Here is a 61024-nt window from a genome sequence, read left to right as displayed (position 1 = left end):
GGGGAGGCCTCTGGGCTGCATGTGCTGCTTCCTGTGCAGGGCAAGGTGGGCAGAGCGCAAGAAGGCGTGGTGGCACCAATGGCCCTGAAATGGCCAGTGGCCCCTGTGCTTGTGGTGGTGGAGCGTTAGCTTGTCTGAGTGAGCACACTTCCAGCTGCTTCCATCCCAGTGGCAGTGGTCGGGCTTGTCACTTGTGTGCTGCGCAGATGTGCCTGCAGGGGAGAATTCTTGCTGGAGGTCTTGCCGTAGCCGCATAGGTATGCCCGGTGTTGCGGTTCCCAGGCCAGGAGCAGCTGCCACGCTTGGGCTTGGCCTCCAGCAGCTCCAGCGGGGACGCCGGTGCCACCACAAGGAGGCCGCGGGTGACTGGGGGTGCCAGGCCCAGGGCTGTGGCGGCGGCGGCCACCGCCTAAGAGACTAAAGACAGGGGCGTGGAGGGGCGGAGCTGGGCAGGGGGCGCCTCATGAAGGCCGGGCTGGGTGTCCCAAACCAGGGCCACGGAAGGGCTGCGGGAAGGAGGCGTGAGGGCCGTAGGGGCTGAGGGGCAGTTGTTGGGGGCGGAATGGGAGGGACCCGGGATCTCGCATGCATGAAGCCGCAGGCCCGGGGCGCCCTAGTGTTTGAGGACGCGCGATCCATACCTGAACCTGGGTACGCAGCCGCAGCCGCCGCCATCTGCTTCAGGGGGCTGGGCTTTGACCAGGCGGCTGGGCAGCGCCAGTTGAAAGCGGTTGAGCAGGCCGGGCGCAGTGGCTCACGCCTGTAATCCCAGCACTTTGGGAGACCAAGGCGGGCCGATCACGGGGTCAGGAGATGGGAGACCATCCTGGCTAACACGGTGAAACCCCGTCTCTACTAAACATACAAAAAAAAAAGTAGCCGGGTGAGGTGGCGGGCGCCTGTAGTCCCAGCTACTCCGGAGGCTGAGGCAGGAGAATGGCGTGAACCCAGGAGATGGAGCTTGCAGTGAGCCGAGATCGAGCCGAGATCGCGCCACTGCACTCCAGCCTGGGCAACACAAGGAGACTCCATCTCAAAACAACAACAACAACAACAACAACAACAACAAAAACCAGCTGAGCAGCGCGGGCCATCTGGCAGTGGGTCCAGCTCCAGAGCGCCGTAGGGCAGCGGCGTGCAGTGTTCGGGTAATAGGACGCAGACGGCGGGGTCGCCGGGGGCTTCGGGGTGGCCTCGGCCCCAGGCCATCCAGCCCTGTGGACCGAATGGAGTCCCGCACGCTGTTGAGGTAGTTGTGGGTTCCCCTGGCCTCGGGCTGGGCGCGGGGTCAGCGCGCCTGCAGGCGGCGCTTGCGGTACGGGCTGGTGAAAGTGGAGACGGACGGCAGGATGGATTCACTTGGCCACATGGCGCGAAGCTGGGAAGACGGACACCGGTGAGTGGCTGCCCGGGAGGGCTGGTCGGGGCGCGGACAGGCGGGCATGGTTCTGCCAAGGATTTTGCTTTATTTCTCGCAAGATGGGGGTATTTCCTCCTTTCTTCAGTTTATAATTGCATGAATTAGTGCAGTGAATTGAGGATGCAGTAAAAATATCTTCAAAGATTATTAAATTCGTTATTATAAAACACATAGAAGAGTTTATGTGTGTGTATGGAAAGCAGGTATACATCAATAACTCTTAATGAATACAAGAAAGAACTACCAATATTGGGGCAAATTTTTCAAATACAAACATCAGTGAATATAGGCAAGGCCTTTTCTTTTTTATTATTCTATTTTAAGTTCCAGGGTACATGTGCACAACGTGCAGGTTTGTTACATAGGTCGACATGTGCCAGCAACGCCTTTTCAATAATGTCTTACAAGGAGAAACGTGGCTCCTCTAGGTGAGCAGCCCTCAGTGCGCATCTCCCTGAAGTCCACATTGATCCGGCAGAGCTGTGGGGTTCACAGCTCACACTGAGGCATTCAGGGCCTAAACCCCACTTTACTCTTTTGTACAATGAATGGGAAATCAGTGATCTAAATGAGTTTAAATCTTATTAGGGATTCAGACTGCCCTTCAGACTCTGTCTCTATTCCTCCCAGAGCTGGGTTCAACATGAATTCAAATACAAATATGAGACAATGAATTATGGTAGTGACAAAGACCTTCCTTCGAATTTCGGATTTTCCTAGCAGCCCCTTTCTTTCTGCTTCCCACCTGCCTTCAACTCCTTCTCCTAAAAAAGTTCAGTTGGGGTGAACGTTTGGTGACTTAGAACATCATTATTTTAACGGGATCCCAAAGCGGTTTTCATTATATGCAAAGCTGTATATTTATTTACATTTTAAAAAATGTTCTAAATTGGTTTCTTATGTCCAAAAGAAGGGGAGCTAGTTATAAGAAAAGAGAATTGAGTAACATAAGAAAGTGCTAATCATTTCAAATTAAAGTGGGAAACATGCAAAGCAGAAAGAATCAATTTCATAAACTCAACAAATTATTAACATAAACAATTCCAACTCTTGTATCTATATAACATCAGTGATCTGTGAGGTGAAATGAGATTCTGAAGAAAAAGTAAATAATAAGGCCATTTTTCTAAGCCAAAAAAGTTTTTGTCATTAATTGTGGAATTTCACCAATTTTTTTCAAATAAAAGTTTCTTAAACTTTTAGTGCCTACTATTGCTTGTAGGTTAATAAACCCTAACAGAAAACAAAATCATTAATGAAATGGAAAACAAACATTAATGGAAAATTTGTGTAACCTTAATTCTTAACGTGTCTTATGAGTTAATTTTTAAAATGTGAAGGTTTATTCTTGGTGTTTGGTAGTTAACTAAGTTTATTAATCTCTCACAAATATGAGGAATTTTATTCCCTAAAGGAACGTGAGGAACACGAGTAGTTCAAGAAAATGCTGAAGATGCGCTTGGCTGGGAAGCTAGGATAGGCTGACGAAGTCAGACTTAGTGTGGGAACCTGGTAAGCAGTGGATCGATGTTAGCTGTTTTCACTTATTGCACTAGTATAATCAGTTTGATGATACATACTTCAGCCCCAGCTGTTACTTAAGACCTGGTTTCACATTTTATGTTCTTTTTCCTGTGCAGGCTGGGAAAGGGTTTCTTCTGGCCATAAAAGCTACTCCAATGGCTGTGGGAGACTTAATTCCAATTCCAGGTGATACAGCCGTCAATCTCCCACTAGCTGTAGGATGGTGTGCTGCAGTTCACAGGTGTGGATGCTCAAGTGGGCTTTCAAAGATGTCATGAGAGGGAGGGGTAATGTATTAGGCACATTTTCCAAATATAGGCATTTCATTGTACAAGACCCCAAATGTGAGAGGGTGTTTGTTTCAGTGTTTTATAGAGTTCCTAATATGCCATCATATATACATTCAGTTGTTTTCAAAATACAGTTTAGTACTTGGCTACTCACAAAGTAATAAAACATTTAAATCACTTAACCATACAATTCTTGATAACCAAAAGGCTTTTCTTTCTATTCAGTAGTTTAACATTCAGCTTTCTTTTTTAGGGCAAAGGAGATAGAAGTGGATGAAATGAGAGAGTATTTTTTTAATTGAACTCTGATTAATGCCAAAAGTGTTCAATCACTATGTGTGGGGAAGTTTCCTGGTACAAAGGAAAAAAAAAAAAAAAACAGATTGTTCATACACTTGGCTGTGTTAGTAAGTGGTAAACAGAATTAAACTTTTCTTATGTGAACTCACACATACGTGCTTCATAATATGTCACTCCTATTTAACATCTCTTTCACACAAATAGGCATCGCCTGCCACACACACCCTTTTGCTAGTCTTCTTCCATTTTGCTTATTAACTCAAAGAAAGAAAAAAGTACAGAAGCCTTCTTGCATAGGTTGCCTTAATCAGATGAATTATTGAAACCACTCTTTCTAAATATTATTTTCCCTTATTTTTCTTTCTTCAGTTTTCCATTCTGTTGTATTTATTTAATTTTTATTTCATTTTCCAGACCTAAGTCAATGTTAGTCTACTACTGTACATCTGGTAACCTCAATCCCTGCAACCGAGGCAAAATGGGTAAGTACTTTAGCCATGTAACTGCATAATTACTAGTGTCTGACACAGAGAAAAAATAGACAAAAAATGTGTCGTGGAGCTTAGAGCCTACATGGGGAGAAGGACAAAAAGTAAGCAAAGAGACAAAACAATGAGAAATTGTAAATGTGTGGTAGTTAACTAGAATGTACGGTGGTTACCAAGGAAAGGAGTCATTGGGAACACATACATGATTGTAAGCAGTAGGGGGTCCATTGGCTATAGAGATTTTAAAAAACAATGATGAAATAAAGCAAAAGTTGGCAGTTATAAAGAATCTCAGTGATAAAATACTGAAATACTCCTCCCTACTGGGGCAGCGGGTCCTATACACACCCCTTCCCTTCTTGATATGTCACTGAGAATGCGACGTGATCAATGACCAGTGAGATTTAGAAAAGTCGGGTGATGTTATTCCTTCCTTTTGAGTGTGTAATAGTGATCACTAATTTATGCAACTTGTTTCTCTTGGGTGTGCATTAACTACTGTACTAGTGATTTGTAAAAATGAATAGGAATCACTATGGGAGAATAAAAAAAACACCCAGATTCCTTGGACCCTGGGATCGAGGTCTTGGGTGATGCTGAGGAAACTATTTTTTTAATAAGCATCTAGATGATTCTTGATGCTTGCGGAAATGCTCTTTGAGAAACCCTGTACTATACAAATGATTAATTTGTCTGAATGTAAGGGATTTAATCTGGTCAATGTACAAAAACCATGGAAATCAATTTGAGTACAACTTAAACATCTAATGATGGTAGAAGATAAAAGTAGGGAGTTTTGCTATTCTGTAGGATTTCTTAGTACCTACTAACTAACGCACCCCTTCTATCCCTGTTACATAGGTACCACTAGCTCTTCATATTCCAATGGTAAGCCATGGTACCACACTGAAAGTTCTATTGCAGGGCAGCTAGACACTGTGGCTCATTTATATATTGTGGCTTTGAATTGGGAAATGTTTTTCCAGGAATGAGAAATACCTGGCCTGCATGTTTCCTCTACCTCTCTCACACCTATAGCAAATACTGTGGGCTGATATGACATTGGTTATCCCTGTGCCAAGGCTCTGTTCTAGATTCCCTTCTAACACAGCATTTCTGGAAGCTATTACCATTAATTTGATGTTGCATTCAAATTAAAGTCATTTGTGTTTCCTATCAGGGACTCTTAGGAGGGATAAGAATGCTGCCTACTGGGAGCAGTAGCCATGTTAACAGGAGGTTGAGCATATATAGTCTCAGGTGATATTACAAGGAGTGATAGACAGCTGGGTGGGTGAACATAGGCTGTCTCTCCATAGAATTGTCTCCTTTAGTGTCCCTTAAGAAGAGTTTTTAATATCCTGCATATAGGTCTTAAGCATCTTTTATCAGATTTATACCTAGTGCCCAGGTAATTGATGTTTCTTTTTTTTTTTTTTTTTTTTACTAATTTAAATGTCTTTTGTAAAAATATATTTTCTAATTGTGGATGATGTCAAATGCAATTGATTTTTGTATATTGACCTTATATTCAGCTATCTTGCTAAACTTATTATTGCTAGAAATTGTATAAAATTTCCTCATGATTTCCTATGTAGACAGTTAATCTGCAAAAATACCAGTATTAGCCCCATTTTTTCAAGCTTTAGGTCTTTATTTTTCTCGTTGATGGCACCATCTCAGCTTACTGCAAGCTCTGCCTCCTGGGTTCACACCATTCTCCTGCCTCAGCCTCCCGAGTAGCTGGGACTACAGGCACCTGCCACCACACCTGGCTAATTTTTGTATTTTTAGTAGAGACAGTGTTTCACCGTGATAACCAGGATGGTCTCGATCTCCTGATCTCATGATCCACTTGCCTTGGCCTCTCAAAGTCCTGGGATTACAGGTGTGAGCCACTGCGCCCAGCCTTCTTGTTGAACTTCTACTATAATGGTGAATAAAAATGGCAATAGTAGGTATTATTGTCTTGCTGCTCATTTTAAGCAGAAGACTTCAAATATTAAATTCACCTGCCATTTTTAGGATAAACCCAACTTGGTCATGCCATGTTATCTTTTTTTATATTTTGTTTAATTCAGTTTGCTAATCATATAGTTCCCTTGTTTTTCTATTCTCTGAAAGTGCTTTTGTAATAGTGGAGTAATCTATTCCTCGAAAACTTGGGAAAAGCACCTTTAAATTATCTGGATTTGTAATTTTTTGTGAGAATATTTTTTATTGCTTCAGTGTCTTTAATAGTTAAAGAATTTTGCAGCCTTCATTTTCTGCTGGAATCAGTTTTAGTAAATTATATTTGTCTCTTTTTCTAAGATTTTGTCTGTTTTAACATGTGTTTACATTCATTTTTTTATATTAATATTTTTGTCTTAAACTGTATCTGTAATTATGCTTCTTTTTTAATTCATAATATTTGTGTGTCTTCTCTTTTCTTCTCAGCTAGTCTCCAAAGGGTTTATTTTATTTCTTTTTTTCAAAGAACCAACTTCTTCGGGCTTTATTGACTTTTTTCTTTGTTCTTTTTTTTTTTTTTTGAGATGGAGTCTCGCTCTTGTTGCCTAGGCTGGAGTACAATGGCATTTTCTTGGCTCACCACAACCTCTGCCTCCCGGGTTGAAGCAGTTCTCCTGCCTCAGCCTCCTGAGTAGAGTAGCTGGGAATACAGACATGTGCCACCACACCTGGCTAATTTTGTGTTTTTAGTAGAGACGGGGTTTCTCCGTGTTGATCAGGCTGGTCTTGAACTCCCGATTACAGGCATGAGCCACCGCGCCCAGCCTATTGACTCTTTATTATGCTGCTTTGTTTTCTATTGCATAGATGTATTGCCTTATGTCTTTTTTCCCCTTCCTCCTGTTGTCTTTGATTATGTTTTTCTTCTCTTTAACTTAGAAATATAGCCCATGAATATTTGGCTTGTCTAATACATCATTTATGGCTTTATATTTCCCTCAATGCCACTTTGACTGTATCCCACACATTTTGTTGTATAATGTTTATGTTATCATTACTCTCTAATCCTTAAACATTTTTCATTTGAATTTCTTCTTTGACCTATGAGGATGTAGAGTCCAGTTTTCAACTGCCAAATTACATTTTCTACATGTGCATGAGTTTCTACTTGTCCCTCACATCAGACAGATAGTAGCTTAATGGTTAAAAGTCTTGAGCTTTGAGATGTAATAGACTTGGATTCAAATCATAGCTCATTCACTCACTCTTGTATTCATTAAATAGGCATTATTCTTGGTGCTGAGGATGTATCACTAAACAGAAATCCATGCTCACATAGATCTTATATTCTGGTATGCATCCCACCATTTAGTAGACTCCACTACTTATTAGTTGTATCAGTTGGAAAAAGTCTCTCAGTTTCTCCCTGTAGATCAATTTTTTTTATCTGTCAATGAGAATAATAATTATTCTATTCTAGGGAGCTCTTCGGAGAACGTAGTGAGATAAAGTGCTTAGTACAGTGGTTAGAACAGTGAACATTTTAATAAATGCTTGCTATTACCATATGGACAGCTTTCTCAGAAAGCCTTTCCTAACCCAGCCCCACCCCTCCCCTTCCTGGCACCCAGACAGAGCTAGATGCTTCTTTTGTGTTCCTCCAGAGCATATTGTACTGGCCTCTAGCAGAATACTCAGGCAAAAGATTGTAATCATGAATTGTCCACATCTCCCACCAGACTGCCAGTTCTTTAAAGACAAAGAATATATCGTATGTAATTTTTTTTACCTCAGCATCTACCACAGTGCCTGGCAAGTGTTAAATGGTAAATAAATATATTTGAAATGACTAAAGGAAGGATTGATACAGATTTAGGAAAAGGAAAGTAAGTGTATGTTGCTGAGATATTTATTGATTCATTCAGTCAAAAAATGTTCATTAGGCACTGATTACCAGTCAGCCACTTTTTAAGGTACTGTGTAGGTTCAAACAAAACAGACAAAATTTTGTTATGGTACTTAAATCTTAGAAAGGAGAAATATACATCAGATATGGTTGAGTGATTGCAGAAAAATAAAACAGATTAAAGAAGTAAACAGTATTGTGGGAAGGCTGCTATTTGATATGTGATGGCCAAAGAAAGTCTCTCTGATAAGGTGTCATCTTAGTAGAGACCTGCAAGAAGTGAGAGGACAAATCAGAGGGACACGTGGATGAAATATTCCAAGTTGAAGAAACAGTAAGTGCTGAAGTTCTTTAATCATATTCAAGGACAGCAAGGAGGCCAGTATGGCTGCAGCAGAAGCACTGAGAGGGAGAGCGGTAAGAGGTGAAGTCAGAGTGGTGGGCAGAGAGAGTGAGGATGCAGAGAGTGCAAGCCCTTGCAGACCATGGCTTTGCCTCTAAATGAGAAGAGATTCCATTGAAGGGCTGTGAATGGGGACATTCCTGTAATACACTCTGAGTTACATTTTACAAGAATCCCTCTGGCTGCTACATGGAGGTCCGACTAGGGTTACAGGGGTAGTGGCAGAGACCACTTAGGACAGTATTGCAACATTCCAGGCTACAGTAGTGGTTTGGATCAGAGAGCTAGCAGGTGGAAATTATGATTCTGGGTATTTTTCAAACAGAGAGCTGATAGATTTTGTTCAATTGTGTGTGGGTTGTTAAAGAAAGAGAAGAATCAAGGATAACCCCAAAGTTTTTGGCTGAACTACTAAACAAATTGAATTAGCATTTGGTTAGAGGTAGAAGACTGGTGAAATAGCAAGTTTGTGTATGTATTGGGAGGGGGGTGGTTAGCAGTGGGTGTATCAGGAGGCCCATTTTAGAGCTGTTAAATGTGAATGTCTCTTACACCTCCAGGTGGAAATGTTGAACAAGTATATGGATATATAGATCAGAACATCAGTGTTGAGATCAGAATCTCTTATGCTATCAACCTGTACATAACTTTCTTATTTACCACCATCTTTTTAAAGTATAAATCCCTATGGAACAGATGATTCTTGTGAATCTTCTCTGAAGAGGAGTTATGTTTTTCAGATAGATTTTTAGCTGGCATTTTTTTAAGTAGGGCAATAATCGTATTACTATAATAACTGACATCATAATTGAATAATGAGCTTAGGCATATGCTTTGCAAAAACCTACATACCTTAATTAAAATTGAATTCAAATGAGTACCTTTTCGAAAGAACTACTGAATTCACAAATGTACATAAAAAGTTCTTAATTAAGCTTAATCTAAGTATTAATATAAAAAGAAAAACACTATTATGAATAAAACCCTGGATACCAGAGTGGACAATTGAGTCTGACATATTCCTGGAGAAATATTTAAAGTAAGCTAAAACAAGAAAATCTTGCCTTTAGAATTTTTTAGTTAAACTTTTAAAAAAGATTCAAATAAAATGTTAAGAAACTTTCTAAATGGTTCTGAAAGTAATGGCCCAGCCAGGGAAATAAAGTTTCTAGCCTGTGTCTTGGGGCTTTCAGAATAGACTAGGTAACCTTAGAATTAAATGTGGATTTATGTTTTTCTGAAGAGTACCCCCTTTTGTTGACTACATGTGCTTCCCCAAGAATTTGTTTTAGAGTAGGTGTTTCAAATAAAGGGTCCAATTCTTAACCCATTCACATTGTTTCATTTTGCAGATAACCAGTTATCTAGCATAAAAATCTTTACGTTGTTCTCAGAAATTGATTCTTGACTCTACACAGCAAATCCTTCATCTTTATTGTTCTGACCCATTATAAATACCTTCCAGTGTGATGGGCTTATATTCTCCTATTCTCCTCTAGCACTTACTCTCTTTTTTTCCCCAGGATTCCAGGTCTTGGCAACCTGTGAAATTCCAATTCCATTTGCGAGAGCTTTGAGGAGGCCATATGCTGATTTCACCGCAAGCAACTTCACAACCCAGTACTGGAATGCCATCAGCCAGCAGGCCCCTGCCATCATCTGTGACTTCTATCTGTGGCTCACTGGAAGGAAACCCAGGTGAGAAGCTGAGTCAATGGCTTTGAGAATGTCACTGCATTTGGGAGATTGAGGCCCCAAAGTCTTTAGGGCTTCCTTCAGCCGAGGATTAAAGGAGACAACTGAATCTGACCCATATATACAGATTGAACACACCTACTCTGAAAATGCAAAATCTGAAATTCTCCAAAATCCAAAATGTTTTGAGTGCTGACATGATGCCACAAGTGGAAAATTCCACACATCTTACCTCATGCGATGGGTCACAGTCAAAACACATTCAAAACTTTGTTTCATGCATAAAATTATTTAAAATATTGTATAAGATTACCTTCAGGTTATGTGTATGTGGCTAAGTGTGTATGAAGCATAAGTGAATTTTGTGTTTAGACATGGCTCCCATTCCCAAGATACCTCATTACATAGAAGCAAATATTCCAAAATCTGAAAACAGTTGAAACCCAACACACTTCTGACCCAAGCATTTCAGATAAAGGATACTCAACCTGTATAAGTTTTGAACAAACAAAGCAGTCATAGTGAGAAGCCACAGAAGCCTCCTACATTAAAAATGCTCCAGCATAATAAAGGAAGGTAAATGTTAAAGCACCTGCTTGATGAATTCAGCAAGTGATCATTCACGCAAAAAGAAAAGCAACTGAGACTCTGTCGCTAGGGTTTTTCAAATAGGTAGAGAATCTTAAATATCCAGTAATGATGACAACCTCACTTACTGGGAGCTTACTCGTGGGGCTAAGGAGGATGCATGATGATCCCATTTTTATTGTCACAGCTACCAAAGGAAGATACCCTCATCAACCCAATTTTACAAATGGAGAAATAGAAGCTAAGGGAAGAATCTGAAGTAGTCTCAAAGGCAGTGACAGGAAGGATGTGGAGAAAGCTGAGTGTCAAAGTCAGTATTCATGACTAGATTTACTGCTACTTAGAGATGAATGAAGAAATCAGAGGGAACGCAGTGTGCTGATGCTAAAGCAGCTGTCACCACCCAGCTGTGTGACATAGGACATCTTCTTTCTCTGTCTCACTTGAATAATATGATGTGTCAGAGGAGACATGATTGTAATTGCCTAAAGCAATTCTTGTGATCAAGAATCAGAAGCATGAACAGTATTGCTCTCTGTGTTAGCCCCTTTATAAGGGAGGAAGTCATCTTCAGCATGTTGAATTGTCATCTTTCTTGGCAGTGCAAATGACTAAAACTTAGCCAATGTAGAGTTTGTCCAAATTTGGAGCAAAGTGAAAGGAAAACATTGTGATTATGGGGAAAATATTTGTATGGGACTATTAAATAAAGACACGAAAAGAAGAAAACCCAAATATTATAGGCAGAAATGCTAAACGTTATAAAATATATCAGGATTGGAAGAAGGCATGGATAAAGAACAAAGTTCAGTTAGGAAAGAGAAACACAGAAGGAAGAGACACAATAGAAGTCATTATGTATTCTGTGAGAAGTCAGACAGTAAGATTTGTGGGAAATGGGTTGGTTTGTTGTATGGTATGTATTTTAGCAACAATCTTTATGGCAGAGAAAGCTAAAATCCCTTAGCTTGCGTGAATGATCACTTGCTGAATTCCTCAAGGTAGGCATGATGAAGGAGGGTTTAGAGGAGACACAGACACAATGAACTGACCTAGATAGAAAGCCTTAGTATACTCAGCTAGGAATAGTGATTCTGAGGACACACTGTGACCTGACTGTGTCATTACATGTATGGTAGTGATGGGGATGATAGAAGGAAGAACTGATGGCATATTTTCACCCCCACAAAAATCAGTTAAATATTGGGACACTAACCTTCCAGGTCAAGAAAAGTCACATGCCATAGCCATGGTATTGCACATCATTCATCTTGCATTCTTTGAGAATAAGAAGATAAGTAAGTAGTTCAGAAGTGGGAAGCTTTGTCCAGGCCTGTGTGTGAACCCAATGTTTTGTTTAGAAATAGAACAAGTAAGTTCATTGCTATAGCATAACACAAAATTTGCTTAAGTGGTGGTCAGCAAATCCTTGAATGCTGCTTAATGTGACGAGGTTGGTAAAATCCTTTGTGCAACACTCTTACTCCCTGAATGTTTTGCTGTGCTGGGGCCTGTGCGTGCCAGGCAAGGCCAAGATGGCTCAAAGAGCAACCAGCCACCTCCTGCTGGCAGGATTTGTTTTTGCATCCTGTGAAGAGCCAAGGAAGCACCAGGGCATAAGTCTACTCACTTATATCTGTTTGTCTGGAACATAACCCATGTTTGTTTTTACAACAAATAAAATTGATGTTGAATAAAAACTGAGTGGTCATTGTCATTAATCTTTGAACCCAGATTAACCTTTTGGTCATACCTAGTCTAAGAGAAAAGAGATATTCTTAGCAATAAATACAGAGCCCAGCTATGTCAGTGAAGATCTCAAGTGCATAGACAGTAGTATAGGGAAGAGTCAGAGGCCAAAAAGACAGGATGGCAGACATTGAACAGAGGAGAGTGTGGTGTTTGCCTTTGCATCAACTGAGATTATGGAATAACACCTGAGGCTTGGGGAGAGCACCTACAAGATACCAATAAAGCATTCTAAGAACATCTATGAAGTGAGAAGATTTGAATTACTGTTGTTCTTGTGATTACGATTGTATTTATGGTTGTTACTTCATTTGTATTAATCACCTATGTGCCCAAGTGTAATCATGAAGTTAGATTTTTCCCAGATTTTTTTATTAGACTCAAGAATTCCCATAGACAAGGGCAATGTCACTATCCTATTTATACATTTCTTCTCTCAGTTCTGCAGAGCCAAAATATAGAGTCCAATCTTTTAGACAGGTTATGCAATAAAGGCTGACTTGGATTATCTAACTGGTACATGAGGCCCCGTGTGGTATTTTACTCCAGAGGAAATTGGCACCTGTATATAATTGTAGTTAAGTTGATCCCTTGATATCAGAAAAGTTTCTGCTGTGCAGTCCTTTTTGATGATTTAATAATATACATCCTCATTTTAGACAGTACCAGTGGCCATAGATGTACTTGGCAGCAGAATATTACAGATTGTAAACCTTGAATCTGCGTTTTAGTAGCAAGAGCATTTGGAGTCTTGTGCTTCCCTTGTAGACATCTTCTTAACATCTACATCCTATCTTTTGTCTACTGTTGTTACTGCTACTAGTTCCATAGACATTCTAATTTTCATTTGGGATATACATTTTTGTTATTTGTAAGCTCCCTCTTCTTTTTCATTTTTTCACCCCCTTTCAGACTGTTCTAAAATCAGAAAGGAAATTCTCCTCCATGAGCATGTATATGTTTTTGGCTCTTGGAACTTGAGATGGTGCAAGTAAGTACAAGCACATTTTCCAGATAAGTCATGTGAAGTGATTTACATTTCATAATATGATCATTTCTGATTGATCTTATCTATTAAGACCACCCATAGAGATGGCTGTAATGAATTAAGGACATCAAACAATGTCAAGTTGTTCATTGCATGTATTTCAGAACATTGCCGAGATAAAGCCAGGTGGAGTCATTAATTTCACCAGCTGGTTATTTCCTTGTTGCAGTGCCAAAGATTGTCATTTTTGAATTAAAGCCTCTCGTTTTTCTAACTCATCTTTCATTGTTGATCATGGCAAGTGAATAATTAATGAATGTATATGTTTAGGTTGTGAGAAATTTAAAACACACCCTAAGAGTTGTAATGTTGATTGCTTTTAAATGTTGTAATGGTTTTGAGAGTGTCTGCTAATGATTCCTTAATTACATACTTGCTTTTCTTAGAAAATCAACTCATTTCATTGGGATTAATTTTCTCTTAAACATTTAAATTCATATTTTAATAAATCACTATGCGTGGGATTCCATTATATATTTGAAAAGATCAAGTTTAATTTTTTTACCCAGGTAACATACACAATGGCTCAAGATTTGTGTTCTTTGATCTCACAATTTAAAAAAATATGCATTAAGCACCATGGAAATCCCAGCAACTTCAGCAAGAAAGAGTCTTTGTTCCATAGTTTCTTATGCTTGATAAATATGTGGACTAAAATAAATGGAATATCTTAATTCAGTTTTTGCTTCATGAGACTGGTTGAGTGAACATAGGCCTAGTGCTTTGACAATTGGCCTATTGTAGAAGATTGATATTCTAGTAGCCTAAATAGAATCCATTTCTTATAAGAACATATATATTTTGGAAAATGTGGTATTTCTCAGAAAACTGCTGAAATGAATTATGTATCTTTTCTATCTTTACTTCTATTATTTTCAAAGATCTAAAGCTTTCACTTGAAAATTAGTCTTTTGGAAAAAAAGACATTGAAACTAGTGTTAAATTATATTTCATTGAGGTAATGAATATGAAGATTCATTTGCTGTAATCTCCTTGTGATCTTCTAAAGTAGTTTCTTGTGCTTTTAAAAATAACACTATAATGGTCTATATGTGTATCAGTTTTTACAGTAATTTGTCTGAACTTTAGCTTATACCAGTGTGCATGAAGAACCAAGTGCAGTCTGAATTAGCACAATGCAAATAGAAAACCGACCTTTTATTTTCCTCACAAAATAATATCTAATATAAACCTTATGTAAAATAAAGAATTTTTAAGTGCTTGTAAATTAATAACAAAATCATACATAATGTCAGTGGAGGAGAAAAGTTAAGGATTTTATATCACATTAAAATGCATTTCTAAATTGACATAGTATTGTTATAAAACATATTCTTGAATATTGTATCAGAATTTATCACCACTATTGAAGTCAAAATAAAGATGGATCTCTAAAGTATACAATTTATTTGGGAATCACAGAATTGTAGTTCTGAACAAAACTGAAAACCACGGTGGTCTTCTATATGTGTGAAGGACAAAGAGAAGATTGGGGGTTTACTAGCAAGGGAAATGCTACATATTGTTTTGAAAGAAAGCTCACGGACACTAGAGAAGATTTTGGGAGCTGGTCAAACAAGCCTAATGGGAGACAAATCTTTTGAGACTTCCCAGGAGCCCAACTAGAAAATCCCTTAGTCAATTTTAGGTGAAAAAGGCTTAAATTTGAATTTGATTCTGGGGAAGTTTGTCATTTGTTTGGATTCAAAAAGCCTAAAAATATTTAATTAAAGTAGAATTACATATCCTTGAGAGATAATGGTCACTTATTTAATCAGAGTAATAATGGAAAGACTTCAAAAACAAATTCAAAAGTTACATAGTCAAGAGAAAAAAAATACTTAGACCTGTATTAGAGATGACTTAGTTTTTTCAGGTGGTCAAAACCCGAATGAAGACAGCCCAAACCACAAGAAGCTATCTTAAAACATACAATATCTGCTTGTTAGGTAGAATACTTAGAGAGAGAGAAAAAAACCTTTTGTAATATGACCATTTCTCTTGGTATATGCCCTTTTGCATAAACTGGAAATTAAACCCCATGAAAAACTACTTTAATTCAATTAGACTCTGGAAGAGTGTGTGTCTAAGGTTATAAGTAAACCATATTATAGAATAATAATACACACACACACACACACACACACACACACACAAGTAGTACCTCCACCCGGGGAAATGGATGGCTTTTAGAAAAAGTAAGAGCATGTGAAATTTCCTGGTTACATAGAACAATTGGGATACATCAGGAAAAGCCAAGAGTACAGAATTAATCTATACTGGAAAAACATTGTTTTTTCCAGTTTTTTTGAGACAAACATTCTCAGTGTCAGGTTATAATACCTGAGTGCAAAGTGGGGAAAAATGCAATAGAAACTGACAAAAAAAAAAAAAAATTGAGACAGTCACCACTTTAGTTAAGCAAAAAGATGTACTGTTTTAAGGAGAGACGTAAGAAGAGCAGAGGGCATTGATGTATTAACTGCAAATTACACGTAGTGAGATGCATAAAAAGCCAAACCTTTGAGATTAAATCTGAAAAACTTTAAGAGGAAAACTCTACCTCCTGAAATGAAGCGATCACTTATTTTTCTTTATTGCTGCTTCTAAAAAGAGGATACATGTACAGAATGTGCAGGTTTGTTGTATAGGTATACGTGTGCCATGGTGGTTTGCTGCACCTATTGACCCGTCCTCTAAGTTCCCTCCCCTCACCCCCATATCCCCCAACAGACCGTGGTGTATGTTGTTCGCCTCGCTGTGTCCATGTGTTCTCAACGTTCAACTCCCACTGAATGAGAACATGCAGTGTCTGGTTTTCTGTTCTTGTGTTACTTTGCCAAGGATGATGGCTTCCAGTTTCATCCATGTCCCTGCAAAGGACATGCTCTCATGTCCTGCGTAGTATTCCATAGTGTATATGTAACATATTTTCTTTATCCAGTCTATCACTGATGGGCATTTGGGTTGGTTCCAGTCTTTGCTATTGTACTGCAATAAGTAGAATGATTTATATTCCTTTGGGTATATACCCAGTAATGGGATTGCAGGGTCAAATTGTATTTCTGGTTTTAGATACTTGGGGAATCACCATGCTGTCTTCCACAATGATTAAACTAATGTATATCCTCACCAACAGTGTAAAAGCATTCCTATTTCTCTACAGCCTCACCAGCATCTATTGTATCCTGACTCTTTTAAATAATCACCATTCTGACTGGCATGAGATGGTCTCTCATTGTGGTTTTGATTTGCATTTCTCTGATGATCAGTGATGTTGAGCTTTCTTTCATATGTTTGTTGGCCAACTTCTTTTGAGAAGTGTCTGTTCATATCCTTTGCCCACTTTTTAATGATATTATTGCTCATATTAACTTTGAAATGACTGAAAATTCAAAATAAAGACAAGAAAGATAAAATTATATTTTTTAAGTTATAGGTATGAAGTATTTTTGAAAAGAAAGAAATCTCTAGATTATATATATACGTATGTGTATATATTTATATGTGTGTATATATAATATATATATTGCTTTCAAAAAAAAATTATTAGAGTCAAAATAGTACCATCTCCAGATGTTTTTATTTAGCTTGGTATCTAAAATCATTTAGGTGACCCATTCCCATATTTGGAGAATTTTTAAAATTTGTTGTCTACATCTGTGATATTCAGTATAGTAGCCACTAGCTACTTAACTTTTAATCAGTTATAATTAAATGAAATTTAAAATTCAGTTCTTCCAACATACTAGCTACATTTCAAGTGCTCAATAGACGCACTTGGCTAGTGGCTACTTTATTGGACGGGGCAGGTACAGAACATTTCCATTATCACAGAATATTTAACCAGACAGTATTGATCTAAATGGTTTTTTTTTCTTTTTTTAACTGGAGTGCAGTGGTGCAATCTCAGCTCACTGCAACCTCTGCCTCCCAGGTTCAAGCAATTTTCTACCTCAGCCTCCGAAGTAGCTGGGATTATAGGCGCCCACCACCACACCCAGCTAATTTTTAAATTTTTAATAGAGACAGGATTTCACCATCTTGGCCGGGCTGTTCTTGAACTCCTGACTTCATGATCCACCAGCCTTGGCCTCCCAAAGTGCTGGGATTACAGGCACGAGCCATTGCACCAGGCCAAGTATCTTGTAGAGAAAATTTATATTATGATTCAGATTTCCATGTTGCCCATCTTTTTTATTAATCTTATAGACACTTATTGGAGTGCTTATTATGTCTTAAGTGCATGAGAAGTGCAAAGAGTATAAAGACAAAAATGATGTAGCCAAATCAAGGGGTGGAGACAGACATTTAAAACATAATTGCAACCCAACATGAATTCTCCAGGGAGAGGAGAGCAAAGGACAATGAAGGCAGAAAGAATCACGCTTGCAAATCCATGAACGGTGTGGGTGTGTTTGGGAAACTCTGGGTAATTTATTTAGCCCTAGACAAGTAAAAATAAGGACTAGAAAGGTATGCTGAGGCCAGATCTTGAAAGATTTCAAATAACTGCAGTCAGGTTACACTCCATTGAATGAAAACCCAGTTGAAACTGGTTTAAAACACAAAGGTGGTGTATTGATGTACAATGGAAAAAATCCAGCACTAGAGTGGTGAGCAGCTGTGATTCAACTAGAACTCTGGCTGCCTTGGTTTTTGAATCTCTCAACTCTGCCACTTTGTTCTGGTTTTATCCCCATGATGAATAAGATATTTGCTGTAGCTTCAAGCTTTGCACACATAATATGGCAATCTTTGGATGAAGAGAGGCTGGCCCTCTCCAAGATTTTCTCCCAAGATTGATGAAACTTGTTTTCTAAAAACCCTCAGCAAATTTCCCTCCCATCGCATCAGCTTAGTTAAGGTTACCTGTCCACTTCTGGCCAGCCCCTGTGGCCTGAGATTATGCCATGTACTAATTTGTTGAGAAACCTCAGACATAAGCCAATCACTGTCTAGAATGTAAGAGTGCATGGAGATCAATCTGCTTTCCTCTGAAGCTGGGGTGAGATTATGTGTTTCTGAGGCAAGGTCGCTACTGGAGAAGGGTGAATACCTGCGTGATAATTCAGAACTCATCAAGAGATAGAAGACTGGGTGTTAGGGGGTTAGCATTCTGAGTGGAGCATGGTTTCTGGAGTCAGACCTGAGTTGGTGTCCTTTATCCACACTGCGTGGTGTAACTTTATGTAACTGAGCCTCAGTTTCCAAATGGAGATTATAATGGTCATTGTCTTTCGTACCGTTGTGAGATGTAAAGGGGTTAACACAGAAAAGGCACTTAGAATAGTGCCTGAACCACAGTAAGCACTCAGCAAATATTAGCTTTAAATTCATACTCAAATATGGGAGGGAGTTTGAGCTTTATCTTTTAGAGTCTGACACTCCCATTGAAGGTCTTTTGTATCTTGACAGCTAGAAGATTTCCTACTACTTAAATAATAATAAAACATTAGAACTCAAGTGATGCTGATGATGACAGGAAATGTGAATTAGTTGAGTAGTTGGGACGGAAATCACATGGCCCGCAAAGCTGAGAATATTATCTGGCCCTTTACAGAAGTTTGCCAACTACTGAAATAGAGGACCAGAAAAATGTCTTCTGATATAAAACACCTAAACATGTTAAGCCTGGTGCAGTGGCTCACCCCTGTAATCCCAGCACTTTGGGAGGCCAAAGTAGCTGAATCCTCCCACCTCAGCCTCCCAAGTAGTTCCATATCAGCCTGGACAACATGGTGAAACCCTGTCTATACTAAAAATACACAAATTAGCTGAGCATGGTGGCAGTTGCCTGTAATCCCAGCTACTTGGGAGGATGAGGCAGGAGAATGGTTTGAATCCAGGAGGCAGAGGCTGCAGTGAGCCGAGATCACACCACTGCACTCCAGACTGAGCAACAGAGTGAAACTCTGTCTGAAAAAAAAAAAAAGATAAAATATGTTTTTTATAAAATAGTTTTAATGCATAGCTGAACTTGAGGCAAAATAAGGAAATTCCTAAGTGTCCCGAAATGACAGGAAGGTACACACCTATACACAAACAGAGTGAGAGAAGTTGAACAAGCACACACAAATATGACAAATGTATATTGAGAGCCAAATATATGTCAGGTACATATTGCTCTGTGCCTGGGGAGCAGGGACAATAAGGTAGAAAACAAAACAGACATGGGATTAACCTCATAGATCTTAAAGTCCAGTGAGGTAGGCAACTTCTATAAGAAATAAATGTATATTAAATATTTTGAAAAGTACTGTGAAGAAAAAGAGCAAGACGCTTTGAAAGAGAGTAACAAGTGACACCTGCTTTAGGATTAGGTGCCTTGAAAAGGACTCCAGAAATAGTGCCACTGGAACTCAGGAGGAGTTAATGTGTTCACGGAAATGGGAGAGAGCATTTCTTTTAGGTAGATGCCTAGGCTCTGCCAACTTTGCTTGATTCTATCTGACTCTATTAGACAAGTTATAGAAGTATAATAATGCCTTTGCTACAAAACCAGAAATGGATAAATACTTAAGAAGAAATTTTCACATCTCGTCAAATGTGCGTTTTGATGCTATAGTAATTGTTCCAATTTAAAACATTGATTTTTACATATTTTCTTCTTTCCTTTTTTTTTTTTTTTGAGACCTGTTCTCACTCCGTTTCCCAGATTGGAGTGCAGTTCTCAATCAGCTCACTGTAACCTCAAATTCTTGGGTTCAAGGGATTCTCTTGTCTCAGCCTCCTGAGTTGCTGGGAATATAGGCACACACAGCTACAGCTGGCTAGTTTTCATATTTTTTGTAGAGATGGGGTCTCGCAAAGATGGGGTCTCACCAGCATCTTGCTGATGCCGGTCTTGAACTTGTGGTCTCAAGCAATCCTTCTGCCTCAGCCTCTTGAAAGTGCTAGGATTACAAGTGTGAGCCACCACACCTGGTTTATACATATTTCAATAGTTTTAATATAACAGCAAAGTCCATTTGAGGCAGAGGACAGACTTTTTAAAAAAAATTATAGTAACATCTGTCTTGCTCTTACCACCAAGGCTGGAGGGCAGTGCATGACCATGGTTCACTGCAGCCTCAACCTCCTGGGCTCATGTGATCCTCCTACTTCAGTCTCCCAAGTAGCTGGGACCACAGGTGTGTGACACCATGCCCGGCTAATTTTTTTTTTTTTTTTTTTTGTAGACATGGTGGTCTCACTGCGTTGTACAGGCTAGTCTTGAACTCCTGGTTTTAAGCAATTTTCTGGTCTCAGCCTCACAAAGTGCTGGGATTACAAGTATGAGCCACCACACCTGGCTAGAGAACAGACTTTTAATAACAAAAGAAAAGTCCTTTTTATTCTAAGGTTGACTTTAGGAGCCTGTTTAAAGGCGGGTAGATGAAACTGCTTACAGAAAGCTAGCTTTGTGTGCTGAACTTGATACTATTAGAGGTTTCTTGAAAGATCTGGGAAAAAAGGTTTAAAATTGCAACTGGAAGATGTTAGCTAGACTAGAAATGGAGAGTCCCAAGCACTCAGGAATTCAGCAAATGGCTGCTGGTTAGGTTTTTGTTTTTATTTTTTGGGTTTAAGATACCCTCAAACTCTAGTTATTTCTGAATTGAAGATGACCAATTGATGGATATGTTTGTATTAGTAAAATCAAAAGCTTATTAGTTTATATTTCACGTTAACAAAACCCATAAAGAAATTATTCTTTGCCTTTGTAACCCATATGTCAGCTTGGATATCCCTGCCCTTTAATAAAATGTAATTAATGAATTCCCCAAGAATTGTTGAGGATTCTCAGGTGGCTAATTGTTCATGGTCATCTCTGCTGTTGCTGGGGATGGATCTGTTTTGTTTATGAATCATTTTCATTTCACATAGACTCCATAACAAGTCGATCCAGACCAGGTAAAGGCCTCATTCTTCATTTGTCATAAATTTAAGATCAAACAACAAAAAGAGAAAACACGTGCCTAGGCCTGCCTAACACTCATAGGACCTGCCTTTACCTACCACACATGGACACCCAATCTTTCAATGCGTCATCCTCTACCCTGTTAACTGAAGTTTTCTGTGTTTATTTTTCTCATCTTTTAAATCTTCCATTTACTGTAATTTAGGAGAAAATGAGGTCACTGAGTTAATTCATTTTGCTGAGTTTAGTACACAAATTCTAGGCAACGTTTCACAGACCTGGGTCTTTCATGGTGTAATAAATGTGGGCTTTTGCAAACTGTTTTCCTCTTTTTGGTCTCACAGCTATGTTTTGGATGATTAAAGTTGCTAAAGGTCTAAACACTTACTAATAGGTTTTGTTCTTACATCTGCACTGGGTGGTAGCATAGGGCAGTAGAAAGAACACTGGAGCTCTAGATACTACCGTCTCCTCAATCAGAGAAGTAGAGCTTGGTTGAGAGACCATAGCCTAGTTAGCTAACCCATATGAGTCTTGTTTTTAGTATGCGTAAAGTGGATCTGATAATAATAGCTATTTCACGGGGATTTGCAAAAATCAAATGTAATCCTATGTATAAAATAATGTCTCATATTCTGCAATACAAATATTAGTTTTGTTATCAGTAACCTCTCATTTCTTTTACCCAGGTATGTTCTTTTGTTCACTATCCCTAAGAAAGACTCTACATTGCCTGTATCAGTTTCACACTCTTATCAAGGATGTATACATTCCTACATTTTCTTTTCTACAGTTAGTCATTTCATTAGAAAGACTTTTAAGTATTCACATTTATATTATAACACTTAATTTGAAAAAAGCTTTTTGCAAGAAAGGAGAGTATAATCAGAAATTCATCTATAAAGTCCTAGGTTTCAGCAGCCTGTGCCACATGTGTTCACAGTCACTCTCCATTCTGCATGAGTTGTACTAATGTGGGAGCTGAAGGAGATAAACCCCCCAAATCAGTAGCTTAATACAAATGAAATGTGATTGTCAATCACAGTAGTTCTAATTGGTAGAAGGCGTTGCACTCCACAGTCACTTAAGGATCCATGCTGATGGAAGGTTGCCATCTTCTGCACATGGCTTCTAAGTCATCCAACTCTCTGGATGACAATATCCAGCTGCCAATGGGGTAAAAGGGGCACTGACATCATGTGGAAGGATTTTATGGTCCAGGTCCAGCAGTGCCTATCACATCTGCCCATATTCCACCCTGAGAAGTGTCACTGGGCTACATCTAAGTACAAGGATGGCTGGAAAATACATAGCTGTGTGCCCGGGAAGAAAGGAAAATAGGATTGTTGAACAACTAATGAGGTTCTGCCATGGCCTTCTTTTTAGGTCACCAGATGTCTGCCTTCCTGTCTTTCCCACACATACAAGACACTCATTCCTACCCAAGGGTCTCATACCATTATTGCATCCAGTTCAAAGTCCAAGGTCCAAAGTCCAAAGGGGAATAGACTGTACTCTGTATCAGATTCTGATATGTAAGCTTATGGTTTTGCATTCTTGAATAAAAAGGCCAATTTTCTGCCTCCCATGTAGACGTAAAAATATCTCTGTTCTACCTCTTGTCATGGTAGAACAGTGAAAAGACCACCATAATTGAAGAAAAAAATAAAATTAAATAAAGAAACCTGCTATGCAAGAAAGAAGACAGACAGGCAAGCAGCAGTCCCTAGATTATAACCATAAGGAAATCCAGAGTAGCAAGTAGTGAGAAGCTCCCTACACAGGGCATGGGGAAATTCCTTGAGTAGCCCCTGAATCTACTCTCTGGGAGGAACCCTCTTTTCCATCATTTTTGGTGGTGGCTCCATCCTCTGGAAGGTTCTTATTTCTTATTCCCTGGCTGTCACCTCTGAACTGGCTGTTAAGGAGTGTGCTTTTCTTGAGGTCTTTGGCTTTATAACTCATTCTGCAAGAGTAAAGGTGAAAACCAATGAGTGTTGTATGCCGATCTGTCCTGCAGACTCTGGCCAAGTGATGAATGAAAGGAGTTTGCTGACACAGGTATTTTTCCTGACAGTGCGATTAGGGGACTGCACCACTCAGTGCTTCTGATGAGAGAGTGCAGCAGCTGAAAGGAGTGCAGCCCCCCTAAGCTGGCCCCGCTTGCATTTATTTAGTACAGATTTAATGACAAGGGCTTGGAGCATACACAATTTGTGGGTAATTAACATTGTCAACTCCCCGAGTATTATTAACTTTAATAACCACATGAATGATCAAAGCGTGGTTTCCAGAGATATAAGTAGAACAATTTATCTAGATAAGTTTCTTTACATTCCGTTGTTATCTAACCCTTGCTCTTAAGAGAATTTAACTGCCTTCAGCTAAATTCTCTTTTGAAGCTTTTGCAAAATCTCCCATTCTTCCAAGAAGGTTTGTGTCTTTCCCTATAACCTTTTCTTACAACTTTTCCCACCACCCTGACCAAACTCCTACAGTTTTAGGTTTAAGGTCAGTCATTTGCTGGCTCTGGGGCTGTGGAAGAAAAACTAAATCCCTCAGTTCATGCACACAGTGTGACAGCTTGGCATAAGTAAAAGACATGAACAAAAGGATTAATGAAGGAGTGAAAGAAGGAAGGAGTGTGCATTAGGCACAACATCATCTAAAAACTAAAAAAACTGGAATGCATTAAACTCATTCATTCAACAAGTATTGGTTGAGTGCCTACTAAGTGTCAAGTGCTGGGCCCGATGTGGGGGATACAGTGGAGGATACAGTGGCAACACATGGAAAGTAAAGGCAGTGAAAAGGCCATGGATTTAAAAATTAGAGGAAAAAAAGGGGTAATACATTTGTTATTGGTTTTAGCAAATCCAAAAAATGTGAGAAAATAGTGCAGCATTTGCCAAATCTACAACTCTTTCACCCTCACTGAGTCTCAAATTAAGAATGCACAAAAGCAGAATTACTAGGAAATCAAAAGTTTTATGGGTGTATTCCCTTAAGTAATAGCACTATACTGCAAAATTGGTGGAGTTTGCCTGCACATTTGAAATAACCAACCTGCACCTTTACCCCCTCCCCCAGATTCTAACCAAATAAAGTATGAAATTAGGCAGAACTCGCCATGCTACACCAACTTACCAGGAATGAAGTTGATGCTGATTGGAAAAGTGTCAAGCAATAAAGAAGAGTTTGGATTTATCTTAAACATTATCTTCATGTCACTTGAGACTTTAATCTCAGCCAAATCTACTTCCAAAACCAATCTCTTGTGCAATGATCTTGTCTGGGTCCAGGCCAAGGCTTACTTCTATTGCATAGCTACTCTCACCCTTCTTGATTTTTACTCTGAAGAACTTTCCTATCTGGGTTAGAGTTTCTTCTGCTAGGCATCAGATTCTGCAAATATTTATTATCTCATGTTAATCAACACCCCCTCTAGATTCTGCTATTTAACTTTAACTATTTTGACATAAACAGAGTGATTTAAAGGCAGTTGTAACTTGTTTCTAAGTAGGGCCTGGTATAGCTTTTAAGCAATGTATCTCTCCAGTCACACACAATAATGAATGGATTCTAGCTTACCCTAAGTACTACCATGTTCCTGAAGGTAAATAAACCATGTCAGCTCTGTGAGGCTTAGGAATTTTTCTTTAAAATGTAGCAACCAAAAATGTTACCAGTTTTCCTTTGATTACTACTATATTGCCCAGGAAGTGTGATCAAAAGACATCTGTTTTATGTGTCAAAATTCATACATCTGCTTCATTCACTTCCTTTTATGGTATCACCTCTGACTTCCAGTTTCCCTGCTGTCAGAGAGAAACAATTAAATGGGAGATGCTTTGGACAACAGGATTTTTAAAAATCCAGTGGCCACAGAGAGTTGGAACTGAAGAATCAGAAGAGAGGATTAATTTTCTTTCCTCTTACCAAGTTTCTTAAGTATTTTCAGAACTCTTAAAGGGACCTATCAATAGCAGGGAAAGTGTCTGAATTAATGGCAGGATTCTTGAGGACTTTCTCACAAAGATAATTAAGGTGGCACTCTAAGAAAACTACCAAAGACATCACAAATAATGTATAGATATTTTTATTGTAGTATTACTTATGGTAAACTTGGATCCAATTTGAATGTTCCACAATAGAGGAATGATTCATTCAACAACAATACATACAAGTGTTAGAAAAGTGTTCAGGCATTAAAAATCATGTTTTATCAAATAGTAAATGACACAAAAAGGCTTGTAATATATTCAATGCAAAACCATATTCAGTATAATCTCAACTCTTAGCCCTAAATGTTCATATGATCTTGGATTAATATTTTTTTTTACATTTTCAAATTTTCAAATTAGAAGTATGATTATTCTACTTCTATGGTGTGGAAAAAATTACCCTCTGAAAAAGTGAAAAAGTAAGAACAGTCATCTTCTACTTTCCACATTTTCCAAATACAATGAACACATTACACTTTTACAGTGGAAGAAAAGAAACACCTATCTTTTAAAATAGTAAATAAATCAGAATAAGAAATTCATCATGAATTTACAAAATTATGTCATCAAGTATAAGTTCAGTTCATGTTTAGTTTTGAAACTGTTTATCAAAATTAAATAGTTTGACTTATTTTTATTAGAAATACAATTCTAAGTATTCAACATTGCTTTTTAAAAAATTATCTTCTAGTTTTTCACAAAATCTGAGGAGCTGCTACTGAAATCCCACCAGATCTCATGTATTTAAATGTGAACATGCTCACCACAGACCAAGGACATTCAACCTTTCAATCCCCAGGATTTCCAAGCCAGGGGTTTCATCTCTTACTTATGGAAAATTTGTCCATTTAATTGTGAACCAATCAGCTTTTCATTGTGTCAAAATCAAATCTAGATAGTGAAATTGGTATTTTATCTTTATTGTTATCTTAAATATATCTTGGCTTAAAGAGACATAAGTGGCTCTTCCCCACTATACCAGATAATGAGTTGCAAATAAATCATTCAGTAGTAAAGTTCAAAGAAAGCTTGAAAGCATTTTGAATTTCCTAGTGTCTTACAGACTTGTTTCTTTTTACAACAACCATGTCCCATGTATATCTATTTAGGACCTTAAGTTGTTAATAATCTACTCTGAATAATTCCTTAAGAAAACATTAAGAGGACAATGTCTATACCTGGGAAATAAAACCCAAAGTAGTAGAAATTTTATTAAAAATCATGTAGTTAATTAAGAATCATTGTGAGCTTAGACACTGAAAAATGTGTCACTGAAAGAATACCAAAAATGGTCAGCCTTTTCCTCTTAAGTTATATTAAGGTATATATTATAAGCACTTAGTACGTAACAGAAGAGTTAGAATGAGATTGTACCAGGTTCAGAATTCCTCATCCGAGAAGATCAGACAAAATTCAAGGTTTTTAGAGAGGGACTACCCTGAATGATGTCACCAGTAAGTGAGTTTATAAACAAAGACAGAGCTTGGCAGGTTGCACTGGATACTTCAAACCAGTTTCTCTGGAAAAATTTGAGTTACTCAATAAACCCTCAGTTTTCCTGAGGTAAATCAACTTTGAAATACAATGGAGAACTCTGGGTGATAAATCACGCCAGGTTACACACTGGGACTGCAGTTCACAGAACATGATTAGATTTAAGACAATAGAAGATAGGAACATTTTTTGAACTAGTTTATTGAATCCTTTTGAGAATATCACTGTTTGGCAGTTCCTAGAAAGCTTAGACAAAGTAATCTTCAAGAGGCAAACAAATTAACTTTGAACTAAAAAAAACAAAAACAAACAACCAAAAACTTTGAATTAGAGAACATCTGCAAAGAAAAGCCCAACAATCTGACATGTTGATTATTATTTTTTAACATTGCAGAAATACAAAGATGATTTTACTGTTCAGACCTTTACACATCGCACAACAGAAAAATCCTTCAGTTGACTAGTTTCCGTAAACTTTGTAGCATTATGGCAAAACAAGAGTCATCTGTGAAATACACAAATGTTTTGTACTGAGGGATATTTTCACATAACACAGGAGATGATAAACTTAAATTTAGACCCCCTCAATCTCATCGTCACACTGATTATACTGTAAGCAGTGATTGGGGTGCACACATTGCATGTTTTGAAGGTATGGATGTGGCAATTCTAACGTATCTTAACATTTTTTCTGAAAAGCTAAGGTTTTGTTATTGAACTACTATTAGAAGTTGAATGTGATCCTCTTCCAATGTCTGGCATTGCCTTCCTGTGGAATTAACATTCTGTGTGATTTAGAGTACGTGTCCTGACTTTCTCAATGCTCATAAATACCTTATCTGTAGGAAACTTTCTTTAAGGGAAAAGCAGCTTTAGCCTGTCTCCAGTATATGGCCCTGACTTGCTTATACATGTAATCTATTATGAAGGAAAAAGAGCCATCCTCACAAATCTATAAGATTAAAACTCCTAGCACAAACACAGCTTGAATCAGTGCTTCTGTAGCTTCTTTCAGCAAAGGGACCATCACCAGCACTGTGGCTACAACATATGCCTTGCCATCAGATACAAGAGTTAGGCTTCATATCCACGTCCTGTGCAATAAAAAAGGTTTAAATCTGAATGGAACATCCATAGAACTAGCTCACAGACAACTCAGAAGCAGGAACACTTTGGTCTGTGTTCAAGTAAAATGAAGGTTGAGATTTCTTTATGCAGCAGCAGAAGTAGGATTCTGTATCTCTCTTTGGAGTCAAGTTGGTCTTTGAAAGAAAACCAATTTGCTTTTAAGAGGTTCTAATCTAGTAGGATACCAGATGATGGCAAGTGTGTTTAAACCAAGTATAGACTAAGGGACTGGTACATTGAAAAACTACCTTCTGTTTCAGCAGAGGTTAATCAGGGTGTCAGCAATGCTGTTGTTACTACTAAGGTCACCAAGGACCTAGACCAAGAAGTTCCATCCAGCAACACCTTATTACAGTGTACAGAGGTCAACAGTAAGAGGTAAAAGAAAAAGATAACCTTTTATCAGACTTTTACATTTCATTGCTAATTTTTATTACAGAATATTTTTCATTCTTTTATTTTGATCCACTGATATTTATTTCTGATTCTGACTCTGCCTACTGTTATTCACCCTACTTGTTAATTCTAATCTATTCTTTTTATTTGTAAAAGCATAACTTTTCTGAGGCATAGTTGTGTGTGTATATATGTATTTAACCTATTCTAGATACATTAAAGTAGAAGAGATTGAGATTACAGATTATAATAGCATGTAAAGAGTTTTATACAGTTAATACCTGAGAGTCTGCACAGTGGGGAACTCTGAAGTAATATGTAAGGTGTCAAGAACAAGCAGGTCAGGACTGTGGCACTCAAAGGGCAGGTAACTAGCTTTTCAGTAACATTTTTAAGTAACAGTTTCACAGATCCTCAGAGAATGCCAGGCAGTAAAGGACACATCTCAAAATCCATACAGCAGATTTCTGGTTTCCAAATTTCTGGGAGATATACTTAATACGGTATTTAAAACTCTGCAATTGCTATGGAAGAGACATTCTGGAGAGTTATGTATTATCCAAAAATAAATTTTTCAGAAGCAGGAAATTTTAAAATAAGAAACCAACCAAAAAAGAATGGCCAACCTTTTAAACCTTTTTTTTCCATTAATAAGGAGCTACATAGTCTGCTGGTGAAGAACTTGATAGAAATTGACTGTTTTCACTTAGTGGGCTGATCCCCTTGTATCTGTGTCAGATAAAATCATAGCACTTATTTGTTACCATGGATACCATGAAGACACTGCCATACACTAAATAGTAGTAGAGGAAGACAACATAATTTTCTGGAACTAGTCCCGTTTTGCCTTCATAAGTTGCCTTTAACCATCCTGGTTCCACTGATGGGTCCACGCTGGAAAATATCGCTCCTTGTGGGAAGGAAAACTCATGCTGTGCTCTGCTTTACAGGAGTACATGGCTTTGGCTTGGTGCCCAGAAGAAACTGGCTTAGGTGAACCAACATTTTCAAACAGTTGAGCTTTTGCTGCCACTACTGAGCCAGTACGCTGATAGCTATTGCTTGCGGTGGTGTCTAGTCTTAACCTGCTGCACATTTTTGGAGGCAGGTCTGGGTTTGAAGCTTTGGGTGTCTTCTTGGAACCTACAGAAGTTAAGCTTTGAATAGATCCACTGTAGCTCATGTTTCCTTCAGCTGCAGAGATGGATCTGAGAGAAGAAGCAGAAGCTCTTTTCAGTCCTGAAAGTCCATAAGGCCCTTTCTTGACTAGGTCTATGGGTGGGGAAACATCCCCTGGGCTAGTGACCGAAGCAGCACTCTGGCAATCCGATTCTGCATCTGTCTTGGTTGCATCTTCTCTAGAACTTGATTCACGACTGGTTGTCCAGAGACCAAGGCTTTTCTGTCCATGGGAAGATGAAAGGGTTGCAATCCAAGGAATCCCTCCAGATTTCTCCCTGGGCTGGCAGGAAGCTGACTTTGTAGTGCTATTTTGTTCTGAGGAAAGATAAGAGAGTGACTTGATGCTCCCCATGGGGGTGCTGTCTGGGCTGCTGCTATAGGAGTCACTGTCAGGTTCAGCCAGGCATGGAGTACACGTCCCTCTGGGCTACCTAGAGCCTGTAGAGAGGCAGATTGCTCATGTCCTTTGGGATCCAGATCGAGACTGAGGCTGAGGAAGAGGAATGCTTGGGTCTGGAGCAGTATGAAAAATCGTTTCATCATGCTCTGTAAGAATTTCCAACACAATATTCTGAAATTTAATATTCACCATAGCAGGTACAGTTTATTCTTGTGCTCTCATTAGAGTTGGGAGAAATATGACACCAAGATTTGAGATAGTCATGAGATTTTGTTGGCTGTGCAGTGATACTTTGACCAGATGTTTTATTAAGATGTCCAGCATCTCTCTGTTTTTCTCTGGCAATTTGCACACCAATGCATGTACAGCCTCCACCCTGTAGTTTTGGTCATCAGATTTAACAGCAATGATACAAATCTTTGTGTAACTTGTAAGTCATCAGTGGTGCTGCAAAGCACCTGAGGTAGTTTTTCAGGCCACTCATTGTCTTATTGTCCCACAGTTCAATATCAATATCAGGAGGGGATTTAGGAGAAAATATGATATTCACAAGTTTTTGAACTTTGGAATTCACTCTTCCTATTCAGTAGAGGCCTAAAACGGTGATACTGCTTGTTTCCACAGCTTGAATGCAGTTTCTCACAAAATTGAACCCTGCTTCATTCAAATACCTTTCTTCTTTCTTGCTTATAATGTCAGGCAGAGTATAAATCGTTTCCTTCCCATCCATGGCTTCAAGCCAGAGTTTCCTATTAGCGTCTGAGAAGGCCTGTAATGTGATGATCTCATGCCTTTCAACTACTTGTATGTCGAAGCAGAAGTGTTTGTCAATTGAATCTGTCTTTCGTCGGATACAAGATTTTGAACATTTCCGGTGAGCTAGTAACAAGGCTGTTTAATCCACGTAAAACCAAGCAGTCGTTTCTCCTGGACATATGGATAGCCTTCCATCGTCCACTGGCTGGGTGGTCTGTAGTCCTGGTTGGCAGATTTCATCCTTTGCATCAACCCCTCTACCTCTTGTCGAGTACTTTCAAAATTATTCCTTGTATTCTGCAAGTCGAACTGCAGCTGTTGCTTATGCGGTGCAAATTCCTGGGCAAGTTCATATCCCTCGTGGTAAAAAAGTAACTAAACCCTGAAGAAATGACAAAAGCGGTTCAGCAAATTCAAACTTTTTTTCTTGAACCGCTTGAATTTTAAAGACATATTTTTTCATTTATTTTTATTTATTTGTTTATTTATTTATTTTGAGATGGAGTTTTGCTCTTGTTTCCCAGGCTGGAGTGCAATGGCGCAGTCTCGGCTCACCGCAACCTCTGCCTCCTGGGTCCAAGCGATTCTCCTGCGTCAGCCTCCCGAGTAGCTGGCTTTACAGGCATGTGCCACCACACCTGGCTAATTTTGTATTTTTAGTGGAGACGGATTTCTCCATGTAGGTCAGTCTGGTCTCGAACTCCCAACCTCAGGTGATCCGCCCGCCTCGGCCTCCCAGAGTGCTGGGATTACAGGCGTGAGCCATTTAAAGACATTCTAATGATGCTTCATAGAAGTTCTGATGTGCTTGATCAATTTGTGTATCTGCCTCTTGCAAATGAGACTCCTTTTTCTTTGCAGATAAATTTAAATGCTTTTCAAGGATAGAGTAATATTTTTCACTCTTTGTCAAACTTCTTTCCATCTTTTACTGCACCTATCTGTTCTTTTCGAAATTTCTCAAGTGGTGCAATTAATACATCATTAGCCTTTTGGATCAGTCTTCACCTTTCTTCTTCTGCTGCAATGAGTAGTCTTGCAAATTCTTTTAGTGACTGACTAATACTAATTTCATCATCTGTTTCAGCATTATCAATACATTCAAATTGGAAATCTTGTAATGACTGGGAAAACTTCTGCACTGCCATAGACAGATCCCCAACCTGGGTAGAGGTGTGTTCCTTTGGAAAGGGTGAAAGGGTAAGGGAACTGGGTAGGCAATCAACATTACATGTCTTCAACGCCCCAGTGAGCAGAGAGCCGTCCTTAATGAGCTCCTTGATGAACTTGGTTCGCTCCAGCTCAATCTCCTGACACTGCAAGCGCTCCCTGAAATCCGGGCTGTCCAAGTAGGAATCGCTGAACTCCAGAGTAGGCAGCCCCATGGCACAGGCGCTGTCAGCGGCGTCCGCGGGCACGTCTGGGCCGGCGGTCAGGGCAGCAGCTGGCGGCGGCGGAGGCGGGCGCTGGGGACGCGCGATCGCGGGGAAGGCGCTGCTGGGACGCCAGGGGACTGATCGCTGGAAGGAAACGGGCCCGCGCGCTGCAGCCGCCTGAGCCGGGCTCAGTCTTCCTCTCCCGGGGCGAGGCGAGCGCAGGCCTGGCGGAGGGCCTAGGCGCGGGTCCGCTCAGGTTGTTGTCATCGGGAGGCACCGTCGTTCGGTGCGCTGGGACTGCGAGCAACATTGTTGATTATTAAAGAAGCACACAATAGAAGTGCTAATTTTATTTTATGAGTTCCTTGATAATTTTTAGAATCTTTTGTAGGAAAAAAAAAGTAGTGTGTTTATGCTTGCCCCAGGCTTCCCTGTATGAAAGCTGCTTTTTCTCAACTTTCAAAAATGAGTTTCTGATTGACATTAATGATTCTGTTAAATCTCTATATAAGGCAAAGGCAATTGGGAACATTTGGAAAGGCATTTGGAAACTTCCAAAATTATAAATATTTGCATTTAAATTTCCAAAGCCAGTTGTGTTCATTAGTTTTATTTTTTTAATTTTTCCTAAGAAATTATCTCACAAAAAGCAAGAGGCCTCTAGTGTAACTAGTTTTCATTTTTCCTGTTACTGGAGTCAGATCAGCTGAAGCATGTTCAACCTCTCTCCTGTGGGCCAGTTACAGGGGAGGGAAGGAAGGAAGGGGGGAAGGAGGAAGGGAGAAAGGGAGGGAGGGAGGGAGGGAGGAAGGGAGGGAAATGCAGTCCTGGGGATACACTAACAGTTCCAGAAGCAGAAGCAATTTATTTTCTCAATTTCTTTCTTACCTTCTTTTACACTATCATTCACTAATTAATTCAATCACCAGCATGGTTTTACATGTCCAGCTTCTTTCCTTTTCTTAAAAATCTCTTCCAATCACACCGTCTTTTTCTTAAAAGCTTCAAATTTCCCATAGTTATTTTATTCAAAAGCCATGAAGTTCAACATGATTTTGGCATACACTCTGGATCACAGAATAGAATTAGAAACCTTGGCATGGCCCAACACACACACACACACACACACACACACACACACACACACACACACACGACACAGCTTTCTGATCAGCAGCTTTTGGAAATGGAGTACTGCTGTGGAAGTAGAAAGGGGATTTTCCTATTATTAGGGACCTACAATGTGGTAGGCACTAAGACAAACATCTGACTTCATTACTCTAATCCTCAGAAATCTCTGTAGTGTGCCCATTCCTATATCACAGATGAGATATTAGTTCATGAAAGCTGTCCTCTATCCAAGGTTACGTAATTTGTGCCGAGTTATACAGCAAAATTGGAATGCCGGTCTCTAATCTCTAAAGCCCATACTTTCCCTACTGTAGTTTATTGCCTCTCCTAGGAAATTTCTTCCTCCATGACAATATCATGAAGAAGGGGAAACTATTGCTTGTCACTTCTTAGTATCAACACTTCTTCCATCATCTAGCATGAATAATGTAGAGACACCACAAAATCTGTTGGAGAGCAGAAATAATCTTAAGGTTGTTCAACTTCCTAGCCACCCTGGTTCCTTTCCTGACTAGATGCAAGAAAGAATTATTAAAGAACTCTGTGAAATTGACCTTTGGTGTGGGAAGAAAGCATAACAAGATGGTGAATCAAACATTGTGTTGCATTTAGCATTTATTATAGATTATTATGCAAAGTGAAGTAAAATTTTGTTAAATGCAAAATTGTCTATAAGAACAGCCTAATATGTGCTTAATCCTACTTCTCTGTGATCACATGATAAGTTAGTTACATGATTGGGATTTTAGACATGATGGTGCAGAGAGGTAAGTAACTTGCCCCATTCACATAGCAAATAAATGGCAGAATCAGAATTCAAATCCAGTCTTTCATGACTCCAAAGGGCCTGAGTTCTTTCCAATACACCGATGGTTCTCAACTTCAGAGTGTATCAGAATTACTAGAGAGTGTGTTCAAAGTAAAGCTAGATGCCCAAGCTTTGACACTGCTGAATGGGCATTTCCAGGGTCAGGATGTATGTTTGTTTGTTTGTTTGTTTGTTTGAGCAACTTTCTAGGCAACCCTGCTACATGATGAAGTTTGACGGCCATACTACTATACCATGCTGCCTTATGGAGTTATAGAAATGATCCTTGCTAAAGCATTAAAAACATGTAGACTAATCTTTACATCTTATGGGAGTTACTAGTGAACTAGCAAAAATTTTAACATTTTGTGAATTTTTGTTAATCTGTACATTGGGTACATATATATATATGTATGTAAGCAGGTCTTTGAAGGTTAATGGGACTAAATAATACAGTTATTTTTGAAGAGCAAGACTTAGTAAAATAATTAAAGACCAAAGATTCTCATGACTTGAAAAGTTTGACTAGAAAAGCTTCAATGAGCCCAATGAAGTAGAGGCCAAATCTCCTGTGGATAATACCAAATGAGGTCATGTGGCTAACGCGTTAATTATAAGAGACCACATTAAAGGCTTCTGAATTGTTTCAAAAGCATTATATAAATTTAATGCCCCCAACCCAATTCCTGCTTCTAATAAAAACACAGTGTTAGTGTCTGACCACAGAAGTCATACATGAGGAGTTTATATTTGTATTTTTTATTTTATTTACTTAATTTTTTTTGAGATGAAGTCTCACTCTGTTGCCCAAGCTAGAGTGCAGTGGCACAATCGTGGCTCACTGCAACCTCCACCTCCCACACTCTCATTTTTACAGAGTTTTCCTGACTGTTCTCATTGCATATACTTCTTGATTAAATTTAAGATAATCTTGCCAGGTTTTTAAAAATCTTGGGAATTTGATTGGAATTACTTTATAGATATAGAATACTTTAGAAACATTTAGCATATTTAAAATATTGATTCTTCCTATCCAAGAACAAAGTTTTCCCATTTATTCAATTTTTGTTGTTTTTTATTATATTCATTTATGATTAATTTGTTATATTTTAAATGTCCACATTTGAACATTTCTTCCATTGTATTCTCCAATTTTTGTTTATATACAGGCAAGCTAATGTTTTTTTTGTTTTGTTTTGTTTTTGTTTTTTTGGGACGGAGTCTTGCTCTGTTGCCCAGGCTGGAGTGCAGTGGCATGATCTCGGCTCACTGCAAGCTCTGCCTCCCGGGTTCACGCCATTCTCCTGCCTCAGCCTCCCAAATAGCTGGGACTACAGGTGCCCGCCACCACGCCCGGCTAATTTTTTTGTATTTTTAGTAGAGACGAGGTTTCACCATGTTAGCCAGGATGGTCTCGATCTCCTGACCTCGTGATCCGCCTGCCTCAGCCTCCCAAAGTGCTGGGATTAAGGCTTGAGCCACTGCACCCAGCCTTTTTATATAATTTTTAATCAGCGGACACCTTACTGAACTATAGTACACTTTAGCTTTTTAAAAAAGCTGCTTCTGTTTTCCAGGCATGCAATTATATAATCCTATAGTAATTTTTGTGACTGTCTTTTTAATATCTATATTTCTTCATTAATTTTAGTTTTCTTTCTAATTACTTACATGGCTAGGACCTCAGAACAATGTTAAATAGTAGTTGTGACTGTAGGCATTATTTCTAGCCCTGGCTTTACAAGCAGTATTCCTAGCTTTTCACCATTAAGAATGACATTGGCTAGCAAATTTAAATATATATTGTTTAATCATTTTATTCCTATTCTAGTGAATTCATTTAATTAAATTGGAAATGAAAACTAAACATCATCTTAAACTTTTCAAAATACATATAGATTATTAAATAGTTTTTCTCTTTTTGAGTTAAATTAAATTAATAAGTTTCCTGGTATTCAATAAACCATGTATTCCTGGAATGAACTACTTCATTGTTATCACATACTGTTTATATAGCTTTGTATTCCAGTAGTTGCAATTTCAGATTTTGACATCAATTTTCATGTCTGGCCTAGACCTTTATAATAACAACTTATATTGCTCATTTAAAAATCAACTGTTGCTCCTCTCCAGTTTATTTATATTTTCCAATTTCTTCAGTTAGCTGCTTAATTTACATGTTTTTGTTCTTTTAATGGCTGCTTATAGAAGCATCTTTGTAAATTCAGAGGATTGTGATTCTTTTTCCAGTTGATTAGAGCCAAGTGACATCTAAATATGCATACAGTGCATCAGTGAATAGGGTTTATGTACACAAACACATCATCAATACATAAGACATTCCAAGTATCACGTAACTGTGCAGCCGTGCCCCATCCTTTTCTTCCTGGTGTTTTGGTGCAGCCACCAAAATCTGATAGGTATGCCGGTTACGGGAGTAGGTGCAGTTAGAGACAGGCATGATGCTGACTTACCTCACTGTATTTCCTTCTGCTTAATCTTCTGTAGACATGCTGTGCAACTTAACATCACTGCCACCCAGCGGCTCTTATGGCTAGTGAGATGCCAAAGCTGGAAGCCTTTATACATATCTCTACTGCCTTTTCAAATGGTAACCTGAAGCACATCGATGAAGTTGTTTATTCGTGCCCTGTGGAGCCAAAAAAAATCTGTGATTCCCTTGAATAATTCGTCAAATAAAGGGATCCAGGTGTGAGTAGAATGTTGCTCTCTTTGATTCTTTGTAGCTATTAATGAGATGATGAAGTGAAACACTTTTGAAGCAAAATGCTTTGAAACACTGCTAGCCTTAGCTACCTTGTCCCTGCTAGCTCCTTCATCCCCTGGTGGGGAATATACTGCTGAAAGAGAAGGGGGATAGAAAATTCTTAAAGAAACATTTTGCTAAACTGTATTAGATTGCATGAGGTACTTGGGAATATTATACATAGAAGTGGTTTCTCACTTCTTAATGAACTTAACATTGTCACTAGATAAAGCAAGTACATTGTATAGTATAAAAGTTCAGAAGAAAAATTTTTGATTCAGACATGAGTTCGGCATAGCTCCACAACTAACTAGCTGTGTGACTTTGAGAAAGCCCCTTGGCTTCTCTGAACCCCAGGTCCTTCATTTGTAAAATGGGCCCATTTGATTGTTGTGAGGTTGAATAAAGTTATATAAAACACTTATTGCAGTGCTAGGGAGTGTTTAATATCAGTTAATCAAATGATTAGTAAGGAAGAACTAATGAAGAATAAGAATTGCTCCAAGATCTGGCAGAAGGTCTCTTGACTTCTTTGGTTAAGACACCCTTTCCTTACTGTCCTATTATGCAAGAGAAATAGTGTCTAGGATTTTTCTCTTCTTGCCAAACAGCAGAAACCACTTTCATCCTAGGACACAGCTCGGGTCTCAGGATAGGTTTGTTTTCTGTTTCTTTATTCTGCTCCATTTCACTAAGTTTACCTTGTTTTTTGTTCTATTTTTTTAAAAAACTCTACATAAAAATAATTATACCAGAAAAATGGACTCTTTCACAGTAAATTTATTACATTATAATTTTCTATAATATTATATTTACATTTAATATATACTCTTTAAAAAGCTTTAGCTTAATTAAGAGTTCATTCTCTTCAGGGGAAACATTTTTATCTCCTCCAGTTCTGAGAACAGATATTTTTGTCTGTCATAAAAATGTCCAGGACAAAGAAGAATGAAAGTCATCTAAAGGACCTGGAGGTTACTTAAAGTTGCTAATAAATGGAGGTTTGCTACATTGATACAGAGAAACATTTTAGAGTGCAGAATTTATCAGGATAGCGGGAGAAAAGGCAGGTGTACTCTGAGGCCCAACATCAAGGCAATAAACTATGTTTAAAACCTCAGAGCATTTTCAGGATAGAATTGACTTCTGTCAGTTACCCTCATATGGTGTTGTCTCTTGGCAAATGTGATGCTTCCATATTTGATATACCAAGGAGAGGGGCAGACTCCTTTTGTTTCCAGGCCATTTCCTGGGACTTTCTCCACTGCTGATCTCTCTAACACCTGACAGGTCGTAGTGCAATTTGAGGCAGCAAGAGTCTGAGGGTTCATCAGAGAAAAGAAGTAGGAGTTCACTGCTAACGAAGGGCTTCTCTAGGTACTCCATACCACCATGTCCAGACACTAAATAATGGGTTTCAAAGAAGAATAAACTCACCTCCCAGAGGAAGAGTTGATTTATCTTCAGGCATTCAGCACTTTCCACACTCCCTCAAGTATGTGATATATGAACAAAGTGCAATTGACATTTTTACAAAATTTTTAATGTTCATCTGTCATTACTGTTCTCCAAGGATAACAATTATTTAAGCAACTAATTAGAACCAGGAATGAAATTATTTTATCTCAACAGATACCTTTTGCATGCAATTAAGGAATGAAGTTTTTTTAAAAAAACAGAAAAAGTCATACTTATTATTTGTTAATTCAAAATTAATTAGGACATCCAGGAACAGCTGTCGAGGCTCATTTCTCTCAGCCCTCCCCTTACCTTCATGCTGCAGTCACAAGGAAGTAAGGCCTCCTCTCCTCACACTCTGCCTGCCTTTGCGCTCAAAGCTCTCTGTTCCTAGAGCCTATTTCCCCTTCTGCTTCACCTGGTTGATTCTCACTCAGACATCAAGGCTCCCTGTGAAGCTCTCTGGCTTAGGCAGCCTTCCCGAGTGCCCCATAGTACCCAGTGCTCAGCTTTATTATTGCTTGTAACACATCTCATTCTGAATGTCTGGTTGCTTATCTACATTTTCCATTAGACAATGACTGTCTCAATGGAAGAGAATATTTCTTGCTCCTCTTTGCATCTTCAGCTAGGGACTCAGTGCTTGCTGAATGAATGAAAAGTTTTTGGTGGAACTAGATGATTGTTGTTCATACTGTTCTGACTGCTTTTGTTTGTTTTGACTGGAACAAGAATAGATGACAGAATTCCATAGCAAGCTAATATTTGGGGATGCAGAAGTCTTATGTACAAAATATCTATTTATATCCCCACATCTTACCCGTTTCTGATTGTTCATTTTTTTCTTCTTAAACTTTGAATGAAACCTATATGTGAAGCTTTGAATAGCACTTTAAATAAAGCCCAGCAACCCCTCTCCACCTATACCATCATCTATGACTATTTCAATAACTCCTATACCAGACGGAATTTTTGGAAGTTTTAGAATGACAAATAACATTAAAAATCATTATGAATAAATATTAATTTACCTAAACACAGGTTTAGTTTTTTGTTTTAAGAAAATACTTTTTCTTTGATGAGTTCTCTATTTAGTAATTGGCCTGTGTTAAAAAAGAATTATTTTCAAAGGTTTTTAGGTTTCTATTTCCCCTGGGAGTTTATCTTTCAGTGAAACAGAGAAATACCTAGGGAACAGTTTTTTTTTGTTTTTTTTTTGAACTGTAACTTCAAGGGGTCTAACAGCTGTCATTTGCTCTTAGTATTTCAGCCATTCTTAAGGAACCAGGAGTTAGACATCAAGATAATCTTGAAGCTGTACTCTGGGCATTGTGATCTCAAAAACATAGCCATGACAATGTAAAAGGAAACTTTATTTTTCCAGAAAATCTGTTGAATGGGAATTCTAGTTCTGGAAGATAAAGAAGGATTTGCATTTTTGGCCAGGACCTTTCTGATGGCTTGGGCAGAAGTGATACTGCTCAGTGCTGTTAATAAAGTGAATGGGACTGTGAACTTCAACCTCATGCTAACATCCTGGTCCCTACCTTTGCAGGCCTAACGTCTCTCCTCGTTCAGCTCCCCCGATTTTCTATCCGGCCTATATCCTGAGTCTGTCGGGCCTGAGCTCCCTTTCTTTAGCACCTATCTAAAAACTTTAGAATTACCTTGGCTCTGAAATATTCCAGAAAGATGAAATTTGATTTTGTTAGCACAAAAACTTTAGCATGTTAGCATAAAAATATTTTCAAATAACTTAAATCAGAAGTTAATGCTTTTAATGAGTAGGACAAGCATGGCCATTAATCAGTGTTAAACAACAATTTTCCTGGCTCTTATACCTGTAGTTGTCTTCTGCCCCTCATCCCAGCCACCAGTTCCCATCCTGACTCATCTCTATCTTCATATTACCAGCTTCTGCCTATTTGGTGTATTTACCTTGGAAATTTATGGGCATAAATGGATCAGGGATTGCCAGTGAAATTCTGGTTTTCCAGAATAACAGTTTACGTAGAATGTTTATTTTTAAAAATGCATATAACTGACCAAGAAAGGCAGAGTTTTATGGTTGGTGCTTTTCTTATGTTTTAGGTCAAGGTAACTCTTCTTAAGGGAACCAGTGTAGAAGAAAAGGGCTTCTGCACCTGTATAAAAACCTGAAATAACTAGAATTAGGAACTAGAAAAATGGAATCACAAATACTTATTGGTTTATTGAACATATGTAAATAAATCTGAAATAAGAAGGGAAGGGAGGAGATGAATCATTATTGAGCAATCACTGTGAGCAAGACACTTTCACAGACATTTATTGCCATAACTTAATATTGTAGGGTTGATTTATCATCACTGCTATGCTAATTAAGGAGCAAAAAGCTCAGGAAGGCTAAGTAACTCCTTGAAAGTCTATCAAGACTTTCAAGAAAGGTATCCATGGCCACTTGATTCTGAAGCTCATGGTCTTTCCAGTCTACTCACATACTCGGCAGTGTTAGAGATTAAAAGGTGCTTTCTTAGGATATAGACTGTGTTCCCAAGGACCTCACATCCCAGACAAATAGAACAGGGCAGAATTATACACGTGGGGTGGTGGGAAAACAGTACATATTAAGCCTGGTGGAGTGGAGAGAGGCATATGAGGTGACTTGGAAGAGTGGGAAGAGTGTGGGTAGGTGAGATGTGCGCACGTGCCAGGCAGGGCAACTGGAGCTGGGAAACCCAGGCATGTTTGGGACACAGCCAGAAGTCCCTCTTGGCAGCACATGTGTGTAGGGAAGCAGTTAGAGATCAAGCTGGAGAGGCAGGCTGGGCTGTACTGTGGAGATTTTGCATACCATGCAGAGGAATTGGATTTAATTCTCCAGGCAGTGGAGCTCCATTGAAGGAGGGCTATGTGTGTGCATGTGGTTTTGTGTGTAATTTTTGTTGTTTGCTCATTTGTTTTTATCATGGAAAGACACTGATGAAAGTGGGCTTCAGTAATATTGATATGGCCAGGGGTTGGGGGAGGCAGTGGATTAGCAATGTGTTTTGGGAAAGAAAACAAAAAAACAATAGGACATGGCTACTGCTTTGCTTATGGAATTACACATACCAAATTAACTCCAGATTAGAACATGCATACTTGCCATGTTTTACATTTCTAGTACCAGGGATTTAATTCTTTTTTTTTAATAAATGAAAAAGTAGAGTTTATTCAGTTTAAGTAGTTTTAGTAAGATCGTATTATTAGTGAGAACTGGGACCAAACAGATTTTCTGACTACAAATAGATATTTCCATTGGAACAGATATACATCTATAAGTATACAGACATGCATACACATATTTCTATACTGCTCATAATTCAATGTCAATTAGTCCTTATTAGAATGTGGGATGTATAAACGTAAGAGAATTTTCATGTGAAAATTGACAGATACATTTTTTAATTGTCCTAAAATGGATTTAATTATTTTTCTTTAATGTTATTTTTATGAGAAGTGATATAACTTTATTGATAATGCATACAATAACTCTTTGTTTTGCACATTGTTTGGAAATACAATGTATTTTGCAAGTAACTAAAGCCTAATTTAAATTAAAATTTTAAAATTTCAATCTTTTTAATTGTTATTATTATTATACTTTAAGTTCTGGGATACATGTGGAGAACGTGCAGGTTTGTTACATAGGTATACACATGACATGGTAGTTTGCCGCACCCATCAACCTCTCATCTGCATTAGGTGCTGGAAATGATGCAGAAAAATAGGAACGCTCTTACACTGTTGGTGGGAGTGTAAATTAGTTCAACCATTGGGGAAGACAGTGTGGCTATTCCTCCAGGATCTAGAACCAGAAATACCAATTGACCTCACAATCCCATTACTGAGTATATACCCAAAGATTATAAATCATTCTACTATAAAGACACATGCACACACATGTTTATTGCAGCACCATTCCCAATAGCAAAGACTTGGAACCAACCCAAATGCCCATCAGTGATAGACTGGATAAAAAATATGTGGCACATATACTCCATGGAATACTCTGCAGCCATAAAAAAGGATGAGTTCATGTCCTTTGCAGGGACATGGATGAAGCTGGAAGCCATCATCCTCAGCAAACACAGGAACAGAAAACCAAACACCGCATGTTCTCACTCATAAGTGGGAGTTGAACAATGAAAACACATGGATACAGGGAGGGGAACATCACACACTGGGGCCGGTTGAGGGTTGGCGAGCTAGGGAAGGGATAGCATTGGGGGATTTAATTCTTTTTTTTTTTATTGTACTTTAAGTTTTACGGTACATGTGCATAATGTGCAGGTTTGTTACATACGTGTATATGTGCCATGTTGGTGTGCTGCACTCATTAACTCATCATTTAGCATTAGGTATATCTCCTAATGCTGTCCCTCCCCCATCCCCCACCCCACAACAGTCCCCGGAGTGTGATGTTCCCCTTCCTGTGTCCATGTGTTCTCATTGTTCAATTCCCACCTATGAGTGAGAACATGTGGTGTCTGGTTTTTCGTCCTTGTGATAGTTTGCCGAGAATGATGGCTTCCAGTTTCATCCATGTCCCTACAAAGGACATGAACTCTTCATTTTTTATGGATGCATAGTATTCCATGGTGTATATGTGCCACATTTTCTTAATCCAGTCTATCATTGTTGGACATGTGGGTTGGTTCCAAGTCTTTGCTATTGTGAATAGTGCCTCAACAAACATACGTGTGCATTGTCTTTATAGCAGCGTGATTTATAATCCTTTGGGTGTATACCCAGTAATGGGATGGCTGGGTCAAATGATATTTCTAGTTCTAGATCCCTGAGGAATTGCCACACTGACTTCCACAATGGTTGAACTAGTTTACAGTACCACCAACAGTGTAAAAATGTTCCTGTCTCTCCAAATCCTCTCCAGCACCTGTTGTTTCCTGACTTCTTAATGATTGCTGTTCTAACTGGTGTGAGATGGTATCTCATTGTGGTTTTGATTTGCATTTCTCTGATGGGCAGTGATGATGAACATTTTTTCATGTGTCTTTTGGCTGCATAAATGTCTTCTTTTGAGAACTGTCTGTTCATATCCTTCGCCCACTTTTTGATGGGGTTGTTTTTTTCTTGTAAATTTATTGGAGTTCATTGTAGATTCTGGATATTAGCCCTTTGTCAGATGAGTAGGTTGCGAAAATTTTCTCCCATTCTGTAGGCTGCCTGTTCACTCTGATGGTATTTTCTTTTGCTGTGCAGAAGCTCTTTAGTTTAATTAGATCCCATTGGTCAATTTTGGCTTCTGTTGCCATTGCTTTTGGTGTTTTAGACATGAAGTCCTTGCCCCTGCCTATGTCCTGAATGGTGTTGCCTAGGTTTTCTTCTAGGGTTTTTATGGTTTTAGGTCTAACATGTAAGTCTTTAATCCATCTTGAATTAATTTTTGTATAAGGTGTAAGGAAGGGATCCAGTTTCAGCTTTCTACATATGGCTAGCCAGTTTTCCCAGCACCATTTATTAAATAGGGAATCCTTTCCCCATTGCTTGTTTTTGTCAGGTTTGTCAAAGATTAGATGGTGGTAGATATGCAGCATTATTTCTGAGGGCTCTGTTCTGTTCCATTGATCTATATCTCTGTTTTGGCACCAGTACCATGCTGTTTTTGTTACTGTAGCCTTGTAGTATAGTTTGAAGTCAGGTAGCATGATGCCTCCGGCTTTGTTCTTTTGGCTCAGGATTGACTTGGCGATGTGGGCTCTTTTTTGGTTTCATATGAACTTTAAAGTAGTTTTTTCCAATTCTGTGAAGAAAGTCATTGGTAGCTTGATGGGGATGGTAGTGAATCTATAAATGACCTTGGGCAGTATGGCCATTTTCATGATATTGATTCTTCCTACCCATGAGCATGGAATGTTCTTCCATTTCTTTGTATCCTCTTTTATTTCATTGAGCAGTGGTTTGTAGTTCTCCTTAAAGAGGTCCTTCACAGCCCTTGTAAGTTGTATTCCTAGGTATTTTATTCTCTTTGAAGCAATTGTGAATGGGAGTTCACTCATGATTTGGCTCTCTGTTTATCTGTTATTGGTGTATAAGAATGCTTGTGATTTTTGTACATTGATTTTGTATCCTGAGACTTTGCTGAAGTTGTTTATCAGCTTAAGGAGGTTTTGGACTGAGACAATGGGGTTTTCTAGATATAAAATCTTGTCATCTGCAAACAGGGACAATTTGACTTCCTCTTTTCCTAATTGAATACCCTTTATTTCCTTCTCCTGCCTAATTGCCCTGGCCAGAACTTCCAACACTATGTTGAACAGGAGTGGTGAGAGAGGGCATCCCTGTCTTGTGCCAGTTTTCAAAGGGAATACTTCCAGTTTTTGCCTATTCAGTATGATATTGGCTGTGGGTTTGTCATAGATAGCTCTTAGTATTTTGAGATACGTCCCATCAATACCTAATTTATTGAGAGTTTTTAGCATGAAGCGTTGTTGAATTTTGTCAAAGGTCTTTTCTGCATCTATTGAGATAATCATGTGGTTTTTGTCTTTGGTTCTGTTTATATGCTGGATTACATTTATTGATTTGCATATGTTGAACCAGCCTTGCATCCCAGGGATGAATCCCACTTGATCATGGTGGATAAGCTTTTTGATGTGTTGCTAGATTCGGTTTGCCAGTATTTTATTGAGGATTTTTGCATCAATGTTCATCAAGGATATTAGTCTAAAATTCCCTTTTTTGGTTGTGTCTCTGCCAGGCTTTGGTATCAGGATGATGCTGGCCTCATAAAATGAGTTAGGGAGTATTCCCTCTTTTTCTATTGATTGGAATAGTTTCAGAAGGAATGGTACCAGCTCCTCATTGTACCTCTGGTAGAATGAGGATGTGAATCCATCTGGTCCTGGACTTTTTTTGGTTGGTAAGCTATTGATTATTGCCACAATTTCAGAGCCTGTTATTGGTCTATTCAGAGATTCAACTTCTTCCTGGTTTAGTCTTGGGAGGGTGTATGTGTCGAGGAATTTATCCATTTCTTCTAGATTTTCTAGTTTATTTGCATAGAGGTGTTTGTAGTATTCTCTGATGGTAGTTTGTATTTCTGTGGGAACGGTGGTGATATCCCCTCTATCATTTTTTATTGCGTCTATTTGATTCTTCTCTCTTTTCTTCTTTATTAGTCTTTCTAGTGGTCTATCAATTTTGTTGATCCTTTCATAAAACCAGATCCTGGATTCATTAATTTTATGAAGGGATTTTTGTGTCTCTATTTCCTTCAGTTCTGCTCTGATTTTAGTTATTTCTGGCCTTCTGCTAGCTTTTGAACGTGTTTGCTCTTGCTTTTCTAGTTCTTTTAATTGCAACGCTAGGGTGTCAATTTTGGATTTTTCCTGCTTTCTCTTGTGGGCATTTAGTGCTATCAATTTCCCTCTACACACTGCTTTGAATGCGTCCCAGAGATTCTGGTATGTTGTGTCTTTGTTCTCATTGGTTTCAAAGAACATCTTTATTTCTGCCTTCATTTCATTATGTACCCAGTAGTCATTCAGGAGCAGGTTGTTCAGTTTCCATGTAGTTGAGCGGTTTTGAGTGAGTTTCTTAATCCTGAGTTCTAGTTTGATTGCACTGTGGTCTGAGAGACAGTTTGTTATAATTTCTGTTCTTTTACATTTGCTGAGGAGTGCTTTACTTCCAACTATATGGTCAATTTTGGAATAGGTGTGGTGTGGTGCTGAAAAAAATGTATATTCTGTTAATTTGGGGTGGAGAGTTCTATAGATGTCTATTAGGTCCACTTGGTGCAGAGGTGAGTTCAATTCCTGGGCATCCTTGTTAACTTTCTGTCTCGTTGATCGGTCTGATGTTGACAGTGGGGTGTTAAAGCCTCCCATTATTGTTGTGTCAGAGTCTAAGTCTTTTTGTAGGTCACTCAGGACTTGCTTTATGAATCTGGGTGCTCCTGTATTGGGTGCATACATATTTAGGATAGTTAGCTCTTCTTGTTGAATTGATCCCTTTACTATTATGTAATGGCCTTCTTTGTCTCTTTTGATCTTTGCTGGTTTAAAGTCTGTTTTATCAAAGACTAGGATTGCAACCCCTGTCTTTTTTTGTTTTCCATTTGTTTGGTAGGTCTTCCTCCATCCCTTTATTTTGAGCCTTTGTGTGTCTCTGCACATGAGATGGGTTTCCTGAATACAGCACACTGATGGGTCTTGAGTCTTTATCCAATTTGCCAGTCTGTGTCTTTTAACTGGAGCATTTAGACCATTTACATTTAAAGTTAATATTGTTATATGTGTATTTGTTCCTGTCATTGTGGTGTTAGCTGGTTATTTTGCTCGTTAGTTCATGCAGTTTCTTTCTAGCCTGGATGGTCTTTACAATTTGGCATGTGGCTGGTACCAGTTGTTTCTTTCCATGTTTAGTGCTTCCTTCAGGAGCTCTTTTAGGGCAGGCCTGGTGGTGACAAAATCTCTCAGCATTTGCTTGTCTGTAAAGTATTTTATTTCTCCTTCACTTATGAAGCTTAGTTTGTCTGGATATGAAATTCTGGGTTGAAAATTCTTTAAGAATATTGAATATTGGCCCCCACTCTCTTCTGGCTTGTAGAGTTTCTGCCAAGAGATCCACTGTTAGTCTGATGGGCTTCCCTTTGTGGGTAACCCAACCTTTCTCTCTGGCTGCCCTTAACATTTTTTCCTTCATTTCAACTTTGGTGAATCTGACCAAATCTGTGAATCTGTGACCAAATTGGTGAATCTGTGTCTTGGAGTTGCTCTTCTCGAGGAGTATCTTTGTGGCATTCTCTGTATTTCCTGAATCTGAATGTTGGCCTGCCTTGCTAGATTGGGGAAGTTCTCCTGGATAATATCCTGCAGAGTGTTTTCCAACTTGGTTCCGTTCTCCCCGTCACTTTCAGGTACACCAATCAGACATAGATTTAGTCTTTTCACATAGTCCCATATTTCTTGGAGGCTTTGTTCATTTCTTTTTATTCTTTATTCTCTAAACTTCCCTTCTCGCTTCATTTCATTCATTTCATCTTCCATCACTGATACCCTTTCTTCCAGTTGATCGCATCGGCTCCTGAGGCTTCTGCATTCTTCACGTAGTTCTCGAGCCTTGGCTTTCATCTCCATCAGCTCCTTTAAGGACTTCTGTGCGTTGGTTATTCTAGTTATCTATTTGTCTAATTTTTTTTCACAGCTTTAAACTTCTTTGCCATTGTTTTGTATTTCCTCCAGTAGCTTGGAGTAGTTTGATCGTCTGAAGCCTTCTTCTCTCAGCTTGTCAAAGTCATTCTCCTTCCAGCTTTGTTCCATTGCTGGTGAGGAGCTGCGTTCCTTTGGAGGAGGAGAGGTGCTCTGCTTTTTAGAGTTTCCAGTTTTTCTTCTCTGTTTTTTCCCCATCTTTGTGGTTTTATCTACTTTTGGTCTTTGCTGATGGTGATGTACAGAAGGGTTTTTGGTGTGGATGTCCTTTCTGTTTGTTAGTTTTCCTTCTAACAGACAGGACCCTCAGCTGCAGGTCTGTTGGAGTTTGCTGGAGGTCCACTTCAGACCGTTTGCTTGGATATCAGCAGTGGTTGCTGCAGAACAGTGGTGGCTGTAGAACAGCGGATCTTGGTGAACCGCAAATGCTGCTGCCTGTTTGTTCCTCTGGAAGTTTTGTCTCAGAAGAGTACCCGGCCGTGTGAGGTGTCAGTCTGCCCCTACTAGGGGGTGCCTCCCAGTTAGGCTGCTCGGGGGTCAAGGACCCACTTGAGGAGACAGTCAGCCCGTTCTCAGATCTCCAGCTGTGGGCTGGGAGAACCACTACTCTCTTCAAAGCTGTCAGACAGGGACATTTAAGTCTGCAGAGGTTACTGCTGTCTTTTTGTTTGTCTGTACCCTGCCCCCAGAGGTGGAGCCTACAGAGGCAGGCAGGCAGGCAGGCCTCCTTGAGCTGTGGTGGGCTCCACCCAGTTCTAGCTTCCCAGCTGCTTTGTTTACCTAATCAAGCCTGGGCAATGGCAGGCACCCCTCCCCCAGCCTCGCTGCTGCCTTGCAGTTTGATCTCAGACTGCTGTGCTAGCAGTCAGCGAGACTCCGTGGGCATAGGACCCTACAAGCCAGGTGCCAGATATAATCTCCTGGTGTGCGGTTTTTTAAGCCCGCTGGAAAAGCGCAGTATTAGCGTGGGAGTGACCCGATTTTCCAGGTGCCGTCTGTCACCCCTTTCTTTGACTAGGAAAGGGAACTCCCTGACCCCCGGCGCTTCTCAAGTGAGGCAATGCCTCACCCTGCTTCGGCTTATTCACTGTGCGCTGCACCCACTGTCCTGCACCCACTGTCTGGCACTCCCTAGTGAGATGAACCCGGTACCTCAGATGGAAATGCAGAAATCACCCATCTTCTGCGTCGCTCACGCTGGGAGCTGTAGACTGGAGCTGTTCCTATTCGGCCCTCTTCGCTCCACCCTCAGGGGATTTAATTCTTTTAAAATTCAATTCTGTTGAAATGTTTACTTCAAGAAGCAATGCGTTTTTGAGAGCTAGTCCTGATATATTCAAATCTTAATGACTTAAGTTGATGGAGCGGACTTCTTTAAATTAGTGATTCCCTAATTTGCCTGACTGTTGGAATTTCCAGGGCATATTAAAAATACAGATTATCCAGACTCTTACCTCTGCAGATGTATTTAGTGGTTCTAAAATGGCACCCAGGAGTCTGGATTTTTCCCAGGGGCCTTGTGTAATTCACATTGATGACCAGGCAAGTTTGGGAAATAGTGCCTTAAGGAGATTTTTCATTAAGCAGTCTTCATTTGAAATGAGGATCATTTATCTTATAATACCCCATGCTTCCTCTTTCTCCTGCCTTCCTCACCTTCTGTTGTCTTTCAGTTCCTAGAAGCTTTAATTGAATGAAAGTTCCTCATGGATCTGTACCTACTAAAAACCACACTTCTGAAGCTACATGGCCACCAGAAGACATAGCTAGTCTGCCATGTAAAAAAGGAAAGGTGGCGTGTGTCCTAAGGGTGCAGGGGTGAGAGGCAGGGAAATGGAGACCCCCACAGCCAGCAGCAGTGGCCCTCATCACAGCCCTCCAGGAGATAGGAAAGGAGGTCAGACGTTGGACAGTAGCCTTTCCTTCCTGCTATAGAACACGTTGTTAACACCAAAAAAGCTGATCTCTTCTAGGAGAATGGTGAAAGCTGACTCTACAACTTGTGCTTTTAATTTCAGGATGGCACAGCTTCTAAATGGCATCTAAGTTGCTGATATAAAAATGAAAATTCTGTGTACTTTGATATTAGCAGGCTTTAAATACAAACCAGAGTAAGATTAAATTGTTTCTTAATCAAATCGAATAATTTTCACATTGGCAGTCCATTCAGCATCTGGCTCATGTTTGGGCTGGGCTGAGTAGTCTGTGAAAGTCTGGAGGGAAATACAGAGACTAATCCTCCATAAGCATTAGGCTCAGAAATACCCTGCTTCCCTGTGACAAGTTTAAATTGATTTGACGCCACCTTCACCAAACCGAGATTGGTCAACACTTTTCACCACTGCCACTGCACACTTTGACTTCCAGTTTTGCTTCCTGTTCTATGAAGATATCCCCTTCCTTCCTTTCTCACATTCTCCCTATAACCTCATCTTCCTTTCATCCACTCTCTCTCATCATTGTCCATCTCTGCTTCCCAAAACCTTATATAGTGCAGAAATTGGCCAATCAGGATTACCATGTGGAAGAGCATCGATTTACTGAATAAGGTAGCTGGCTCCTGGGGGCAGAAAAGTGATTAGACACAGAGATAAAAATCATAATCCCTGCTCTCCTGGACTCACCTTCCAGTGGGGAGACAGACAGATGAACAAATACAACTTGATAACTACAACAATCAAGTGAATTATATAATTTAGACTGGAGAAAGAGAGACCAAATGTTATCATAAGACAGTGTGTCCACTACTTACTCTCTAACAGATTTCCTCATAAACCACTAGGCTTGCCAACTTGTTGCGTAAGAAAATTGGAGGGTCAGGGAGGGGAAATACATATGTCTCTTGGCATTTCATTCCGTAAATACATAAATAACGTAATTATTAATGATATCATCATGTTGATTCAATAAGTTTGAAACCCCAAAATTGATAGTAATCTTTAGAAGAAATTGTATATGTGTCTATGCATGTACATGCATAGACATATACATATTGCTTTCTGAAATTTTCAATGACTTTATGCTTCTTCTGAAGCAGTTCGAGTTTAGAATTTGAGACCCCTGGGTCAAAACATCTTCTTGAGTATACTGAAGAACATTTGGATTAATTTCAGACATGTATTTTGGTTTACATAGTGTTTTTTATCCATGGTAACTTATTTACTGTTTAAAAACATGCTGAGGACAAACAACAGCAGCAACCCTGAATTGAGTGAAAGTCCTGAGAAGGGCTTTTCCCAATCAGTGCATGTGCGTGTTTACACTAATCTCCTGTCTGAACCTAGGAACTGGCTGAATGAGCTAGCAGATGGTCTGTCTGGCTGTATTATTAATGATAATTTAGTTTTATTTGTTTCATTAATTCGTTCATTCATTCATTCATTTATTTTGAGACAGGGTCTTGCTCTTTCACCTGGGCTGGAGTAGGGTGGCAGAATCACAGCTCACTACAGCCTTCGACTCCCAGGCTCAAGCAATCCTCCTGCCTCAGCCTCCTGAGTAGGACTACAGGTGCATGCCACCATGCCCAGCTAAGTTTTAAAAACTTTTTTTTTGTAGAGACAGGGCCTTATTATGTTGCCCAGGCTGGTCTCAAACTCCTGGACTCAAGCGATCCTCCTTCCTTGGCCTCTCAAAGTGCTGAGATTATAGGTTCGAGCCACCACACCTGGCCAGAAATGACATTTTAAAACCAACTATTACCTACACAGATGTTTGATGCTCCCTTGTTGTTTTATTTAAAAATAGGAATGCCTTAGGTTTTTGGCTCATTTTGTTTTATCAAAGATATTAAATGCAGTTGTGAATATTTTTGTTTACCCTCATAATAGCCTGAGAATTTAGAATGAATATAATTATTGCTATTTTCACAAGTAAAATTGGAATGAGAAGATAAAACAGTGGAATACAGGTGTAAGTAAGAACAGCAGAGGCAAGCCATCTATAGAATATTAAAATTTCTTGCATGTGTATTACCAACATTTTCTCATGCCTGAAATCCCAGCACTTTGGGAGGCCAAGGAGGGTGAATCACCTGTGGTCAGTAGTTCGAGACTAGCCTGGCCAACATGGTGAAACCCCGTGTCTACTAAAAGTACAAAAATTAGCCAGGCGTGGTGGCAGGCACCTATAATCCCAGCTACTCAGAAGGCTGAGGCAGGAGAATTGCTTGAACCTAGGAGGCAGAAGTTGCAGTGAGCCGAGATCACACCATTGCACTCCAGCTTGGGGGAAAAGAGCGAGACTCCGTCTCAAAAAAAAAAAGCAAAAAAACCCCCAAATAAACCAAACCAAACCAAAACAACAACAACAACCAAAAACAACATTTTCTAAGGCAAGCAAACCTACTAAGCTTTATAAGGCCCCCATCCCCCCAAGTATTATCCTTTCCAGGTACCCCAACATTAATGACCACAACTGGTACTAGCCTTGTGACATACAATCCCAGCACATTGTTGGGCTCTGATGTTTTCTAGGAATTTTTTCTTTACAGCCTTATTGATATTAAGCTCTATTTTCTGAAGACCTGGTTTTTATAAACTGTATATTTTTGCAGTTGAGGGAAAATGATCTCAGGTCAGTCAATCCGCTGTTGACCCACAAATGAAATGAGGTAGGATTATTGTTAAGATGGAGAGGTGTCTGCATCGTCCTACACTTTTTCCCAGCCTCCAGGTGACCATATAATTAAAATATCCTTGATATTTCTACGTAGTTTAAGTTGCTTTTAATTCTAGAAGCCCTCAATCTTTCTCCATTCAATTTAAATGAAAAGGAATTTGAGTATCCAGAACACACTCAGCACTCACAAGCAAAGCAAGAAAAATGGAAACATTATATTCAATGCCCATGTTCTACCCCAGGATGAAATGAGGCATTAATACTGAGAGTTGTGATTCTAAATAAGTCTTAACCTCATGCACATCTTAGTTGTTCAAAAATGTGTCATGTCAGCAAGGTGGTAACAGTGAAGATTTTCTACAATCAAAATAGTATTGTTATGTTCTGTTGTATAAAATAGAAATAAATGTACCACATTGATCAGAAGAATCACACTAGCATATTCTGGCAGCTTAATTTTTTTATTATTATACTTTAAGTTCTAGGGCACATGTGCACAACGTGCAGGTTTGTTATATAGGTATACATCTGCCATGTTGGTTTGCTGCACCCATTTACTCGTCATTTACATTAGGTACTTCTAATGCTATCCCTCCCCTAGCTTCCACGCTAGGACAGGCCCCCGTGTGTGATGTTCCCCGCCCTGTGTCCAAGTGTTCTCATTGTTCAATTCCCACCTATGAGTGAGAACATGTGGTGTTTGGTTTTCTGTCCTTATGATAGTTTGCTCAGAATGATGGTTTCCAGCTTCATCCATGTCCCTGCAAAGGACACAAACTCATCCTTTTTTATGGCTGCATAGTATTCCATGGTGTATACGTGCCACATTTTCTTTCTTTTGTTTTGTTTTATGGAATAAAAAGTTCGGCCTTTTTACTGCATGAAACTAAAATTGGGAAAGTTGTGCGTGGATGGGGTGGGAGGGGGTTGAGGGGAGCAGGAGATGCCCTCCCCACCAGCTCCTGGATAATGACACCTCACTTCTTGCGTGATTTCTGGCATCTTCCCGCCTGCAATGCCAGCTCTCTCAGCGTCTTGTAGAAGGGGGGATCACACACTCATCGTAGTGCTTGGAGAATAATTGTCATTCTGAAAGGAGTGGAGGAAGTTCCCTCCTAGCTCGCCCTCATCTGGAGGGGTGCCTGGAGGATTGCTAATACTATTTACGTTGTTAGGATAAGTTTTTGGAAGCCATCTATGTCGCCTGACCCTAACAATCCGTTCATGTGGTGTGGCTCCATGCCGCCCATGCTGCCCATCCGACCGTCCGAGCCGGGACCCATCGGGAAGTTGGACCGGCTGCCTCCAGGCGGCACCGGATTAATCATTCTGTAGATGTCGCTGGAATTTGTTGAATCTGAGGGACTGGGCATAGTGGATGTTCCTGGAGGGCCGCCACCACCAGGGGGTCCCACATAGGTACCAGGTGATGAGGAGGAGTATGGAATTGAGTTAGCACTGTTAGGATTGGGCCAGGGTCTGCCGGCTCCCGGGCCCATGTTAATCCCGGGCGTGGGGGGCCGAGGGAATTGCGTGGTGGTCTCATGCCGCTGCCGTAATTCTGTGGGCTGGGACCCGTGGGCCCCATGCCTCGGGGAGGGTTCATTCTCTGCATTGATCCTCCCATGTGGGGGTGGCCTTGTCGTGCGGGATCCATGGAATTGGGCAGCAATGGCTGTGTCCCAGGAACTCCTCCCGGAGGCTGGTTTCCCATTCTGATCGGGGGGCCTGGGGCCGCCTGCGTATCGCGGTGACAAAAAAGGCTGACTGTGGGGTCCCATCATGCTGCTAGGATTGTGAGGTGCAGGCTGTGCGTGCGGCGAGGGCAGTGACCCCGGAGGACCCTGAAAGAAACCTGGCGGGACTCGGCCTCCAGGCATCCCATCCTTGGGGGAATGTTGCCAAGCACGGGGCTTGGGGCAGCTGCTCCACTATAATCATGAAAGGCTTTTGCTTCACTTGAATGTTCACAAGTATCTCTCCTTTTAGGAGCTGCACAGTAAAGGTCCCAAAATACACACCACCACGAGTGCAAAAACCCAGGCGGTTCTCCCAACGTGATGTTTTTTTCCCAGCGAATCTCCGATAAGAAGGTCTGTGCAGATTTCTGTGCTCCTACCTGCAGTAAATATTCGTAGACGTATAAAGCTAACTTTTCCCCAGCCTGCCCGTCCGAGGGCACCAAGGAGCCTTTGCCTTTGGCAAACATGGTTTGCAGGGAAGAGGGCGCCCAGCCTCCCCACAGCCGCCACCGCTCCGGCTCTCCCGAGCTGTCCCTCGCTCCCGGCCCCCTCCCAGGCGCTCCCTCCCTCTCTCGCTGGCTGGCGCTCTCCTAGCAGCGCTCCCCTCCCTCCCGAGCAGGCGCTGGCTCCGCGCTCTTTCCAGCTGTCAAAGCATCAGGCCTGGCCGCGGCCCCATCGCCCTGGAACTCCTCCCGCGCCGGCTTGGCCTGGGGGGCCGCCGCCGCCTCCCGCAAGGCCGCCCGCTCTCCGCTAGCTCGCGTGCTCGCCCGGTTCCGCCTGCGCGGCCCTCTGCGCCCCCAGCACCGCTGCCGCCGCCGCCGCCGCTGGTCTCATGTGTCACATTTTCTTAATCCAGTCTATGGCTGATGGATATTTGGGTTGGTTCCAAGTTTTTGCTATTGTGAATAGTGCCGCAATAAACATACGTGTGCACGTGTCTTTATAGTAGCATGATTTATAATCCTTTGGGTATATACTCAGTAATGGAATCGCTGCGTCAAATGGTATTTCTAGTTCTAGATCCTTGAGGAATCGCCACACTGTCTTCCACAATGGTTGAACTAGTTTACACTCCCACCAACAGTGTAAAAGCGTTCCTATGTCAAGCAATGGCAACAAAAGCCAAAATAGACAAATGGGATCTAATTAAACTAAAGAGCTTCTGCACAGCAAAAGAAACTACCATCAGAGTGAACAGGCAACCTACAGAATGGGAGAACATTTTTGCAATCTATCCATCTGACAAAAGGCTAATATCCAGAATCTACAAATAACTCAAACAAATTTACAAGAAAAAAACAAACAACCCCATCAAAAAGTGGGCAAAGGATATGAACAGACACTTCTCAAAAGAAGACATTTATGCAGCCAACAGACACACGAAAAAATGCTCACCATCACTGGCCATCAGAGAAATGCAAATCAAAACCACAATGAGATACCATCACACAGCAGCTAGAATGGCAGCTTAATTTTTAAAACGCTATATCAATAATTTAACCACATAGATCTGTCAGTTAGAATAAATGTTACATATTTAATTGACAATAATTTTTTGCTCTCTTAGAGACAGGTAGATAGACTTTGGGTTCATCAAATGGTTCTTTTTTTTTTTTTTTTTTTTTTTTTGAGATGGAGTCTTGCTCTGTCACCAGGCTGGTGTGCAGTGGTGCTATCTTGGCTGATTACAACCTCCGACCCCTGGGTTCAAGCGATTCTCCTGCTTCAGCCTCTCAAGTAGCTGGGATTACAGGCGCGTGCCACCACGCCCAGCTAATTTTTGTATTTTTAGTAGAGACGGGGTTTCACCGTGTTGACCAGGATAGTCTCGATTTCCTGACCTCGAGATCCACCCTCCTCGGCCTCCCAATGTGCTGGGATTACAGGTGTGAGCCACTCCGCCAGGCCAGTTCTGACATATTTTTAGAAAGATTAGGCAAATGCTATGGTAACTCAGTTATTCATGCTACATGTCATATTATAAGTAGGAGAATTCAATATTCATGATTTTGAAGCAATTTCAGAGTACTATAATCACCACACTTGACAGACTTCAGAATTCATTGGAAATCTCTGGAAATAATTAGCAAGTTATTAGCACAGATTCCAAACAGACCTTCAAAATGCATTACATAGATTTGCTAAAAGAGATTGTCAGTCTGCCAAAAGTAGTCACTTTGGTTTGATTTGCATTGAACGAAATTTTTTAAATGTAAAGCTAAACTCTTCAGGATCACTGCACTGGGTTTCTATAGGACAACACTGAACGGGGCTGCCACTGAAACACCTTGGATGAGAGCCTCAAACTCCCTGAACACAGCTTCCAGCACACTACTGGGAGAATGATTGGGACTCAAAAATATGTGCAATGAATGTACTTACGAGCTTGTTGGAAAGGAAGTAAAGAGGTTGTATGTAATTACCTCAAATTAGCACTACTACAGATAAAGTAATAATATTGATAAAGTAATTGATAAAGTAATAGTAGTGCTAAAGTCATACTAATCAAGTAGTACTAATAGCCCTATACTAGTAGTAATAATAAAGTGGTATTGCTATTGATTCTATTGGTCTGTCTACCTACCTATCTCTCTAGATGGGAGGGCATAGGATGTGGCTGATGAGACTGGGCTTAGCAGTGGAGAGCAAAGAGCTCGTGCATGCTTTGAACAGGTACGCACAAAAACTTGGTATCGTGTGACTGTTCTGAATTCCAGAACCAGGCTAAAAGGTGGAACTTTTGTTTGACTATTTGTGTGTCACATTTTCCTTTTGGTCTATTGTCTAACATATGCTGCTAGAATTCTTTTTACTCTGACTACCTTTTAGGTGGTTAGATGACGCTGTTATTGACGAGATCACACCCAAGCTGATCAGCGATCCACCCAATTCTTGCACCTACAGCAAGGCCTTGGGAGAAATGGTGGTGCAGCAGGAGAGCAGAAACCTAACCATCGCCATCATAAGGCCCTCCACTGTGGGAGCAACGTGGCACGACCCTTTCCCAGTAAGCCCACTCACCTGGATTCTGTGTTTTGCTTCCAAATTAAAATTCTTCTAGCCCAATTACTTTCTGATGTCGTTTCTCCCCCTCCTCCTCCTTCTCTTCCTTCTTCTTCTTCTTTCTTCCTCTTCGTCTTCTTACTCTTCCCCTTCCCCTCCTCCTCCTTCTCTTCCTCCTCCTCGGGATGTATAGCTAAGTGCAGCCAATCAAGTATGAACCCATTATACTAGGGCAAAATTCCACTTTGGGATCAGGATTTACCCAGCATGCAGCTTCTCTGGCACTTACCCTGACTGTCCTAGAGTTGAATGGAGATCTTAAATTAGCTTCTAATTACTCTAGCCTCAAAATTCCCATGGGTGATGGTTTCATATCTTGGCTTTCCCACTGTAGTTTAAACATACCGAATGTTCTTAATGGTCACATTGGTAGTATTGCAACTGCCAGGGTAAACAAGGGTTACAAAGTGCACAGAAGGATCTCAGCTTGGGAATACTGTTTTTTCTAACCTCAGTATAGCGCTATGTCCTTTTGAAAGTACTTTGAATTATACTATCTTCTTTTTTTTATTATACTTTAAGTTCTAGGGTACATGTGCACAACGCGCAGGTTTGTTACATATGTATACATGTGCCGTGTTGGTTTGCTGCACCCATTAACTCGTCATTTACATTAGGTATTTCTCCTAATGCTATCCCTCCCCCATCCCCCCACCCCATGACAGGCCCTGGTGTGTGATGTTCCCTGCCTTGTGTCCAAGTGTTCTCATTGTTCAATTCCCAACTATAAGTGAAAACATGCAGTGTTTGGTTTTCTGTCCTTGCAGTAGTTTGCTCAGAATGATGGTTTCCAGTTTCATCCATGTCGCTACAAAGGATATGAACTCATCCTTTTTTATGGCTGCATAGTTCTCCATGGTGTATATGTGCCACATATTCTTAATCCAGTCTATCATTGATAGAGATTTGAGTTGGTTCCAGGTCGTTGCTATTGTGAATAGTGCCGCAATAAACATACGTGTGCATGTGTCTTTATAGTAGCATGATTTATAATCCTTTGGGTATATACCCACTAATGGGATCGCTGGATCAAATGGTATTTCTAGTTCTAGATCCTTGAGGAATCACCACACTGTCCTCTACAGTGATTGAACTAGTTTACACACATACCAACAGTGTAAAAGTGTTCCTATTTCTCCACATCCTCTCCAGCACCTGTTGTTTCCTGACTTTTTAATGATCGCCATTCAAACTGGTGTGAGATAGAATTATACCATCTTCTTTAAAGCAAGTCTGTGAAGCTTTGGGGGCAGATAAATTCCAACTCCACCACTTACTGGCAATGCAAAATTTTTGAGTTGGCTGTTACTACGAGGGCTATGTGGCTGACTGAAGAGTATGCAATGAGCGATTTTAGGTCTGTTTGTCGCAGGCAGATGGAGCTTGTTATGATTATACCCCATAAGGATAACATGAGGAAGGGATAGGTGTCCCTTCCATAAAACAGGAGAGATACTATTTTGGAGAGCTGGTTTTAATGAGACAATGTATGAGGAGTGCTCAGTCTCTAGCAAAAGGCAGGTCCTTACTACAAGGCTCATGGATATTAATCCCTTCATCTTCTCCTCCCGCCTCTCTCCTTTCCCATTATACACACACATTTTGACTTTTACACTATAAGGTAAAGAGACATAATAAGGTCAGCTGGATGGCTTAGGGTTTAGGAAACAAACTCAAAAAGACATTTCCCTCTAACTGTTCTTAAACATAATCTTCCCTGTAACATCTTTAAGCAAGTCAACACACACACAGACATACACACACACACTACATACACACACACACACACACACACACATATATATATATATACGTATCTGGCATGGACTCTATAGCTGGTCAAAAATGTCAAGAAATGGGCCATTACTACCAATCATGTCTCCAGTGTTCTCCTAAGGAGGCTAAAGTCAGGACTGAAGTGGAGAAGTATGGTTGGTGAATTGCTTAGCAGATCATGATATAAGAACAAGGTTCAATGTAGCCCTTAAGATGTCATAAAACACCACAAAACCATTCCTGACTCCTGCTATGAACAACAATCCTGGCCAAATTTTAATTCTTGCACAAAGTGCAGAAAATAGCCAATGCTTTGCCATTGATCTTTGGGATCTTAATAAGACTGAATTAGATAGTTCTATTGGCTGGAGTCTCAGTGCTCTTGTTTGAAATTTATTAAGATGAGACTGCAGATGTTCCAAAGATACAACAATCTTCTGAAATGTGTAACCAATGGAAATCTTCTTTCTTTTAGGGTTGGGTTGATAATCTAAATGGACCTAGCAGACTCATTATTGGGGTATGTTTAAGGGTGAAGAAATAACTCTCTGAAATGTAGTGGAGGAATAGTAATAAAATTCTTAGTGCTGGCTTAGCTTCATTGATCCCCAAACATAAATGTTACTTTACTAACAATTGAAGCATATTATTTCAATTATGCTAATTGTAATATAGAGACGGGAAGAAATTATTTTTATTCTTCGAGGATTTTTATCAGAAAAACCAAGGTAATGTACTATCAATTACCATTTAGGAATTCTTTAAAAAACATTTTTAAATTAAAAATATTAGTCTTAATTGAGTGTAGATAATAGAAACCCCATAATTATCTTATTTTTATTAGATACCCTCTCAAAGTAGTTTTACATTATTTTATTCTTTTGTAGTTTATAATATAATAAATGTGTCACAAACAATATGTACAACAGACTAATAAATGGTTCTGTTTAGCTAAGTCTACTCTAGTCTATATCATGAAAGTGTTAGGTCTAAATTTCTAAACATTATAAACAACAATTTTTTGAAGTGCTCTGATTTTCCTAACAATACAATACTCCTGACTCTCTTAAGTTTACACATGTAAATGAGAAGGAACTATATATGAAAATATCATACCTCTTCTGTAGCTATTAGAATTTTTCAGCTGAGGTTTTACATCATCACCAATTTAGTGTCACTCCTTTGCTCTGCAACCTTCAGCTCTCAATATATAGTTAACACTTTTATTTTCTGGAGATTTTTAGACTTTAAAGAACTCATTCAAGATTGTTTAAGAAACAAAGCACGGGATGAATTGGAGACTTTCATTTTAAAAGTAAGTGCAGCAAAATTATGAAGGTTAAGCCTGATGAATGTGAAAGGCAGACAGCACCAAATGCTGGTGATGCTGGTAGGAATGCAAATGTTACACCACTTACGAAGACAGTTGGTCAGCTTTTTACAAAACTAAGCAAACTCTTATCATATAATCTAGCATTAATGCTTCTTAGTATTTACCTAAAGAAACTGAAAACTTGTCCACACAAAAACCTGCACAATAATGTTTATAGCAGCTTAATTCATACTTGCCAAACTTGGAAGCCAACAAGATGTCCTTCATTAGGTAAATGGATGAACTGTAATACATCCAAATAATTAAATATTATTCAGCATTAAAAAGAAATGACCTATCAAGCCATAAAAAGACATAAAGGAATCTCAAATACATGTTTCTGAGTGAAGCCAATCAGGAAATGCTACATACTGTATGACTCCAGCTACATGACATTCTGGGAAAGGCAAAACTATGGAGACAGTTAAAAAAAAATCAGTGGTTGCCAGGAGTTATGGGGGACAGAGGGATGAGCAGATGGAGTACAGAGGAATTTTAGGGCAGTGAAACTCTTCTGTATAATACTATAATTATGGATATTATGTTCAGATTTTTAAATAAATAAAACTGAAATTTAAAATAGAATAAGAGGGAATCAGGTTGATTTGTTTCAACTGAAATTCATGATCACAAAGCTCATGTCTTTATGCTTCCCAGAAAAAAATATTCCCTGCTCCATTCACTCTCATCCTTTCCCAGAGTAACAGTTCATATTTATTTTCTCTCCTTCCCATCTTCACTCTTTGCTGATGACTTTATTTTCTATTTCACTTGTAAAAAAAAGTGGTCATTTGACAAGAATTTCAAAATCTCCAGTCTCTACATCTGCTCATCTTTATATATCTATACCTACATTCTGTTATCTCTCCTTTTCATATGGGTGAACTGTCTTTGCTTCTAAATAATGTCCACCCCTCTTACTGTGACTGGGTGCTGTGTCTTGTTGTATTAGGATTCTCTAGAGGGACAGGACTAATAGGATAAATGTATATATAAAATGGGTTATTAAAGAGTGTTGACTCGCACAATCACAAGGTGAAGTTGCACGATAGGCTGTCTGCAAGCCGAGGAGGAAGAAAGCCAGTCT

At 39.6% G+C, this 61024-nt stretch overlaps 1 protein-coding gene and 2 pseudogenes across 1 annotated transcript; 1 reads left to right on the top strand and 2 right to left on the bottom strand.

Annotated features, from left to right (window-relative positions):
• The first annotated feature begins 562 nt into the window (after positions 1-562).
• LOC107966644 (fatty acyl-CoA reductase 2-like) lies at positions 563-56787 on the top strand. Its single transcript, XM_054678840.2, has 6 exons — positions 563-730; positions 1127-1396; positions 3061-3185; positions 3949-4016; positions 9808-9982; positions 56556-56787. Exons 1-6 carry the CDS (start codon positions 563-565, stop codon positions 56785-56787), a joined length of 1038 nt encoding a protein of 345 aa, XP_054534815.2.
• Positions 29024-32012, bottom strand: LOC129143392 (rho GTPase-activating protein 42-like; annotated as a pseudogene).
• On the bottom strand, positions 53012-54216 carry LOC112207945 (single-stranded DNA-binding protein 3-like; annotated as a pseudogene).
• Positions 56788-61024: the final 4237 nt, after the last annotated feature.

The sequence above is a fragment of the Pan troglodytes genome, chromosome 13 (assembly GCF_028858775.2).
Source record: "Pan troglodytes isolate AG18354 chromosome 13, NHGRI_mPanTro3-v2.0_pri, whole genome shotgun sequence".
In the NCBI taxonomy this organism is placed as follows: domain Eukaryota; kingdom Metazoa; phylum Chordata; class Mammalia; order Primates; family Hominidae; genus Pan; species Pan troglodytes.
Note: the sequence above shows the minus strand (reverse complement) of the source record. Positions and strands in the feature narration are given on the sequence as shown.

What these genes read in the sequence shown, in the direction of transcription:
- LOC107966644 (XM_054678840.2), top strand. Translation starts at nt 563, where the DNA reads ATGGGAGGGACCCGGGATCTCGCATGCATGAAGCCGCAGGCCCGGGGC. An exon ending in AGCTGGGAAGACGGACACCG is followed by an intron (nt 1,397 to 3,060) that starts GTGAGTGGCTGC and finishes TTTCCTGTGCAG; the next exon opens with GCTGGGAAAGGGTTTCTTCT. An exon ending in CTGCAACCGAGGCAAAATGG is followed by an intron (nt 4,017 to 9,807) that starts GTAAGTACTTTA and finishes TTTTTTCCCCAG; the next exon opens with GATTCCAGGTCTTGGCAACC.